The following is a 72,089-nucleotide window of genomic DNA, read 5'->3' on the forward strand; positions in this document are numbered from 1 at the left end:
TCTCTACATGAGAGGCGTCGGTTCCAGGCAGAAGTCAGGTCAGAAAGGTAAAACACAGCAGCACAGAACCATAGCAGAAAACCAATACTCAAGAGTGAAGCAAACAGCAGGAATAAAAAGGGAAGGTGTCTGATGTCAGAGCTCTGCCCCCGCCCATCAAAGAGCGGCCCCAAGATACCCAGCTACAAGCCCCAGCCAACAACGCACCCCAGAAGAGCTAGGACTGCCAGCCAGGCCCAACAAACCTCCCACCAGAGACGGACTACTGCCAGAAAGGCCATGTCCACACTTACCAGAAGTAGTGGAGCAAGCTGCCTCTGAGTGAGGTGGGACTCAGTAGGAACGCGGCGAGATTCAGCAGAGGCACAGTGGCAGTCGGTGCGTGTTGAAGCTGGTACGTGACACTATTAGTCTTATTTTCGAAAGAGGACGCCCATCTTTCGACACAAATTGCAAGATGGGCATCTTTCTCACAGGGTCGCCCAAATCAGTATAATGGAAAGCCGATTTTGGGCATCCCCAACTGCTTTCCATCGCGAGGATGATCAAAGTTCCCAGGGCCGTGTCAGAGGCGTAGCAAAGGCGGGACTTGGGCGTGCCTAACACATGGACATCCTTGACCCATAATGGAAAAAAAGGGCACCTGGTCCTTTTTTTCTTATGCCCAAGCCACAAAAAGGTGCCCGAACTGACCAGATAACCACTGGAGGGGATCGGGGATGACCTCCCCTTACTCCCCCAGTGGTCACTAACCCCCTCCCACCCTCAACAACATTTTTTTTTTTAAATATTTTTTGTCAGCCTCTATGCCAGCCTCAAATATCATACCCAGCTCCATGACAGCAGTATGCAGGTCCCTGGAGCAGTTTTAGTGGGTGCAGTGCACTTCAGGCAGGCGACCCCAGGCCCATCCCCCCCTACCTGTTACACTTGTGGTGGTAAATGTGAGCCCTTCAGAACCCACCAGCAACCCACTGTACCCATATCTAGGTGCCCCCCTTCACCCATAAGGGCTATGGTAGTGGTGTACAGTGGTGGGTAGTGAGTTTTGGGGGGGTGAGCACACAAGGTAAGGGAGCTGTGCACCTGGGAGCTTTTTCTGAAGTCCACTGCAGTGCCCCCTAGGCTGTCCAGTTGCTGTCCTGGCATGTCAGGGGGACCAGTGCACTACGAATGCTGGCTCCTCCCACGATCAAAGGGCTTGCATTAGGTCATTTCTGAGATGGGCGTCCTTAGTTTCCATTATCGCTGAAAATCAGAAACAACCAAGTCTAAGGATGACCAACTCTATCGATGACCTAAATGTCAAGATTTGGGCGTCCCCGACCGTATTATCAAAACAAAAGATGGACACCCATCTTGTTTTGATAATCCCTTCGCCGAGACGTCCTGCAAGGACGTCCTCAGGAAAATTTGGGCGCCCCTTTCGATTATGCCCCTCCACGCCACCAGAATTTGTGGGATTTTGGGAAGTTGGATGCTCAGTTTTTTTTTAATACGCCTGCAACTCTTAACAGGCTGTCTTACTGGTATGGGGTGGTGAGGGATACCATCAGGGCGGAGGGTCTTACCCGACTTCGAGAGCAGTGGCCGTCGGATCTGGGGCAATCCTATATGGAACAACAGTTTATGGATCTTTTTACAACTCTATACAACTTCACCAAGTCCAATGTTTTGCAAGAACTTCAATATAACTATTACACAGAACGTATATTACTAGGACGAGGGGAGCCTCCTATGGGCTATGGTTAGATGGGAACGGTGTTAAATGTAAACATGTGGCGGGCACAATGGTGCACTCCTTTTTGAAGTGTAGTTCCCTAACTATCTGGAGGCAGGCGCTTCTGGTGGTGGAGCCGGTACTTCAGCATTCTATAGAGTGGGACTATAGCACTCTCCTTTTAGGGGAGCAGCAATCCCTGTTGGCCTAGGGTTTAGCAGCCACTCAGCGTAGATTCCTCTAGCACGCTCTTTTGCTCATTAAAAATGTGATCCTTTCCTGTTGGGTCGTGGAAGAGCCCCCTTCACAGAGGTAATGGCTAATGGGTATGAACGGGTATGAGAGAGCTGGCCCTTTTTGAAACTCGGAAGTGCCATCAATCCTTCCACCCTGATAAGCAATATGTTGCCTTGTGGCGCCAGTTTTTGCATTTGCACCTAATTTCTGTTTAGTATAACCTGCACATCATGGTCCTCTTGCCATGTGGGGGCTGTTTAGGGGTGAATGGCATTTTGCCAATAAGTTGCAAGATCCGAGACAACATGGTTTTACCAAAGGGAAATCGTGCCAAACGAATCTCATTTAATTTTTTGACTGGGTGACTGGAGAATTAAATCAGGGATGTGCTAGACGTAATCTACCTAGATTTCAGCAAGGCTTTTGACACGGTTCCCCACAGGAGGCTCTTGAACAAACTGGATGGGCTGAAGATAGGACCTGAAGTGGTGAACTGGATTAGGAACTGGCTGACGGACAGACGCCAGAGGGTGGTGGTAAATGGAATTCGCTCGGAGGAGGGAAAGGTGAGTAGTGGAGTGCCTCAGGGATCGGTGCTGGGACTGATTCTGTTCAATATATTTGTGAGTGACATTGCTGAAAGGTTAGAAGGTAAAGTTTGCCTTTTTGCGGATAATACTAAGATTTGTAACAGAGTGGACACCCGGGAGGGAGTGGAAAACATGAAAAAGGATCTGCGGAAGCTAGAGGAATGGTCTAAGGTTTGGCAATTAAAATTCAATGCGAAGAAATGCAAAGTGATGCATTTACGGAGAAGAAATCCACGGGAGACGTATGTGTTAGGCGGTGAGAGTCTGATAGGTACCGACGGGGAGAGGGATCTTGGGGTGATAGTATCTGAGGATCTGAAAGCGACAAAACAGTGTGACAAGGCGGTGGCCGTAAGTAGAAGGCTGCTGGACTGCATAGAGAGGGGAGTGACCAGCAGAAGAAAAGAGGTTTTAATGCCCCTGTATAAGTCGTTGGTGAGGCCCCACCTGGAGTATTGTGTTCAGTTCTGGAGGCCGTATCTTGCTAAGGATGTAAAAAGAATTGAAGCGGTGCAAAGAAAAGCTACGAGAATGGTACAGAATTTACGTTACAAGACGTATGAGAGACTTGCTGACCTGAACATGTATACCCTGAAGGAAAGGAGAAACAGGGGTGATATGATACAGACATTCAAATATCTGAAAGGTATTAATCCGCAAACGAACCTTTTCCGTAGATGGGAAGGCAGTAGAACTAGAGGGCACGATATGAGATTGAAGGGGGGCAGACTCAAGAAAAATGTCAGGAAGTATTTTTTCACAGAGAGTGGTGGATGCTTGGAATGCTCTCCCATGGGAGGTGGTGGAGAGGAAAACGGTAACGGAATTCAACCATGCATGGGATAAACATAAAGGAATCCTGTTCCGAGGGAATAGATCCTCAGAAGCTTAGCTGAGATTAGGTGGCAGAGCCGGTGGTGGGAGGCGGGGATAGTGCTGGGCAGACTTATACTGTCTGTGCCCTAAAAATGACAGATACAAATCAAGGTAAGGTATACACAAAAGCACATATGAGTTTATCTTGTTGGGCAGACTGGATGGACCGTGCAGGTCTTTTTCTGCCGTCATCTACTATGTTACTATGGTTGTATGGCAAGTAAGGCTAAGGAGTGATTGCAATGAATGTTGTGGTTATGAAAGCTGATATGTCTGATGAGGTTTCTTGTCTGAAAAATATAAAAGCACAATGGTCTAGTGCAACATATTTTGCATGGGGGTATTATTCTCTATCTCTAATATGCTTTGTTAATTGTAATGCATTAACTGTTGTTGTTTTTTTCTGGTTATGATGTGTGTTGTTGCTGATTTACTCTCTGACTCACTAACTGTTGCAACAAAATATATATATATTTTTTAAAGGAGCTATAGGCTGGGGAGGGTCCATAGCTAGGGGAAGATGGTTCCCCTTTAAGAAAGAAAGTTCTGGACCCTTCTAGCTGCAGGAGGCAGAGCCCGGAAGGTGGTGGGGAAGCTATTAGCAGCCCCATAAAAAGGCATTTTTCTAGAGAGGAATTCTGAAAGGGAAGAAGGACGGAGTCCTGTGCTGCACTAGAGAAGTTGATTTAAAATGGGCTAAGAAGCCCATGGGATAGACCCCCCCAAAAAAGCTAGGAATGTTGGAGAAAGTACTTACCTAAAAAGACTCAAGGAAAGACATGATAGAGGTATATAAAATAATGAGTGGAGTGGAACAGGTGGATGTGAAGCGTCTGTTCACGCTTTCCAAAAATACTAGGACTAGGGGGCATGCGATGAAACTACAGTGTAGTAAATTTAAAACAAATCGGAGAAAATTTTTCTTCACCCAACGTGTAATTAAACTCTGGAAGTCGTTGCCGGAGAACGTGGTGAAGGCGGTTAGCTTAGCAGAGTTTAAAAAGGGGTTGGACGGTTTTCTAAAGGACAAGCCCATAAACCGCTACTAAACGGACTTGGGAAAAATCCACAATTCCAGGAATAACATGTATAGAATGTTTGTACGTTTGGGAAGCTCGCCAGGTGCCCTTGGCCAGGATTGCCTGCTGTCGTGGACAGGATGCTGGGCTCGATGGACCCTTGGTCTTTTCCCAGTATGGCATTACTTATGTACTTATGCAAGGTATTGTGAGCAGGACCACAGTGTGGAGGCAATACTGTGCCATGTGAATTAAGACTGTGAGACTAACAGCCAGGGGTGGAGAGGGCAGGGACTGCAAGATTAAGGTGTAAAAATCCTGTGCAAGTGGTGGAGGCTGTTTTAACTGAGACCCCAGTTCTCAAGTAAAAGAGGGCTCAATTAGAAGACTTACTGCTTGGGCTGTCTGTTTGAAGAAGAATTCCCCCAACCAAGTGGTTAGTGAAGGATAAGTGGACCTGTTCTGCATATCAGTTGCCTAACTTGCATAGGAGCTAGTCTGCTAACCCTGTATTTTATTCCACTGAAAGGCGCCAGGAGATACATCCATGGTACCAGAACTGTGCTTTTTTTTCCACGGAGAAACTTCAGGGAAGGATTTGGGACTGAATAACTAGGGGGTGTGAAAGAGTCACCTTGAGAGTAAAGTGCACCCCCTACCAGTGGTGTGCTGGAGCCGGCTCGCACCGGCTCGCGTTACATTTTGTACTGACTTGCGAGCCGGTTGTTTCCCACTGCGAGCCAGCTCTCCTCCCTCCCGCCCGCCCGATCTGGTCCCTCACCTGACTTCTAATTCTTTGGCGGGGCAGGCAGTCTTGCCTGCCCGCTACCAGCGCTGACTCTCCCCTGCCGGTTTGCGCTTTAAAAATGGCTGCCGAGACTTCTAGAGGCGGCCTCGCGAGACTTCTACTGAAGTCTCGGCAGCCATTTTGAAGCGCGAACTGGAAGGGGAGAGTCAGCGCTGGTAGCGGGCAGGCAAGACTGTGTGCCCCGCCGAAGAATTAGAAGAGTCAGGTCGGTGAGAGATGGATCCGGAGGGAGGGAAGATAAGTCGCCGATGAACAACGCGGGAGGGGTGGCAGGGGAGAGAAGGGAGTCCCTGGGTATGGGTGGATGGAGGGCAGGGGAGAGGAGGGTCACTGCTGGGCATGGGTGGATGGAGGACAGGGGAAAGAAGGGTCACTGCTGGGCATGGGTGGATAGAGGGCAGGGGAGAGGAGCATCGCTGGGTATAGGTGCATGCAGGGCAGGGGACAGGAGGGTCACTGGACATGGGTGGATGGAGGGCAGGGGAGAGGAGGGGAGAGAGAAATGCTGGACATGGATGGAGAGGAGAGAAGAGTGAGGAAGGAGATGAGATGAGGGAAAAGGAAGAGAGGAGAAAAACTGCACATGGATGAAGAAAATAGGCAGAAGCTGAGGACCCGAAATGAAGAAGAAAGGAGAAATGGAAAGAAATAAATGGTAAGGAAGCCCTGGAAACGGAGTTAAGAGGACAGATAGCAGCAGAATCGGATACTGGGCCAGCATGATTAGAAAAACAGTCACCAGACAACAAAGGTAGAAAAAAAATCATTTTATTTTCATTATAGTGTTTGGAGTATGTTCACTTTGAGAATCAGATGCTCAACATTAAAAGTTTATATTTATTTACTTATTTATGGCATTTTATCCCACATTAGATATGAATTAGATTGGAACCTGGGATTATTTAAATTTTTTTCCTGGATAATGCATTGCCACCCCCCCCCCCAGGCTCTCTCCCCGGCTATAGTCAGCTCTGCAATTTGGGGGGGGCACAGGGGGGGGGGTGTAGAGGGGGACGGGGGGGGGGGGGCGCAGAGGGGGACCGGGGAGAGAGCCTGTTGTTAAACATTTACCAGCACACCACTGCCCCCTACCCCTAATAATGAGGGTACTACTAATTGCTATAGCTGAGAGCTTTCTCTGAACCCTTTCTTAGAGGCAAACCTAGTGTAGGTTGTTGGTTATTCTAAACTAGTCTGCTTCAGACTCCAGGGGTGTAAAAAGCCAGGGGATGGTATTATTGGAGAGAGGGACTGTGCATTATTGAATCTCTAGTCTGTATAAGAAATGCACCAGAGATAGGGGCTTTACTAAATCTGCAGCTTGCAAAACAAATAGGATAGTGTTCAAATCTTCAGGCTATATGCCTATATCTGCCTCTCCCTCATGTCCAGTATTCAGGTGGTGGTGAGCAATATATTTGTTTTCATGTTGACTTCTTCATACTGAATAAAAAAACCCAATAGTTTCCTCTCACAACAAAAAGTCTCGGTGATCAACTTTGAGTTCTACCCTACTAGGCTCTAATGCCCTGTAAATGAAAGATCTTCTGGGAAAGTAACTGGAGATATTTCTGTGCATCCTTTCCTTTGGAAAAGAAAACTCACCGATCCTTCCACATGTTGCAAAACTGGGTAAGACAGAGCAGTTTTCTTAAGAGGAAAGAAAGATACCCTTTGTCCTTATCTTTAAAAGTCTTTAGATTTCCTTGCAAGTGAATAATCTTCTCTGTGCTTATAAGTCAATACTTAATTAGTATGATACAAATTCTGTTAGTTTGTTAATTTGCCAGGATTACCATTGACAAGATCAGCTCTCTCAATTACTAGGTCTGAGGGGACTGCTTCAGCAGTGAAGAATTCTCTTGGTAATTTTAATATAAATGACTCCATTAGAGGCTGATCAAATTTTGGTTATGGCACTGAAACCAGCCCCAAACCATTTTTTTCCCCAGTTTCAGCTGAAAATGACCATGTGTTTCGTGGCAGCTGAAAATTTGTGCATTATCCCATTTGCCTCTTTCCCTCAAATAGGAGTTACCCCTGCTTCCAGACCCCCCCTCCCCCATAGGCCCAGGCCACCCATAATTCCTCCTGGGCCTATTTTACAATCCCTGGTGGTATATGGGTGTAGATGGGACAGGGGTGGTCCCCAGTTAGTCCTACCCATTCCAACTGCTGTCAAAGTGGCTTCTGTGACTGGCGCATTACTCCTGCCTTGACTATGTCATTAGGACTCCAGGGATTGTAAAGTAGTCCTGGAGGGAGGGGGGCTACTCTTTGTATTTTTTTTTTTTGTGTGTGCTGTGATTGCAAGTAATGCTATTATCGAAGCAGAGAATTACCTCTGCTTCCTGAAAAAGCTAAAAACCTTCTTCTTCCCAAAGTCTGCAATATAATACTCACTGATCACCGATCCCCTAACGAACTCTGGAACATTTAAATTAACACTGACTATAACCATACCTTATATCACTTTATAACACTATAGCTAACCAATAAGAATGTATTCATCCAATGTACTACATATAAATCTGTAACTGATGTTACATTAATGTTGTAAACCATAATGAACCCTAAATAGGGGATATTGGTGGTATATAAGACCTAAATTTAATTATGATCTTGCACAACAGTTTATATGGTAAATAGAGTGCTCCAAATTAATGCTTTTGATACAAAATTTTAGCTGGAATTTAAGTCTGTAAATTTGAGATATAACTCCCTACACTAATTCCTAGGAAGCTTATTTGTCACTCAGAGTATAGCACAAAGTCAGCCACTATAAAGGTATCATGGCTTTTAATTTCAGTTTTTACTAGCTGCAGTCTGTGTGTGTGGAGGCTATTTTGCTTGGAAGTGTACAACTGGAAAAGTTAGTTAACATTTGTCTTAAAAATTTTAGAAATTGTCTTCCACTGACCTTAGAAGTATTTGTAATAGATGTTGTCTTTTTGGGAAAAATAAATCATACTCTGTGTTTAAAGAGAACAGGTTATAAATGTTAGTTTATTATTAAATGGCATTGAGAAATGATATTAACAGGCTTTTTTTTTCTATTGTACTATGCTCCTATACTTTAGACTTTTAGCATATTTGCTTGAAGTTTAGCATTCTAAAAAAAAAAGATGTTTTGCTGATGCAATGGAATTCTGAATAGATGAATCAGTTGCCTGATATGTGATTAATGGTATAAATGTGAGCATTTGGATTGTCAAACTTCAGGGGGACTTGGAAGAAGAGATTTCTCTTCCAGTCTAACCCTTGTTGCCAACAAGAAATATTATGTGGCTCTAATAAAAGTCCAGTTTTGCTGATCTCTTGTGGTACAATTAATTTATTTCTCAAAAATTATGAACATTCCACACAATTAAAATATGGTCTTTCATTATTATTTTCTAGCATGGATACTGTGGGTTTAACAGAGGTATGCAGATTGCAAACTCTGACAATCCCTAGCAGCCCCTCACTGGCTCACATTCACAGCCCAATTTGAGATTTTTGTTTTGGCCAAAAGCTCTCGGACAGTTTCTGTGGAAGTTTCAGTTTCGGCTGAAACAGGAAAAAATCCCAAAATTTGTGGTCAGACTCTAGCGTTCCTACTGTCTGATCTGAAGCCTTCAGGGAGTTTCACAGCTCTTGAATTATTCTACTATATAATAAAGCCTGGCAGACCATTCAAGGCAGAGGCTGTTAGATTTCTGCTTCAGCTTATTTAATTTTCAGGGTAGAGATATTTTCGGCCTCCTCAAATCTGGCAGACTTGCTTATAAATATTGTTGGACCATACCAATTGCAGGGGCCCTTTTACTAAAGGGTTGGCGAGTGACAACAGGCTTGCTGTGTGCCAAACGGGAACTACCGCCCCAGCGTGCACCATTTCCAGTGCTACAAAAATATTTTACGACCATTTTTCCAGAAAAAAAGGAAGCCTTTTTACCCACTGCAGTAAAAGGGGGCCTCATTGCGCTTCAAAAACACGCACCGAAGTTAGTGCAGGGCCCCCTTTTACTGCAGCTTAGTAAAAGGACTCCTCAGTTTGTATTTTTGCTAGCTGACTTCTCAGTTTTGCATTGCTGGTTTTTATTTTGGTAAATAGACTGCAGACCAAGATTCATAGGGTCAGCAAGTTGCAACAATGAGGATAGTAAAGAAAGGTTTAAAGCAAGGGCTTTCTCAGCAATATATTTAATAGAAGGCCATCCACTGATTGTTGCTGTCAGTTTTCCTAGGTAATGTGATCTCACAATCAATCTTTTCACTCTGTGAGCACCTTTATGACAGCAAATTTAGTACTTAAATTTCTCAAATGTACTTAATAGGAAACAAACTGGTAAATAGTTCTTAAATATCTGTGCTGTAACAGGCAAGAGCTCTGTAAAACATCTTACCTCATCTTACTACTACTACTACTGTAAAGCTACCTCCTCCCCATTTTATTTTAAATGTATTGACCAGAAAAGCCTGATTAAGATACCAGTACATTTCTTGTTGGGATTTAAGTGTCAAATCTGAACAGAGGTTTATCAGATTGTTGAGTATGACCGTGTGAATCCTCCCAACTTCTAAAGGGCTGGACATGGCAGTTGTATGACAAGGTGCTGGGGTGAGGCACATTCTAGATATATATTTTTTAAAGTTGGTGAATAATTCATCTGTGGGAGGACTGAATTAAGGCTTCTTAGAACAGGTTTTCCCATACTTTTAAAGGCTAAGGTATACCTACATCCTTAAAAAATGTTGCATGGCACATGTCTCAGTGGGGCAGGAAGTACAAACTTGGACAGCACAATGCTCAGTCAGTATCTTTTCCAATTTTTATAAAAAAAGGGAGGGAGTGGTGATACAGATGAACTCATCAAAATTGATCTGCTCTGTCCATGTGTAAGGACAGGAGAGGGGTGAATGCAATAGTCGGCATAGTACAGGCAGCCATTTCAATTAATTTCATTGGTGCTTATGGCCTTTACTGCTCCTCCAGTGCTGCTAAGCACAAAATGGATAACTATTACCACAAGCATCTGCAGGAAGGAACTATGTGGGCTGGAAAACTCATACATTATCCCTGTTCCTTTTATCTCCTGGTATATAGCCCCTGGCTGAGGACCATTGGTGCACTGACTGCTCAGTTAGGAGAGAATAAAAATAGGGAACATTCTCCAAGTCATTGGAAAAGAAGTGAACGTATGAAGGCTGATAGCACCAGATCCCCAGTCTTGGATCTTAATTTGAGCTGAAAGTTTACAGAAGGAAAAGGGAATTGTCACAGCAAAAAGATGCCTAAACAAAACATCCCTAATTTTCAAACACTTTCTGAAGTGTAATAATTCTTGAGTAACAAATCTCCAGCAAAAAGCAAGGAACCATCTTTTGAAAAGTTCCCAATACCCTTTGTCGAAGGGAAATACACCAGTTCAGAATAAGTGTAAAAAAAAAAAAAAAAAGAGCAGGTTTCCAGTGCTTTGAAATAACCAGAAACCAAGCCTCTGGGTAATGTATACGAATCAATAACAGTTAAAAAAAAAAATGTGGGCACACTGTGTTCTTCATTTCTTCTTCAGTGATGCGCAACTGCGCTCGGGCTACATTGTAAGACAGAAATATGGCTAACCCCTGCTGTCTAATAAAAGCTACAACTGAACGCACATGTTTTGCAGAGATTTGAAGAGAAACGAGCCTCCCCCGTCCATTTCCCAGGTCTCCTGGAGGCAGTTGTTAGAATAACACCATTTTACCGCCGCTTCCCTGACGAATCCCGCTGCAAAGCCGGAGGTTGTTACTTTGTTGTAGCAAGTGGGTGGCACGCAGCAGCGAGGCGGCCATATTAGCCAACGAGAAGCGCCGCTGAAACTTTGTGCAACAAAACAGTACAAATAACATGAAAATAAAAATTCTTATCGGTGGTATCAACAGTGAAGCCCCTGGGATTAAATTTCTGCATTACTCCTCTCCTAAGAAGCCTGTCAGGCGCCGGGCACAGCTGTATTCTTTCCAATCCACTATTCCTCATTTAAGAAACACAATAAATACGGTTGTGCAAAAGTATTTTCACCTACCTAAAGGTAGCTAAGAATTTATTTATTTTACCTCGTTGGTAATAAGTTCTACCTTTAACTCTCTATAAGCTCAATAGGGTCACTCTTTATGTATTATAATATACTCACTACCTAACCACTGCGCATATGTCAATAGCTTTTCTTTATCTTAACTGTAATTGCTACGGCTTTCGACTCCTAACCATGACTCTCTTACTCAACACCCTCACTTATCACCCCTACCACTGCCATTTCCCCAGCCCTAGCTGTCTGCTCAGTTTAGATTGTAAGCTCTGTTGAGCAGGGACTGTCTTTTCCATGTTCATTTGTACAGCGCTGCGTAAGTCTAGTAGCGCTATAGAAATGTTTAATAGTAGTAATTATATATAACTTAAATGCGTGTTATCTCACCCTATATTCCACCTCTTTTAGAGGTGTGTTTGATTAGAATGAATGTGGTAGGAATATAGGGTGAGATATCACGCATTTAAGTTATAATTACAGTTGGTAATAAGTTGAGAAGTAATTCTTTACTGCTATGCATTTAATGGTATATTCCACCCCTCCCCCCCCCCCCCGGCCGATCCTCGCGCCAACAAAAACTTACCTCCCCCCCCCCCAAAGACCTCACTACCTGCTGCTTCACGTCCATATTTTATAACAGTCGGGGGGGGAGGGGGAGTTTATTATTTTTTCATAAAGAATGACTTCGTTAACTAAGGCTAAAAAGAAAATACCAAGAGTTATGGAAGGCAACAAATAAAAGCCCGACTACCCTAAAGTGGCAAATAATAAAACAAGGGCTGTGTGGAATTTTACAAGATACCCAAAAAGAAAAGGAAGTGGCGTTCTAGTCTGAAATAGCCAAGGTTAGGCTCATTTTTTTTTTTTTTTTTTGGTGGTAATTAAAAAGAAAGTGTGGTTTTTTTTTTAAGCAACAAGACTGAAGTTCTGTAACACCTTTCCTACAGCAAATATTTAAAACTTTTTTGTTGTTGTTTTGTTTTTACACACTAAACAAAACCCCCGGGTTTTCCAACTGCCACCTCCTTCCTTCCACACCTGACACCTGAAAGACGATACAAATGTAACTTCTTCTATAGGGTAGGGCTTACCAGTACCACCACCTGCACTTCAAAACGAAAAAAAAAACCCAAATCGCTCGCGCAAACTGGGGCTAATCAACTCCTTCTTCATCATGGAAAGAGCGCCAAGCATAGAGGCGGCCAAAAACGGGGAAAAAATGCTGCGCACCCCGAAGTGCTCGCGCTGCAGGAACCACGGCTTCGTGGTGCCCGTCAAGGGCCACGCGGGCAAGTGCAGGTGGAAGCAGTGCCGCTGCGACAAGTGCAACCTGATTAGCGAACGCCAGAAGATCATGGCCGCCCAGAAGGCGCTGAAAAAGCAGCTGCAGGAGGAGCAGGAGCAGCGGCCGCCGTCTCGGTGCCAGGCCGGTGGCGTGGGGGTCAGCCCGCCGGGGGAAAGCGAGGAGCCCTGCTGCGCGCCTCCTCCTCCAGTCACCGTGGCCAGGCCGGTGCCGCTCAACGCGGCGGCGGTGGTGGTGTCTGAGAGCGCGCGGGCCTCCTCCTCCCTGCTCTGCGGCTCCGCCCCAGGCCTCGCGCCCTCCATGCCTTGCGCGCAGCAGGAGGGCAGCGCCGGGGTGGTGCGGGAGTGTTGCGCGGCGCGGTGCGGCCAAGGCGGTTTGATAAGCTATAGGAAGGTCTTGCAGGCGGCCTCCCATCCTTTCCCCGAGTTAGGTGAGTTCTCGCTGCTGCGAAATTGCTCTCTCCCTCCTTTAAGTGACTTTTTTTATCTATCTACTTATCATTTCTGTAGCGCCACAAGGCGTACGCAGCGCTGTACACCATACACAAGACAGTCCAAATATATGTTAGGGAAGGTTTACAGCTGTTGCTCTTGTGGTCGTTATAAGGCTTTTATCGTTGTAAGCGGTTATTTTTGTTACTACAGAAAGAAAAGGCGTTTTTTTTTTTTTGATGATGGGTCCAGGTAAAACTTGGGTCCACGGGATCCATCGACGACCTTCAGTAGATTTTAATATACTAAGGTCATCGGCCATTTCCCGAACGCCTCATCATGACTTATTTTCGTTTTGGGTGGGGGGACGGGACACAAGTGAAATGTGTTTGACGGAACCAAGAAACGAAGTGTTATATTGTACAGCGCTGCGTAACCCTAGTAGCGCTTTAGAAATGTCAAATAGTAGTAGTAGTAAGTGTTCTCCTCAGCGCTGTTGTTCTGCCCCCCCCCCCCCCTCTTTTCTGCTATCTTAACTGTGCTTTGTTTCTTTAATTTTGCTGTAAAAACTTTGTTACTTCAGTTTGCCTCACTTGATCCTTCAAAGCGAAATAATGTAGTTCCGCTTATTTTCTTAACTGAGAGAAGAGAATCATGAGGTGCATTCATTCATTCCTGTGAGCTTTGGGATTAGGATGGAGGCTGGAAGTTAAACATTTGCATTTTTTTTTTTTTTTGGTGTATGAATAACGTTTTGAAAGTACAGACCGGTAATAAACCAACTTGACTGCTGAAGATGAATTCTCCCACCTTTTTTAATTAAATCCTCCAAAATCACGATTCACTAAAAGCTTGGTTTCCTATGAAAAAAAAAAATGCATGTTGCTGCAGGAGTCAAAAAGTGAAATTACTTATCTGTAGTAGGGTTTCTTTGAGGAGATAAGTAAGCCACACGAGTGCGTTAGTCTGAATAAATAATAAATTGTACTTGTGGCATTGCCATTCTTTCACCAGAAAAAAAATGAAGTTTTAATAAATTTTGTTAGAACAAGCATTTTGTAATATAACAGTCCAAACCCCATCCTTTTTATATGAAAAATTAAAAAGTTACAGAAGTTCAAACTTGTAACGTTTTTTCAGACTGCTTATGTGGACCCATGGCATGAAAAATCAACTATTCTCAACGTTTTGGATCTGAGACTTTAGTCGCCGTTTCCCAGGGAGGGTCACATTTAGTAGGCCAAAATTAAATGTGTAGTGTTGTCAGTTTATTTTTCTGTGTACAGCAGTGCTGAATACTTGTATTAATTTAAGCCTTGGTGATTAAATTAAAATTTTGAATATTATTCTCTAATTGGGTAATTCTATGAGCTAGAACCTAGAGATATATGCTTCTTTTGCACATGAAAGGCGCCAATAATTGACAGGCACATTTGTGCACTAGGTGCTATTCTATAAGGTGACACCTAACTACAAGTGAGAGAGAGTACATGTAAGCAGAGTATGGGCATGTGATATTCAGACAGTGGGAGGGAGCCTAGCGATATCCCGTGGTCAGCCTGGATATTCAATGCCGGGCAGTTTCCCGTGACTGGAATTGAATATCCAGTTTATTTTTAAGCTGGTTTAGAGTTAACCAGCTAAGTTAATATTCGAAGATAACTGGTTAACTTTAAACAGACTAAAGATATTCCAGCAATTTAAGCAGTTTGATGTGCCTGCTTACAATAGCCAGATACCAATCGAATATTTGGTGATATAGCCAGTTATCTCCTAGTGCTAACCAGGAATATTCAGCAGGGAATAACCAGCTATTCCCTCCTGTTGAATATTGCCAGATAAGCTGGTTCAGTGCCATTTAATGGCCAGGTGCAATTCCTGGCCGGTTACATTGTTTTGAATATCAGGGGGATAGTTTATAGAATACTATAAATTATGCACCAGTTTACACTAGTGACATGGTGTAAGAGGGTGCACCTAAACATGGACAGTACAATGTTGACAACACTAGTATTCTATAACAGAATCTTGGTGCCAGCAATAGAATTGGTGCTAAGCACACAGCATGGGGCGTCTAGACTGAGGCGCTAGTTAATAGAATTGCCCAGTATGTGTGTGTTTTGGAAGTGGTTTTCATATCCAGCCAGCTAGAGTGTGTGCCACAAAAAGCACAATACTCCAGCCTGAGGCTCTACAGAAAGAGTATGTGCCCTGGTATGATGCCATGGTTGCTGGTTTTAAACTAAGAGATCAAGATTAACAGTTGTTGGGGAGGGGAAAAGAGGTACCAGCAGACGCCACTGCTCTTGCTTCCCTGATGCTGTTGCTGCTGCCCTCTCATCTCTTCTTGACTCATGCTTTTAAATATTGGCTGGGCAGTATAGATCTGGATTTTAGACCTTTTGTTCCAGTGCTTTTGACACTTAAGCGTGATAGATGTGGGGACTTCCTGAACGAGTTGCTGTTTATAGTTGGTTTGAAATTTAAAGCTGATTCAAGACATTAAATTGCATATTTTTAAATAGCATAATAGAATTTTCAGAAAATGTGCCTGTTTTTAGTTCATACAGATTTATGGCATTGGCCTAAATGTTGCTAAGTTAATGATTATTGTCTTCTGTTTTACTTTCTTTCATCTCATTTAGTAATAGATGATGGCTATAAAGACCAGCATGGTCCATCTAGTCTGCCTAGTAGTACCTGTCATTCTGTACAGAATGTGTAGGTTACCTCCTCTGCCTTTGTTTAGGGTTAAACCTACTGCTCTAATTTACTAAGCCGTGCTAAGGTTTTGCAACTAATGCATGTTAGCAGTCAGATTTTAGACATCTGTAGTGCAAAACCCCTGTGGTAAATGTAGGGGGTGTTGTAAGCATTGTCAGCAACTCAAATGATTTTTTTTTTTTTATTTAAAAATGCAATAGCATTTCCTGGTATCTTCCTAGGCTTCATTGTCTTTCTTTACAAGCGCAGCTTGTGTTTGTTATCTTTAAGGTTGCTTGCACTGTTTTTCATATTTTACATACAAACACAGGATTTATTAATCCAATTTCTGTCTCAATCATCTTTAATTTTATCTGGGGTACACAGGTTTTTATTAAGGTACTACAATATAAGCGCCAACTCGACTGTTTTCTTTTCATGCTATCTCCGTATGGAATGATACCTCAGTGTATCGGAAATAAGTTAATTATTTACTATTTTGAAGGAAACTGAAAACTTTCTTATTTGACAAGTTCTGAGACTTTTTTTTAATCTAATGGATAATTTTATTTTGATGTAACTTTTATAATGTATTTCTGTTAATGTATTACAGTTGATGTAAATTCCCCTTATGTAGTATGCAGGACTCTTATGCTGTAACCCACCTAGAACCTCCAGCTGGGATTTACATAGTAAACATAGTAAATGACGGCAGAAAAAGACCTGCACGGTCCATCCAGTCTGCCCAACAAGATAAACTCATATGATGAATATGTTTCGTATCAGTTTAGATTATGTTACAAATTTAGGGCTCCTTTTACCGAGCCATGGTAGTGATTCCTGGTGCAGCAAATGCGACGGAGCCCATTCAGTTCCTATGAGCTTCATCGCATTTGCCACGCAGCAGGAATGCTTTGTAAAAAAGAGCCCTTAAGTATTGGTTTTTAAGGTTTACAGATGTATTATCAAGTCTAAAGAACAAGCGTTTGTTAAGGAATATTTTAGCAAGACTTCATGCTCATTGATTGTAAAATTTAAATTACCTCATTTTGAAGAGTTTTGGTTTATTGCTTGTCTATTTTATTAGGTCATTCTGTTCTACCTCAAGAATGCATAATTAATCCAGACTACCTGGAGAGAGAGCCTCCAAAGGTGTACCCTGCATACTCCAGTATGTATCATTATCAGCCATTCCCGGTTAGTTTTGCCGTTAGTCAGCAGACCTACAGGGGACCAGCTACGTCTTCAGGCATTGTCTTCCACCGAAGTGGAAGACCCCTCCACAGCAACCAGGGAGCAGTGAGTCATACTTATTATTTTCTTTTAGAAATGAACATATTAATTGTTGTTCTGTCCCCTGCAGCCTCACAATATTCTTTATAGTGCTACTCTAAAATGTGTTTAATGTTGTTCTCGCTTCTTATTGAATGCTGCAGTTACTTCATGTCGTGGTATGTGAGCAGTGCATGGTGTGTAATATAGTCCCATACATACTGCAGCCACCCCTACTTAGTGTGTAAGTTTTACTCATAGTGTCTTCTCTTCAGAAAAGACCTCATCTTTCCCCTCAGCTGCTCTTGAGCTCTTTGTCTACCTGCTGCTACTTCTGGATCACTTTCACTGCCCTTGTTTTGATGGGTCAGCCAGGGTATGACCTTCCGTGTGACCTGGTCACAGGCTGTGTTTGTCCCTTCACCTTGCCTCCAGCCTTATAGGTGTTCTGGCTTTCTTCTGACTCTTCAAATTAATCGCAGCCAGGAGCATGTGCTCCTCTGCTCCCTTGAATTGAACTCAGTCTTTTTATCTACTATTGAACTACCCAGCATCTTACCCCTGAAACTACTTCCATCTGCCTGCCAACTCTTCCTGTCTTCTCTTCAAAATTCTACCTCTACCTACCTGCTTCAGCCTTCAGAACTACAAAGTCTCTTCCTCAGGGAGGTGGCCCTTCTGAATTCCTTAATACAAACTGTGAGTAAATTAGCTACATTTATTTAATAATGTTCAAAAAGAACAGAGGCATGTGCTCAAATATCCAGTCGGTATAAACCTCTTATCTACACACACAAGAAGTAAGGACCGGGGTGGGGGTACATGAGAAGGACTGGATAAAGGCTGGGGGGAAGGGGGTACATGAGAGACTGTTGGGGACCCTGGCTTTGGGGGGTATGTTGAACAAAGAGTCAATTGCCTTTTTGCTTCACCTATGGGAGGTGGTGCTGTCACACAGCTTACAGCATGATTTGGGAAAGGAAACTGCTGGCTTCTGCCTCTGATTTACAGAGTCATCTTAAGAAACGGATTTACTTGCTTTTCTGTTTTCCTATTCTGTGTCTGTGGGCAGCCTTAGTGAACCAGTTTTTAAAAGAACTACTGCTGATCTGGGAGGCTGACTTCTAGATTTAATAAAAATTTTGTTGAGGCGTGCCTTAAACTGGCCACATACCCAGGTCAATAGATACTGGTACACACCAAAAAGCTGTTGGTAAAAACTACCAGTATCAAACTGTTCTTTAAATTGTGTAAGTCTCATCAGTCGGCCTCAAAACTCAAAGGAGAAGGCAAGATTATTTAAAAGGGGCTTGCATTTTTCAAAGACACAGTACGCAGTTGTGGAATGCATTGCCAACAGCCCTGAAAGCGACTGACGAAATAACTAACTTCCGCAAATCTTTGAAGACACATCTTTTCAACAAAGCCTACAAAGAGAACCCTTAGCCTTACAAATTACCTCACAAAAATACCTCACCAATCCACCCAGATATTAAAGTCCACCTCTACCCTACCTAATACCTTCCTTCTCTCTTCCCTTACTTAATCTTTGAACATTACTAATTGTATCTGATATCATGGAATGATTGTCATAACCAAACTCTGTAAGCCACATTGAGCCTGCAAATACGTGGGAAAATGTGGGATACAAATGCAATAAATAAATAAATTTAAGGATTATATTATTTCTCTGGTCATAATAGTCTCAGTCTTAGAATGTGTTCTGCAGATTTAAAAGAAACCTGTTCACCCAAGCCATGTTCTCTGTCACATAGATATTCTCAGCCCCTTTTGTATAATTCTTTCCAATTTCCTTTGGGCTGGAAAGAATGTTTTTATTTATTTATTTTTGGGATTTATTAACAGCCTTTTATGAAGAGAGTCACTGAAGATAGTGTACATCAGGTACAGTTTCCCGTCGTTCTTCTGAAACAGAAGGAGCAGTATGGGCACAACAATTTCACAGCACAGACTTGAACGCTTCTCAGCTTCAGATGTCTGAGCTCCTGGGATGGGGAAAGTGACCTTCTGTTTCAGAAGGATGACAGGAAATAGCAGCAGGCCTGTTTGTTCAAAGGCATCTGACTCTTTCAGCCAGAGTGCAGGCTGCTGCTTTTATTGGCTTTGTCTTCTGCACCAGACATTGCTTTTAGTGTCTCAGTGTCCTAAGTTGTTCATAGTGACCCCTGAGGCAGGCAGCTGCATCCGTCGAAACACAGCCTGTGTCAGGTCCTCTTGTTTTGGTGCTTTAAAAGGTGACGCGAAGGGTGACTAAAATGATAGCGGGGATGGGACGATTTCCCTATGAAGAAAGACTAAGGAGGCTAGGGCTTTTCAGCTTGGAGAAGAGACGGCTGAGGGGAGACATGATAGAGGTATATAAAATATTGAGTGGAGTGGAACAGGTGGGTGTGAAGCGTCTGTTCACGCTTTCCAAAAATACTAGGACTAGGGGGCTTGCGATGAAACTACAGTGTAGTAAATTTTAAAGCAAATCGGAGAAAATATTTCTTCACCCAACGCGTAATTAAACTCTGGAACTTGTTGCCAGAGAACGTGGTGAAGGCGGTTAGCTTGGCAGAGTTTAAAAAGGGGTTAGACGGTTTCCTAAAGGACAAGTCCATAAACCGCTACTAAGTGGACTTGGGAAAAATCCACAATTCCGGGAATAACATGTATAGAATGTTTGTACGTTTTGGGAAGCTTGCCAGGTGCCCTTGGCCTGGATTGGCCGCTGTCGTGGACAGGATGCTGGGCTCGATGGACCCTTGGTCTTTTCCCAGTGTTGGATTTCCATAGAGGGTGTCTTCTGCTTCTTCTTTGGATATTTTTACAATACAGAAAGACATCTTACTACGTAGCCAGGGGCCAAGTGCAGATATATAGATGGGAACAAGGTAGGTAGTATAAAGTCAATTGGGATAAATAGATGGGTGGCCAAACTCAAGGCAAGTTCTATGTACAGTTACATAAGTACATAAGTATTGCCATACTGGGAAAGACCAAACGTCCATCAAGCCCAGCATCCTGTTTCCAACAGTGGCCAATCCAGGTAACAAATATCTGGCAAGATCCCCCCAAATTACAAAACATTCTATACGGTTTATCCCAGAAATTGTGGATTTTCCCCAAGTCCATTTAATAATGGTCTATGGACTTCTTTAGGAAGCTGGCTAAGCTAACTACCTTTACCACATTCTCTGGCAACGAATTCCAGAGTTTAATTACACGTTGAGTGAAGAAAAATTTTCTCAGATTTGTTTTAAATTTACTACCGTTTTTCTCATTTTATCATAGTTAAGATATGAGGAACTGGTCTAAGTTTTATAGAGAGAGGAGCAAGCCAGCCCAGGAGCGGAGTGAATATATGGTCCGACACCACATGTATTAAGGCTTGGGAGAAAAGCTGCTCTCAAGTTAGATGTAGCCCCTCTGGGAGTAAGTTCCAGAGTGTGTGGGAGTGGGGCGCAACTCCTGAAAAGGCTTGCTGGCGAGTATCACATTTTGCATTTTCTTTTGTTAAGGGTAAGGCGTGATTTAGTTTAGTATTCAGGGTAAAATTTTGCTCATAGCCACATGTTAAATGCAATAAGTGAGGAAAAGCTCATGGATTGCTTTCCAACCCCTCTGCATATAAATGCATGTTTGTGTGTGTTGATATACTTGCGTGTGCACTTTCTCTGTATCTGATAGCAGAGGAGATGAGGTGGAAGGCAGTTTTTTTGAAAATTGCAATTCCTTAATCACAACAGCTGTTGAAATTGCTTCTCCCATAGAAATGTATTTATTTGTGGCATTTCTTTCAGAGGGGGTTCATTTTTTTCCTGTCTCCCAGCAGATGCAGAAACCTCACTTAATAATACAGCACAGAAACTTCCTTCAGATCACCTCCTCCTTCTCTCCTGTGACTAAAGCTGCCTTCCAGTCCCCTGCCCCCCACAGCATTCCCATGGGCTGGATCCTACCTATAGTCAGGGTTGCCATATAAAAAAAAAAATTCCCACACAAAACCGCTCAAAACCCGCCCAAAAACCGCACATACCCCGCCCCTTCCGCCATCAGCCCCGCCCCCACAGTCATCGCCCCGCCCAATACGTCAACAAACCCCGCCTCTGTTGCCATTAGCCCCACCCCCCACCGGCCGAAAAACCGCCCAAAACCCGCACCGAAAAAAGAAAACCAGCCCAAAAAACCGCAACCCGCCGCGGGGCAAAAGTTTCCCGCGGAGGGTTGCGGAAAACTGCCCAATTGGGCGGGAAAACCGCCCATCTGGCAACCCTGCCTATAGTATGCTGCTAGAGATACAATGATGGCAGGCAGGGCTGGCTCACTGAGGGAGGGGGGGGAAGAAGAGTAAGACCTGCAGATAGAGGTTTTAAACTCCAGAACAATGTCCAGACATAATACTTATAATAACTCTGCCTTTTGGTCCATTTAATGTAAAATTCTTCTGACTTCTGAAAAAGTCAGATAGTTAATTTTAGCCTCCTGAGCACATCTCACAGTCCCTCCCCCCCCACACCAAACATGTAGACATTAAGTATGTTCAAGTTTGGCAATGACTTAGTCTGGCCCTGCTCATGGCAACAGATGTTACTCTGCAATACACATAGTGTGTGTTGTTGAAGTAGTTTTTCATTTCCTTTGTTGTTTCTTCTTTGAAATAAAGGAATTTTGTAAATATTAACATTCTGTGTGTATGCATATGTAGGTTGTTCGTGTGCTGTATCTCTTGGGGGCAGTTTCTCCAAATGGGTTAGTTTTGTGCATACCAGGGCATGTGGAATATGATCTCTCAAATTTATTGGTAACACTTGCTTTAAAACTTGCATCAGCCCAAGGAGAGCTTTCCTGTGGAGTTCATAAGATATAACACCTATAGGCAGCTTATCCAGGTGTGTTTGGCCTTGATCAAAAAGATCTTCCAAACAATGAGAAATATTTCTGTCTTGGGGGGGGGGGGGGGGTTGTACTGTGTATTATGTGTATGTAGGGGAGGTAGCTGCAGTTGGGAGAGCGCTTGTAGAGTGGTAGGTTTGAGGGGGGAAGGGGTAGTTTTGGATCATGCAGAGGTAGCTGTGGGGGTCTAGGTTTTCAAGGCATCCCCCCCTCCCCCCCCCCCCCCTCCCCCGGCCACACAGGTCTCCATCTTTGTCTCAGCAGAAATATAACAGTGCTAAGGTGTCTCTATAACCAGCTCTTCCAAATGACACACCGATTACAACTTATAACAAATTACTACTCTACCTATGAAAAGTTATTCCGTTATTATACTTTCTCTGTGTAGTTCTGTTATGCTGTACAAGCCAGCATGTTTGAAAATATAAGTGAGATTAAATTTAAATTGCTACCAACTATAACATTTTTCTTGTGAAAAATTACAAGAAGACTGGGTATCCAAATGGCAGATGAAATTTAATGTAAACAAATGCAAATTTATGCACATTGGGAAGAATAATCCCAGTCATAGTTACTTGATGCTAAGATCCACCTTAGGAGTCAGCACCCTAAGGTTATTTTTGAGAATATAAATAACTGTTAAGTGAGCATTTTTAAAAGTTACTATTATTTTCAATAAAATGAATTAGACAGCCTCACTGTACTCCTTTACTTTCCACTGTGGAATCGAATTAACCAGTCATGTAACACCTTAGGCCACTAAATACAGTGTAGAGCAAGTCCTCAGTCTGTGCCAGAGCTGGTGGTGGGAGGCGGGGCTGGTGGTTGGGGGGCAGGGATAGTGCTGGGCAGACTTATACGGTCTGTGCCCTGAAAAAGACAGGTACAAATCAAAGTAAGGTATACACAAAAAATGGCACATGTGAGTTTATCTTGTTGGGCAGACTGGGTGGACCGTGCAGGTCTTTTTCTGCCGTCATCTACTATGTATGTTACTATGTTAAAGAATGACAACATGGATGCAGCAGTGCATAGACTTGCTTGCTTTGCTTTGAAGGGGAAACGGAGACTGACCTATTGGCTTCAACTTTTTGACTTCATCCCATCTCCTGTTTTCATCCTTGGCAGCAAAAGCGAGTCTGGAAGGCCCTCTGCTCTGTGTCCCCAGTGGCCGCGAGAAAAAAAAAAGGCAAGCGCGGGGCTGTAGCAGCCTTCAGGCATTCACTGTCTGCTCTGCTGGTCCTCTGCCCCTGTGATGTCAACTTCCAGTTCTGGGGGCAGAGGAACATGCTTGAAGGCTGCTGCAGCCCTGCGCTTGCTTTTTTTGTTGTTGTTTTGCTTCCGCTGCTGCCTGCAGTAGCAGTTTGGGTGGTGGTGGGAAGGAGGTCGGGATTTGCTGCAGCGCAGAGTTTGAAAACCTCTATCTTTAGAGGCTTGCAGTACACTGTTTATTATTATTAGAAGTAGATACATTTTTCAATGTATTATTTTCATGTATAAATTACTGTATTCGGGTCTTTAAAAGTTGACTTCTTTTTATTTGATGATAAACAGCTTTGTCTTACTAGTTGTTTTCTACATGACATTGGGTGTCTTGGCTTATTTTATTTATTTTGTGCTTATACAGTTGCAAGATGCGAGCGGAGATTTTCGACAGAGTTACTGCCCTCCGCTGCCTCAGTTCATCCCTTCTAGCTTTCTGCGAGGGATTCCCTGTATCCCACCTCCTATTCCTTTGAATGTTGGCGTTCTCGCTGAAACAACAAAAGAAGTCCCTGGTAAGTAGAGGTGAGTGCCATGGAAAAACAGAACGGCCCCTTTTGATCCAGAGATTTTGGACAGTTGAGAACCAGTCACAGTGCTAGACTGTGCTAAGGTGATGCCTTGAAATTTTGGTGTTACTGCTCACAAGTTTCAAACTTTTGTTAACTGGAACCTTCTTTGTGTCTGTCTAGCCTGGCCCTCATTTTTTCAAGCCCTATTTTCACGTGCACAAACCAGCACTTAAATTTTTTTATATTGTATAAACAGACAAGTCCCCTTTTTTACAAAGCTCAGATAGGCATATCAAACCCAAGTGCGTGCGAATGGCAAAAGGGTATCTACGTCTGAGTGTATCCTGGGTTAGACAGAGGCCTGGCAAGTTAATAAGAGTTTATTCCCCATTTCAGAAGGGTACTAAAGATCTACGTCCTAAAAGATTGATGTCTGGAGTTCACCAAGCACATTTTAGGATTTGGGGAAAACAGCACTCCTCTGGAGAGATGGGGGGGGGGGGGGGGGGAAGGATGGTTGCCACCTTAATCCCCAGTGGGTTTTATTCACCCAAATGCTAAAGTGGCAAAAGAAACCCGGTCACTGACAGCATTGGGATAATAACCAGTTATGTTTCCAAGGTCACAAAGATAAACAGTTATGTGCCAACACCTGTTGGGTTTTTTTTTTTTAGCAGATGTTTATGCTGCTCGCACCTGTCACATGAGTGTGTGTTTCTCCTGTATTTTAGAATAGGCTGTGTCATCAAATTCTGTTCTAAAGTACTGGTGATACTTGATTGGGCCTGCACATCTCAATTCCTACTTCTGTGACTTGTCTAACATGGAGCTGCACATGTATGTGTGTATATATTTATGTGTGTGTGTATATATATATATATATATATACCGTGTTTCCCCGAAAATAAGACACTGTCTTATATTAATTTTTGCCCCCCAAAATGCGCTAGGTCTTATTTTCAGGGGCTGTCTTATTTTTCAGGGAAACATCGGGGTTGGCCAGCCCGCCCTCCGTCGCTCCCGGAACTAACCTTAAATGCCTCCTTTCACCTTCGCAGCAAGCAGCAGCAGGGCAGGCAACTCCTTCCTTCCATGTCCCGCCCTCGCCTGATGTAACGTCCGCGAGGGCGGGGCACAAAAGGAAGGAGAGGTCTGCCCTGCTGCTGCTTGCTGCGAAGGTGAAAGGAGGCGTTTAAAGTTAGTTCCGGGAGTGACGGAGGGCGGGTGAAGGGGGGCCCGGCGACCTTGGGTGGGGGTGGGGGTGGGGGCGGCCCGGGGGCGGCCTTGTCCGGCTCTCGGCGGCCCTGCTTTCAAACAAAAATTTGCTAGGTCTTACTTTCGGGGGAGGCCTTATATCTAGCAATTCAGGAAAACCTCTACTAGGTCTTATTTTCGGGGGATGTCTTACTTTCGGGGAAACAGGGTATATATATATATAATTTTTTTGTGGAATGTCAACTTTCAAGTTTCAAATTAGTTCTCTAATAAAACTAATTTGAAAGTTGAATGGTATAATCTAGGCAGTTTACATGAAAAAATAAATTCAAGTATAAAGTATTCCAACAAAGTACTACTACTATTTAGCATTTTTATAGCGCTACAAGGCGTACGCAGCGCTGCACAAACATAGAAGAAATACACATGTATAAAATTAAAACATTAGGAAAAAGGAAATTAGAATTGATAGTGGGGAAAGATGAGAGGCAAAGGAACAAAAAGTAAAAATAAAATGGATAAATCTGATCTTCCTTAGCGTCCCTCCGGACCGGACCAGGATTGGACTGATGGGTTGTGCTCGCCTACCAGCAGGTGGAGACTGAGAAAAACTCTGACTCTAGAGAGCCAATAGGAGCCCTGGCCATGTGACCTTAGCCTCAGTATTTTCTCAGTCTCCCAGCAGGTAGGAAGCGAGCCCATTAGTCTCTCTCTTTTTCTTTTAGAGGTTTAAACTAAGAACAACATTGCTACCTCTTCTTCTGTGCCTAGGAATTCTCTGTTAGACGCTGGTCAGGTAGGGACTTCTTTTCCTTTCTTTTACAGCCTCTGGGGGTGTCAAACTCGGATGTCTCCGGGTCCCTCCCCCCTTCCTCCCCATCTCCCATACATAGCTGGGAAGGACTACCCTTTGTTTAGAAAGGTGTATGTCTTTGGGAGAGGCAGCCACTATAGAAAATTAAATCTGATAAGCTACATCCCCCGGCTTCTAACGAGCAGACAGCTATGTGCTGTTCTATTACTCTTCAGCGGAGTTTTCCCCATTACTTTAACGAGCAGACAGCTCTGGTTGCTGTTTTAGGTGTCTATATTATCTAGCTGGTTAAAAAAAAAAAAAAAAAGAGGCAGCAGTAATTTGGAGGAGTTTAGGTGTAAAAAAAAAAAAATTAAAGACAACTTGTCCCCACTGACTGAATGAGCAGACAGCTCAGTTTGATTGCATGGGAATGCTGTGAGTCAGCTGTGTAAAAAAAAAAAAAAAAAAAAAGAGTAAGTGGCAGCATTTTGTTTTCAGCCCTCTTTGAGTTGAGCTGTATTTTATTTAGCACTGCCGTTTGTGTTCTTCCCTTAGCGGTTTGTTCGGCGGAGCAGGGCTTAAAAAAAAAAAAAAAAAAAAAGAGATTTTGGCGCGAATCGGGTACGCGCGTGCACGCGCACGCGCGTTACCGTCATGTCCGAGAAGCTGAGACGTTGCGCTGTATGCCAGCGTCGGGGATCTCTTCCGGCTCCTGTAAATATTGTGCGCCGCTGGGGGGTGCGTCGGGACTTTCTTTTTCGCCGTCTTCGGGCCGTTTGGGGCTGATCTTTCTCAGGAGTCGCCTATGTTCTTTAGGGGGGTCATTTCTTTGCTTTTTATGTTTTTAATGTTGAGTAGCTGGTTGCTGTAGCCTAATAGTCAGCACTACAGTCTCTGAAGCTGCTACTACTACTGTTTATTATTTCTAAAGCGCTATTAGAAAAACGCAGCGCTGTACACTTGAATATGAAGAGACAGTCCCTGCTCCTCAGATCTTACAATCTCATTAGGACAGACAGAACAAACAAGAGATAAGGAGATTTTAAAGTGAGCAGGTTTAAAATAAGGGTCCTGAACAGACTGAATAAGGGTTAGGAGTTTAAAGCAGCATCAAAAGGTGGGCTACAGAACTGGGTGCAGGTCCCAGTTTTAGTAATTTATTTCTCTTTCTGGGACTCCTGTATGTCTGTGTCCCACTATATATACATTACTTGGCCAGCCTATTTGATGTTTGTTTCTTTATAATCTCGGGTGGCGTTTGTCTGTGGGCTAGGAGCCAACTTTTCAAAATTATTGGGGGTGCTAAGTCCAATGAAAATGACCCCTCCCTGGACATATACATGAGTTTTTCTCAATATCGGGGGTGCTCAAGCACCCACAGAGTCGGCTCCAATGTGACTGTGGGAAGGTAGTTCACAGTTGTGTTTTTTCTGTTATAGCATTTTTTGAAAGGTTTATTTATTTATTTAATTGCATTTGTATCCCACTGCCGCGTGGCAGTGCGTTCCAGAGTTGCGTGCTCTTGTAGGAGAAGGTTGATGCATGTAGTACTTTATACTTTATGCCTTTGCACTTAGGTTGCTTTCCATACCAGGATATTTCCTATATGTTAGCTGTACGTTTGTTCTTCCACAGGCATGGGGGCAGTAAGGATGTTATCATAGGTACATGCCACTCTCACCTGTTTAACTTTGTGTCATGAAATCATAGTTGCAGGCTACTCTTACACGACAGTCATCTTCTTATTTCCTCTGTCCAGGAGTTCTTGCAGTTTTATTTTTAGATGGTTATGCTTTTCATTTCGCCTCCTTTCTCTATCGCTCTCACGGCAAGGCATGTGAAGTAGGGGTCTCCCTACATGGATCTTAGACCATTTTCTCTCTTGATTCTTCCGAATGCAATTTTAATTTCTAGTTCCTAAGAATGGATCTCCCTTCCTCCTATTTGGAATCTCACTGCCGTCATGCGCACTCTCAGTGTCTCAAATCTTTATCACAAGAACCTAGTTCCTAAGAAGGAATTTTCCTTCCTCCTATTTCAATTCTAAATGCTGTCAAGAGCGCTCTCAAAGTCTCAAGTCTTTTTCATGAAAGCCTTCGATCCATAGTGTGCAGCACATTTTTTGATACAAACTTTTCTGCATATTTCTCTTCGGAGAGTTTCTGAGAAGGATAGAGCCCGGTGTGAAGGACGCTAAGCAGGGTCCGCCCGGGCTGGGTCCTGGAAGGGTGACCAGCTCACAATGCGCAATAATGTCCCTTCACAACACTGTTTTCCAGGCTCTAAAAGTTCATCATAGTTATGCTACCCCTCAGAAAAGGGGAGATTCTTCTTTACTCATGGCGAGTCAGCTAGCTATTTAAAAAAAAAAAAAAAAAAAATGGCGAGTCAGCTAGCTATTTAAAAAAAAAAAAAAAAAAAACCTCTTGTCGACAAGTCAGCAAGTCGCAGACCGAGAAGTGCAATTTTTATGGTTCTCAGGATGCCTAGTACTGGTGGTCAAGAGTAGTCTAAATATTTCGCAGTCTCCACAATATTTTGGGGTTACATGCGACATAGTTGCAAGGTTTTTTCCCTGGGCAATTGCCTTTTGCAGTCTCATGAGCTGCACTCCCGTGCTCTTTATCTTTTTGAGTGTTCTGAAGCATTTGCAGCTTCCCTTTTGTTTTTTTCCCCGAGACTGCTGCTCTTCTTTTCGGCATTAGTTGAGTAGGACATTCCTCCTGGCATTTGGTTTTACTTCCAGGACTACCATGTGGTCTCTTTACTTTGCAACTTAATTTTTTCCTTCTTGGCTCTTGGCATTCGGTTTGCTTTCAGGATTACCATGTGGTCTCTTTACATTGCAACTAGGGGACTGTCAGTCGCTCTCGGAGCAAGGAGGTATCCCTGAGGGCTAGCGTTTTATTCTGAGCACTCTGTCTTTGGTCAGCATTGTTGCCATGTTATGTTAGTCCGGAATGCTCTTTCTGTACTCTCATAGGACTGTTATCATCTTAGGTTACTTCAAAGACTCAATCCTGCTCTCTGGCAGGACTGTTTCTAGCTTATGTTCTTTCAGAAAGGTCTTCGGTCTCCTGGTAGGTCTGTTGCCTTCTTAGGCTACATATTGAGGCCCCTGGTAGGTCTCTGGTCTTCTTGTGTATTGAAGGTACATCCTTTCCTCGGACAGTTCTACTATCTGGTCATTCTGTTTCTTTACAGGGCTTGCATGTGCCCCCCTTTACACGATTGACATGTATGTCATTTTATTTTTGCATGTTTTTCACTTTTCTCTGTAAGCTGCCTAAGGGGTAATCTAGCGAACAGTGCAGTGAGATGTCATCGGGGAGGCCCAGCTTCGGTTCTCACTCTGACTCTAATCGTCCTGCCTCCTAGGTGGGTTCACATCCGCACTGACGTTTTATTCAAGGGGAGTCATTTGTATGGATCTACCATCTGACCAGCCCTGTAGCATGCCATCCCCTTCTGGCATGGTGGCCTTCTCTTCAGGTCGGGCATTTCGCTTAGATATTTGGATCTCAGGGGCGTAACCCTTATGTTTTTTGTTTTTCCTTGCAGATATACCAGGCTGCCTTTTAGGTTGTCATCTTGACTTTTTATGGAGCCGAGGAGGTTTTCTGTTTTCTCTAGAGGACCTTCTCTCTTCCCCAGTCCGGCCTCTTTGTTTCTCTCTTGCTCAGGCTGGTGCAGGCTCTCAGTCTGGGACAGGCATTCAGCCTTGCTAAGCAGGATGGCATCTTTTGTAGTTGCAGTATTCTCTTCTCAGCTTTTAGCCTCTGTGCCTTAGTGACATTGTCAGAGGGACAGGGTGTTATTCTTCTTCGCACGATGATTCAAAATCATCTTGTTTCCTTTAAGGTTTCTTTCTCCTTTCAGACACTGTTGTTAGTAGCCATGACTTCAGCTAGCAGGGTCAGGACTGCAAGTTTCTCTCTTACAGGTTTTCTTTTTTTTTTTTCCAATCAGCTAGTACGTCTAGGTAAGAGGTACTTCTTCACCTGGGTATTTCTTTTTCACTCTACCTTAGTTTCCCATTTTTCATCTTTTCCAATCACTTTTTTCTTACTGGTCTGGACTCTTCTACTGGCGTTCAAGATCACAGGAAATTATATGCTTTATATATGCTTTACATATTAAAACAGATCTTATATATTTAGAGAACTGTTACAAGCTATTTGGTCCTTCCTTTTGGTACTTCTAGTCAAGGTAAGGTTGCCGTTGTTTCGGCCTCGCTATATCTCGACGTATTAAGGAATTCATACCTTCTATTTGTCTACTCACTGGGGGACCATTTCCTGAGAGTGTTATAACATATGCTCCATCTTGAGAAGCGGGGTTCGTTCCTTCGCACAGCGATTTTTGGTGCACTAGGTGCACATTTTGTACGGTGCCATTTTGAGCTTATCTTCATTCTCTTTTGATTGATATACACTCTACATGTTCATTGTCGCCAGGAGGTGATCTATGCAACTCGGAGATGCTTAGGGGTTTGAAAGGGTCCCTCCCTTAAGGTTACTGCTTTGGTACTTCCCATCAGTCCAATCCTGGTCCGGTCCGGAGGGACGCTAAGGAAGGAGAAATTAGATCTTACCTGCTAATTTGCTTTCCTTTAGTCCCTCCGGACCGGACCAGGCCCCTCCCATATTTTGTCACTTTTTCAACGGGGTATTAAAAAAAAAACAAAAAAAAAAAAACGCTTGTACATATATAGGACTTTAAGTGGACCATGCCACGTCTCTGGTCGGAGTTGCTGGTGGGTTCAGTTGCTGGAATATATGTGTATGTATGTATTTATATATCTATCTATATATGTATGTATATATTTATATATCTATATATGTATAGAACTTTGAGGTCCTTAGCACTTTTGTGCTGAGAGTTGCTGGTGAGTTCTAATTCAAGTGAGCCATACCACTTCTCTGGTAGGAGTTGCTGGTGAGCTTTCCTACAAAAGGGACATACCACTTCTCTGGTGAGAGTTGCTGGGGTACCCAATTGCTGGTATATATATATGTGAACCTATAAGTAAGCCATGCTAGTATATATATGTGAAACTTTAAGTAAGCCATACCACTTCTCTGGTGAGAGTTGCTGGTGAGCTATAAGACAAGTGAGCCATACCACTTCTCTGGTGAGAGTTGCTGGTGAGCTATAATACAAGGGAGCCATACCACTTCTCTGATGAGAGTTGCTGGTGAGCTGTAGTACAAATCGGGCCATACCACTTCTCTGGTAAGAGTTGTTGGTGAGCTCTGATACTTGGCATTGCCGAGTGCTTTGTGGCTGCTAGGATTCCATACGGCACAGATGGTCTTTCTTTCTTTCTTTCCTGCTTTGTTATTCAAATACTGAGGCTAAGGTCACATGGCCAGGGCTCCTATTGGCTCTCTAGAGTCAGAGTTTTTCTCAGTCTCCACCTGCTGGTAGGCGAGCACAACCCATCAGTCCAATCCTGGTCCGGTCCGGAGGGACTAAAGGAAAGCAAATTAGCAGGTAAGATCTAATTTCTCCTTACGTGTGTGAACTATGCAGAAACAACTAGGCACAATTTAAGAATCAAAGGCCTTGACAAAGAAAAAAAAAAGCCTTGAGGCCAATCTTAAATTTTTGAGTAGAGGCTCTAAGATGCAATGGAATATTGTCCCAGAGAATGGGAGCAGCAACATTAAATATTGAATGGTACATGGTTTCTAGATAAGTAACCCTAAAAGAAGGAATAGCCAGAAAGCTTTGCTTGGATGACCTTGGGGTATAGTAGGATGAGTAAGGAATCGGATGACAAAAACAACAAAAAAAAGCAGTTCACCAGAATGTAACACTTTATGAACTAACATCAATAGTTTAAAGGGCTACTAATAGAGCCAATAGTAGCCAATGCTCAGTTTTTAGTAAGGGAGTAACGTAGTCAAACTTTGGCACCAGTTTAACAGCAATATTTTGAATTAATTGTAAACATCTGACATCAATCTCATGAAGGCCTTGAAATAAAACATTGCAGCCCTCCGAGCTGCCAAATGTCAGTACCTTGATAATAGAATTTCACACTTGCTAAATCGTCCCCGTACTTTTTTTTTTCTAGGTTCTTCATTCCTTTGCCCCTCCTCTACCATCTCTCCTGACAATGATCCCCTTGTTCTTCTTTTTGGACTGTCTGGCCAATGCTTGGCAGGCTAAGACCACCTCCCTCAGACTTGCTGTCAATGGCTCCAGCTCCTCTCTCTCTCTCCCACTTTCCCCCTCCCCTTCATATTCTTCTAATAACCCACTCCTTTCCATAACCCCTCCCATTATACCCTCATCTCTCCTCCCTTCCTGGTCTTCCTTCAACCTTCCCACCCCCTTGACCATGACAATCACCATTGCCTTCCTCTTCTTCCTTGAACCCTCTCCTTGCCTTTCTTGTTAAGTATCTAGACCCACAAATTATTCCTGCTCTCTTCTTGCTTCTCAAGTCCAGTCTTGATGAGGGGGTCGTTCCTCCAGTCTGGAAGCATGCCCTAGTGCGTCCCCCGCAACCCAGTCTCAATTCCACCCTTCCCTCCAGTTTCTACTCCATCTCCAATCTTCCTTTCTTTTCTAAGATCCTTGAAAAATTAGTCCCAGTTCTCACAGCATATTGAACACAGTTAAGCTCTGGAACTCTTTACCAGAGGATGTGGTAACAGCAGTTAGCATATCTGGGTTTAAAAAAGGTTTGGACAAATTTCCTGGAGGAAAAGTCTATAGTCTGCTATTGAGACAGACATGGTGAAGCAACTGCTTGCCCCTGGATTGGTGGCATGGAATGTTGCTGCTAATTGGGTTTCTGCCAGGTACTTGTGACCTGGCTTGGCCACTGTTTGGAAAACAGGATACTGGGCTAGATGGACCCATTGGTCTGATCCAGTATGGCTACTCTTACATTCTTATATATCTCATGCAACAAGGGGGGGGGGGTAGTTCGCCGAGAACAGGTCGGAATAAAGGGGCATCAAAACAACCCCAAGGTATTTTGGTAACCCAGCAAAATGGAAATGCAAGTTGAAGTGATGCCAACACCTGCGAAGGAACTCGATCGCCAAAACTTCCATCTTGTGAATGTCAAGTTTAAACCCTGAAACTGAAGAATATTCCTTCAGGGGTTGTAAAAGGTTAGGAAAGGAAGTCAACAGCTTAGTCAAAGAGAGCAAGACATCGTTGGTAAACAGCGCCAATTTTATATTCCCAATCACCTATACAAAGTCCTGAGATATTCGAGTCTGCACAGAGCATCTCAGCTAAAGGTTCCATGACCAAGGCAAAGAGTATAGGGGACAAGTGGCAGCCCTAATGGGTATCCCTAGTCAAGGGCAATGTAGAGGAATTACTACCATTGATATGAACACAAGCCCTAGGGGAAGCATAAAGGGCTTGAATCCAACTCTGAAAGTGAGAACCAAACCTAAATTTCTCCAAAACCTTGTCATTAAAGGGCCAGTGGACTCTATCAAATGTTTTCTCGGCGTCAAGACCAAGAAGGCAAACTGAAAGATGATCCCAATGAGCAGAATAGAGCAGGTTCACCGTGTGACAGATATTATCCATTGCCTGCCTACAAGGGACAAACCCCCACCTGATCCAGGTGAACCAGATCCGAAAGAACACTGGGAAGCCAATTGGCCAAAACTTTAGCCAAAAGTTTTAAGTCGAATTGAGAACAGAAATGGGATAAAAAGCACACTTCTTATCCTTACCCAGTTTTGGAATAACAGCTATCCAAGCCTCCATCACAGAGGGAGGAAAAGCCTCCTCTGCGTGAACCTCAATGAGAAGATCTGCCAACAAGGGAGCCAGCTCACCGGTAAAAGATTTATAAAAGTCATTAGGTAAACCATCAAGCCCTGGAAATTTACCTGCCAGGAGCTGTTTAATGACCTTGTGGACCTCATCCACAGTGATTGGACTCTCAAGACTCGCACGCTGAACCGGAGTCAAGGTAGGGAGTGAGCGAGCCGATTGGTAAACATCAGTAGCCTCAGAGGAAATGGAGGAATCCGCTGTATGTAAAGACTGATAAAAAGGTTGAAAACGCTGACAAATCAATGAAGATTTAGTCAAAAAGTTACCTTTACCATCCCCCACTTTAAGGATAGTGCGATCTACCCATTGCTGTCTCAATTTAACCACCAAGGAGCGACTCCGATTTTTTACAGTGGACAATAAGTTTGTTGATTTGTCGACATAAATATTGAAGCTGGTCCGAATAAATATTATCCGTGCAAACGGGTAGTCTGTATATCATGTAGAATCGGAACGGATCCAGAAGACTTGTGACTCTCTTCCAAATGATTAAGATGAGAGAGACACTTGGCAACCTCCACACGTTGGGTACGAGCCTTATAACTAGCTTTCTGCAAAAAATAACTCCGGGTTACAGCCTTTAGGGCGTTCCATACCACCCCCAAAGATGGAACAGAATGCAGGTTAACCTCCAAATAATCTCGAAGTATATTCCTATAACCAGACAAAATCTCTTCATCCCGCAAGAAGGTAGTGTTCAAGGCCTATCTCCTATCCTTATCTTCCTCACAAAGGGAAGGAATTGTAACCCAAACAGGCGCGTGATCCAAGATAGTGATAGGACAACCCCCCTCCCACTAAATAGTATCCACTAGGATATAATCAATGCAAGAGTAAGACTTGTGAGGGTGTGAATAAAAAGCTGTTGGGTGATGCATGTGCCACAAATTACAAAGACCAAGATCCTGAGCAAGATCAACAAAAGCCTTGGAAATGTTAGTCATTAGCGCACGGGAGTCCTGGATTGATCAATGGCAGGATGAAGAGTAGCATTGGAGTCGTCGTTGTCTTCCCCCCCCCCCCCCCCCCCCCACTAAGATGACCCGAAATTCAGGAAGGAAAGCCCAAACAAAGAATGTCAAGAAATCCCTCTTGTGAATCGTTGGGAGCATAGATGCAAGCATAACTGCCAAATTATCAAGCAGCAAGTTCAAAAGCAAGAATCAGCCTGTGGAATCTCTTTATCTTCACAACTTGTACCTGAAGTGAGTTGTGAAGCAGAATAGCAACCCCACATTTCTTAGAGCCATCACCTGCAGAAGCACAGTACACATGGGGATATTGTGGGTGAGACAGAAATCTCTTGTGGTCCCTTTTAAAGTGTGTCTCTTGCAGAAATACCACATTAAGATCCAAAATGCAGAACCTCTTTAAACAACTTGAGGCGAGTTCAGAACCTTGTAAGTCAAAACTTTTAAATTAGTGCACATGTAAATAATATTACAAAAGAGCAATTAGTGAAGACCAGTAATGGGGACCCACTAGCATAAAAGCAAAGAACAATCTCCCTATCAAAAGTCCACCTATCTCTTGCCCCACCCCCATCCCCCTTCCACCACCAAACAGACATCTACAAGGACCTCTGAATGGGACACAGAGGACCTAGCGCACAGCACCAAGCACACCATCCAGACCTCACCCCACACTCACTACCCACCCACCCACCCACCAGAAAAGCACACCTGACATCCCATCATCCAAGCAAACAAATAATGAAAACACCAACAGAAAAGACCCCAAGTGAGCCCACACCAGTGTCCAGCATACCACTAAAGCCCCAGTTTCCCAGCACAAGCACATCATCAATATAAGGTCCAAACCAACACGGTACAGTCGTCAAGCAAGGCACAAGCAGAGACAAAAGTTAGGCAGGTTTGAAGTGCTTATCCTTGTTAGATACAGGCCGCCAATGCTGAAGCCTTGCTCTAGTAACGGGAGCCACCACATCTGGAGGAACAGGAGAAGTCGTGAGGCCGGCTTCCTGCAAAATCTTCCAGGCCTCCACAAGGTGACGAGCCTTGTGCAACTTTCCATTAGCAACAAAACAAAAAGCAAAAGGGAAAGCCCAACGGTAAGTAATCTTTTTCTTAGATAAAACGTCCAACACCGGTTTCGTGACACATCTCTGTGAAAGCGTAAACTGAGATAGGTTCTGGTAGACTGTGACCTTTGCCTCATTGTATTCCACACTGGAAACAGCTTGCTGAGCCCTATTCAACAGGTGCTCTTTATCAGCGTACTTGGCAAAGCGAACCACAATGTTTCTGGGCAGATTTTGTCGGCTGATTTCCCCAGAACTCGGTGTGCTGTCTCCAGCATGACTTCACCCACTCCAGAGTCCTCACCAAGCAATTTCTTACACAGGATGTGAACAATAGTGGGAACGTCCTCTGAAGCGCTGGACTCTGGGACACCACGGAAATGCAGATTCTTCCGGTGCCCCCGATTCTCTAAATCATCCATTTTATATAGCAAGTCATCAATTTGTGCAGTGAGCTGAAGAAAATGGGAGTCGGTGTGTGTCAACTCCTCTGAATAATCTTCGACCCGTACCTCCAGGTCTTCTACACAATCCCTCAACTCAAGGAGGTCCACACTAATTGTGTCCATTCACTGTAAGGTTTCTTCCTTAGAAGGTTTAATTTCAGAGTGAATGTTAGCCAGGCGTTGCTGCAACTCCTTTGAAAAGCCCTGTTTAGCAGGTGGAGCACGCATATCAGCCAAGGATAAAGCTGAATCTGAAAGGGGCACTGGCAACACATGGCGGTGAGGGCCCTTAACGGACTGGCGAGCCGACTGACATTCTCCCACCTTCCGAGCAGTTGATGGAGCCTTTCTCATGGCCACTGAAGTGTCCACACTTAACACGCAAAAATAAAAAGGTAAACACACAGATGTAGGATGAAGCTAATAAAAGTCAGGGAAGTGCAGGAGCTAATGATCTATGCAGCCATTCAGGTCCATGACATCTCTTCCTCTTTTTTAAGTTTCTTTCTAGTAAGCATATTAAAATATACAAGCAAGATAAACTCGTTCAGAAAATAGAAAAGAAAAAAAAAAGAATTTTTTTCCTATGAGAAACCAGTAACAAGTACAATTAAAGAACAATCTTCTTTTAGTCCCTAATGATGGGAACTAGTAGAAAACAGAGAGCGAGATAGAAAAAGGAACTTATTACCAAACTAAACATGTTGGCGATATTTCTGCCTGAAATATGTCACTTCTTAACAGGTAATGCAGTAACCATTTGCAAAGGAAACTTATTATGAAAAAATTGCTTTAAGACTGTGATCTACTGGGTGGTAATATAAACAGCCCACCAGTATTTCTCTGTCTCCTCAGCAGATAGTAGGCGAGTGTGCAGCCCTGATCTTTTATGATCTAAATTATGGACTCCATATTGGGATGGTTAAATGGGATACATATTACCTTTCATGTAGCGCTATAGAAATGCTAAATAGTAGTAGTAGTAGTAGTAGTAGTAGTAGGGTGGAACACACTGAGGCCATTAAAATGATTCTACCCCAGTTGTGTATCTCTCACTCGGTGCCGATTAGATTGGAGGATAGAGTATTATAGTAGTTACAGTAATTAACTAAAAATGCTTATCTAGAATACACGAAACATGCGGCTTTTTTTATTTTGTAGCTCCAAAATTATGGAACGAGCTCCCTCCACACTTATGGACCCATCTTTTAAACAATTAAAATTTTTTATTGAAGACGCATTATTTTAATTTGGTATGGGAGCTTCGGAGGACTGGGTTGGCTGTTTGCCTACACGATGTCTTTTCCTTCCCCTGTATGACTCCTGATTCTGTTTCTTTGGAATGAATGTTACTGTCCTGTCTAAAACTGGAGTTTTTAGCATATGAACTGCCTAGACCTGTTCTCCAGATGAAGCAGTATAGTAAATACAGAATAAACAATAATATCTTAATTCATTTGGTCTTCTCGTACCCCTAGGGTGGCGAGGGCTATTATGTGCAGCCCAGAACCCACCAGTATTTCTACCAAATTGACATAGTAACTATCACCCTAGGGTGATAGTAGGAAACTACCATTGTTGCACTTACCATGGCTGCTGGGCCGGGGGAACTAGGGGTGAAACTGTGTGTGTGGGGGGCCCTTTCGTCAGCGTGTGGGCGGAAACTAGGTCTGGGAGGAGGTACTCGTGATATACTCCATTGAGTTTCAATAAGGAATATGAACTGGGGAGAATGCAAGATGATTTTTTGGCATTGGGAGAGCTATGACTTGTTATGTGTGGGTCAGTTTCAGGATCATCTTAATGGGGGGGGGGGGGTACGTACTTTTGGGGAGTTACAAAACAAATATAGACTTTACTTGAGGGATCTGTTTCCTTTCTTGCAGAAACATTTGCAAAGTTCTATTTGTCTCGGGTGGACAGCATTTGGATGTCCTTCTGTGGAACCTAAACTCTGGAAAGCGATGCATTATTTTATTCTTTGTCAGAACAGTTGAATTTCTGCTGGTTGTTTTCTTCTTCCCCTGGTTTATTTGGGGATTTGTTACTATGTTAGTTTGGTAGAAATACTGGTGGGTTCTGGGCTGCACAGGTGTTTATATTATGACATCATTCAGTAGTTCTCGGTCTCACATTTGCTGGTAGGAGGGCACATAACCACTCATTCCCACTCATCGGGAATGGTCTAGAACAGGCTTGTCCAACCCTTTTCAGCTGGGGACACATTTTATATTTTGTAACATTTGGAGGGCCAAAATACGCACTGTCATGTTTTGCATGTTTGTGAAATGGTGGCAAAATACTACAGTGTGCTGTCACCTCCCCAGCCTTTACCCAGTCTTGCTGTCTCTCACATGTAACCCCCCCCCCCCCCCCCCCCGGCTTTCACCCAGTCTCTCTCGCGCTCTCTCCCTCTCCTCTCTGTCTCTTATGCATACCCCCAGCCTTCACCCAGTCTCTTTCCCCTCACCTGACTTCAGCTGCAGAAGAAATAGCAAGATTCATATTTCTCCACCGTGACACAGATCTCTGCAAACTTGAGTCACGAGACTTGAAACCACAATACCAATCTGTACTTCTGGCACTGCATGGCTTAAGCTTAGAGAGAGCCGAGTCATGATAGGGAAGCAGGAATCCTGCTGTAAGCGCCACAAAAATTTGCCTAGCTTCCGAGGGCCAGAAAAAAAAGCACTTTGTGGGCCGGACAAGCCTGGTCTAGAGAGATTCAGGAATGAAAACTAGCAGGTAAGATCTAATTTCTCCTTCTGTAGCAGCTTCTTGGTTATACTGTAAACAAAATTAAGCCATAAAGGGACAACAGTAAAAATTCCAAAATAGTTGGATTTTATTTAAAGGAAAGCTACATAGATTTTAATTTGTTCAAAGAACATATATTAATTTTAAGTGCTCATCAGAAAGTGGGGTATTAGCATTTTAAAATTATCACTTCGTATTTGAGATGGCCAAGAAAATGATTAAGAAAGATTACAGGGAAATTGTTATTACTCATGTATTTCAACACTGAAACAAATTTTCATTCTCCGTTTTGTATATTTTAGCTTCTGCCACAGAGAGCCAGGATTTGGGAGTAATGTGTGAGCGTAGCCAGCCACCTTCACAGGAGCAAACCAACTGAGAGCAGTGTGGAGACTGTAAAATACACAGGGCCAGTTATAATTTGCAGTCTGCAGTAAGGCAGCTCTGTTTGCTGTGCAGTTTTCAAAGAGTACATCTTATACTCCAAATATTTTAATTTTCTGTAAAATCAGGAAAGGAAAGCAAAAAAAAAAAAAAGGTTGAAAAACGCATTGTGGGGGTTTGATTGGAAATCTTACGTTTAAGAATCTGACAAGTTGCAGGGAATTAACTTTTTTAGGTAGAATGTATACACCGTTCCAGACTTGTGCAGATGCCCTATTTGTTCTGAAAATTACATTTGACACTGTCTGAACAGATTATATTTAGCAGCAGAATAACTGCTGCTGTTTAATATAGTGCTTGCTTGTATTCGTCTTTGATGCTCGAGTCCTGCCCCCCAAATGAACATGTAGCTTGTAGGCCTGCAGGGCTCAGAGACCAGAGCTATAGGATCCCATTTTGTTTATGCTACTATAGGGTTTTTTGAAAGTCTGACCTACTGTATACTTTCTCCCTTTCTTTAGTATGGCCCATCACCCTGTTTGTTGGTGAACATGCATCATACATGGACCTGGCTCTTCCAGCATACTGAGGAGAAGCTAGATTTCCATGGCAGAGGCTTTTGAAATTTGGGAGATGGGTGGGATCCTGGGAATCTTAGGATTGAGTGGATTTTCACAATCCCTAGAGTGACTGAAACGTTTTAAAATTTCTGATTTACACAAGCATCTCAGGCAAGAAACAGCAGTTGACATGTGCAAGTGTGGGGGCGGGGGGAAACTTTTGGATGGGGGTCAAACTGCCTCTTTGCATTTCTCTTAAGGAGATTCAGCTGCCGTACCATGCTTCCCATTATTTTACTAGAAATGGAATTCTAATGCTTTTAAAACACTTGCCCTGGGTACCTGATAAACTAATGGACAATTGTTTTAGTATTTATAGTAGTACTAGTAAAAAAAAAAAAAAAGGCCCATGTCTGAAGGCCAGGAAACGGGCCCTAGGCAGGCAATTCCTGCCCCCCCTCTCGCGCTAACGGCCCCCTCGCCCCCCCTTCGGCAAACCTGTGGCCCCCCCCCCCCCCCGGACTGCCGAAACCGCCCCTTGCCGCCTTTGTGTACTACCTGTGCTGATGGGGGACCCAAACCCCCGACAGCTGAAGTGTTGTTGTGCCCTTCGCGTTCCTTCCTCATCTTCTCTGGAAGTTCCTCTGCGTGCGTCTGACGTCAGACGCACGCAGAGGAACTTCCAGAGAAGATGAGGAAGGAACGCGAAGGGCACAACAACACTTCGGCTGTCGGGGGTTTGGGTCCCCCATCAGCACAGGTAGTACACAACGGGGGGGGGGGGGGTCGAGGGGGCCATAGCGCGGGGGGGGGGGGGGGGTGACAGCTGATTCCAAGGCAGGGGGAGGAGTAGGGAAACGCGCGTTTCCCTACTCCTCCCCTTGCCTTGGAATCAGCTGTCGTGACGTCAGTGTGTGTCTGCCTAGCAGACCACCTCCAGCCTAGGGAGCCACGGTCCCAGGCACAGAACGTTGGAGGTGAGAATTATTATATAGGATGATATGAGGGTGGCTGGTGACGAGAGAAAACGGAGAAATTTACCTCTCTCCATCTTTGCTTTCACACCTTTGAGGGGAAGAAGAATGAAATATATTTGGACTTTTGCAGTCAACTTAATACTGTCCATTTGTGCAAGTTTGCTCCAAGCCATTGTGTATCTACAGATAAGCCCAAGAAGCAGAGCTGGGTCAAAGGGCTGCCATGATACCTTTTAGTGTTAACCTGGTTTTGAACAGATTCATTAGTTTTTGAGGATTATAGTTTGGTAACTTCTGTTAATTTGGATCAGTTGCTGAAAAGTTCATGATTGCCAGACCTGAACTCACTGTAACAGTGACAAATGCAGAGTAATTGACTGTATTTTTCATATTTCATTGCAAATATTTTCTGTATTAAAAGAAATAAAATGATTTTGTGGTTCATGTCACGACTTTGGCATTCTGTTGCTTATGATTCCCCCCCCCCCCCCCCCCCCCCCCCCGTGTGTTTACATTTAATTTATGGATGAATTCGGCAGCTGCTGTTTGTTACCTTCCAGTGCCTTTGTGGTTAATCTCTTTCAAGGTTAAGTGTGAAGAAAGAGACCTTGCAGTTGCATCAAGGTCACTTCCATATACTAATAGAAAGTTGTTTGTGTTGAACTTCTCCCCATAAAGGTAATAAGCTTACCAGCTTGCACACTAAGGCAACACCTCATCTTTTGACATTTTGAATCAACAAAGTTAACATTTCCTTCATTATTAATAGTTACTTAAAATTATACTTCTGTGAACAATGACAACTGAAGTTCGCAGAGATAGGTAACTCCAGACCTGAGTTTAACAAGCTGATTGGGTTTCACAATACTTGCAATGAATAAGCATAAGTTGTATTTGCATGGAGATACTATATGCAAATACTTCTCTTGTATATTCAGTGTGGCTATCAAGAAAACTTGACTAGCTTGTGATATTGGATTAGAAACTTGTTCATAATTTACTGTATACTAGTTCAGTGTGCACAGTGCGTTACAACTGGAGAGATCTGTGGAAAAAGAGTGCACCAAGCGATTATAAATCAACCAGGAATGACAGTAAAAACGTAGTACCGCCCAAACTTGATTTACCTCTGCCACCATGGCTGCCTTCCTGTACCAGAAGTGAAATGGGACAAACGTTGGCCCACCACTCGGCTCAAATTTCAAAATACTCTGAATCATGAACATTTGAACACCTGATATTGTCACGAGTCCCCTTTAAACAGTATCGTGCCATTCACATGTTAACACTGGTCCTTATGGCTGAGACCAATCAACCTGCGTAAATAGCAGGTCTATCCTTGGCCACTAGAACCTAGCCAGTCAGCCAATGAAGATCGGCATAACCGGCTATGTTTTGCAGTGCCAAAAAGCCCCCCAAAACATCAGTGCTGGTGGTCGTAGCCGTCCCTGGCATTGAATTTCCGGGTTCGTTGGCGACAGCTGGAGTTAGCCAGTCTAACTTTCCCAGTATCGGGGCCAGTATGTTTAGGTGTGCTCTTTAAACCATGCACCTAACTAGGTGACTGCTGTAGACTTCCTATTCGCTGCCCACATGTACACCCACCTTTCAGTTATTTATTTATAAAATTTATAACCCGCACCATCTGCTATTCCGGTCACATACATAATTAGTTAGACAGTACCTTGTAGAATAGTGCTTAGTGCACATTGGTGCCTTTGATATACATAAATGGTGTGTACCTCTAGTTGCTAGTTTATAGGTTTGCCGCAGTAGGAGATAACCTTTCCCTTGCAATTATACTTTGACAGTGATTCTTAAACCTGGCCTGGGGGACTGCTGGCCAGTCTGGTTTTATACTAAGTGCATGAGAGAGAGAGATGCAAATCTCTAATGCATATTAGGGATATCCTGAAAAACCAACTGGGTTTGAGAACCACTCCTGTTCGCACATCTACTCCTAAATGTCTTAGCTGAGTAATTCTAGGGGCCAAACATCAAGCAGTACAGAACTTGTCAAAGGCAATAAAATAAAGGGGTGGGAGCTGAGGAAGCATGTGCATTTCTTATTTACTGTGGCAATGGAGAGTAATCCTTGAATAAAAATGATGCAGAAACAGGAACTGATGTCAGAGGAGGCAGAACGGATTAGAGGGAAAGCTTTGGAGCAGGCAGCTTGTGTGTAACCCTAACCAAGGGCAAACTGAAAAAGGGGGGGGGGGATGGGGTTTGGGGGAGAGACGCCCAACCCTGGAGAGGAAGGGGAGTGAGCTGCAGACATACGAGCAGAACTAGAGGGGACAGTGGTGGAAGCTGTGGCTGAGGTGGTGAGTTCCAGCAACCATGAGAAGAGCTTAGCGTTCGCCATCAAATTTATGTCACTGCTCAATGGAATGAAAGGGAGAGATGTTGGTGGGAGGATGGGATTTGATTCACTGCCTTTCTTTTGTTACAAAGTGGTTTACATAGATACAGGTACATATTTTGAAGGTGGGGTAATGGAGGGGGACAGAGACTGGGTGATAGCGGGGGGGGGGGGGGTATACATAAGAGAACAAAGGCTGGGGGGAAGTAACATGAGAGAGTGAGACGGTAAAGGCTGGGGAGGGGACAGTGCACCGTTGTATTTTGCAGTTATTTGACAAAACATGCTGTAAAATATGACTCTGTGTTTTGGTCCTCCAAATGTTATAAAATATAAAATCTGGCCCCTAACTGAAAAAGGTAGGACAAGCCTGTACTAGACCAACATCAACTCCTAAACCTCCAAATAGAATTTCATTGCTGAATCAGCCTTAAATGAGCAAAGCATGTGAACAGGGAGACGAGAGACCTTATAGCAAGATTGCCAACATTTTTGAATCAACAACATTAATGGTTATTAGACTATAACCATGTCAGTGGCATTTGACTCCCAATGCAGGCCAGGTAGCCAAAATACAGTCCCGTGTTGAGTCGATTAAAGTTTCACAGTACCATCACTGACTGTGTTTTTCGTTGTTATCTTCGCTGTGCCTGTTTGCCATTTGTGCTGATTTGCGAGGATTGATTCTTCAGTATTACGTTCTTAATACATATACCACCTCTCATGAAGACAGCATGACGTTTGCACAAACTAAAACTATATCCAGATTAGAGAGAAAAGAACTCCACTTTTTAAACAGTGGAGGAGTGGCCTAGTGGTTAGTGCAGTAGACTTTGATCCTGGGGAACTGAGTTCAATTCCTACTGTAGGCACAGGCAGCTCCTTGTGACTCTGGGCAAAGTCACTTAACCCTCCATTGCCCCAGGTACAAATAAGTACCTGTATTCAATATGTAAGCCGCATTGAGCCTGCCATGAGTGGGAAAGCACGGGGTACAAATGTTACAAAAATAAAAAAGAGAACAACAGGTAAGACCAAACATACAGAAGTAAAGTAGATAAGGTTAAAACAAGAACTACATCCATTCATACAGAGCAGTGGTTGGTGCTCTCCAGCAGTTTCATCCTCTTTCTCTTGCCCTGAACTTCTCCTTCATACTTACCTCATTCTGTACACTCTCTATTGTCTCTCCCCCATCACTCCACTTTCCTTTCTCACTGTTACCATGGGAGTAATCCGCTTTCTTTTCTGCTAAAGCTTTGGAGTGCCTGTCCACCCTGCATTTGTGTCTCCTTACAATTGTGTTCACAATAAGGGCAACCCATGCTGCAGATGGAGCCCACTGTTGCAGTGCACAACAACCACATTTGTGGCCCAGCACTTTTCATTGCTGACTAATGCCAGCGCTCATGCTTCCCAACCACTGATTGTGGCTCTGATGCAGCTGAACTGCTGGCATATGCATAGCTTGCCTTACATAGTAACATAGTAGATGACGGCAGAAAAAGACCTGCATGGTCCATCCAGTCTGCCCAACAAGATAAACTCACATGTGCTACGTTTTGTGTATACCTTACCTTGATTTGTACCTGTCCTTTTCAGGGCACAGACCGTATAAGTCTGCCCAGCACTATCCCCGCCTCCCAACCACCAGCCCCGCCTCCCACCACCGGTTCTGGCACAGACCGTATAAGTATGCCCAGCACTATCCCCACCTCCAAACCACCAGTCCCGCCTCCCACCACTGGCTCTGGCACAGACCATATAAGTCTGCCCAGCATCATCTCCATCTCCCGCCACCGGCTTTGCCACCCAATCTCGTCTGAGCTCTTTAGGATCCATTCCTTCTGAGCAGGATTCCTTTATGTTTATCTCATGCAGTTCAGAAAGTTTTTACAAATTGAAATTGGCAAGATGGGTTGAATCCTATGCTACTTCTGCTAATTTTCAGAGGATTCTGCAATCTATTGTCCATCCTATAATGGACTATTGTAATGGTCTTCTCATAGGAATAAAAAAGAATATCTTAGGTGGACTCCAGGTTGCGCAAAACTCAATTGGTACCTCTCGATGTAGTCATCTCTCTTCCATTTTAAGATCTCTTCACTGGCTATCTATCCAATACAGAGTTAAATGTAAGATTTTATTGCTTGTTTTTAAGGTACTTAATCAGTAGGCTTCTCCCACACTAAGATTTCATCCACTGGTGCATCCACTGAGATCCTCTCAGAAGTTGCTGCTTGAGGTGCTATCTTATCGCTTGGTTCACCTGGAAGACTACAGGTCCTCCATTTTTTTCATCATTGGTCTCAAACTTTGGAACACCTTGCCATTTGAGCTTCGTACAATACAAAATACAGTGCAGCTCAAGAAAGGATTAAAGACCTATTTCTTTCATCAAGTGTTTGGTATGGAGGAATAAATTGCAATGCATCTTATTTTATCTAAATTTTGGGTTTTGTTTTTGTGATGATATAAATTTATTTGTAATGAATTGATAGCATTATGTTTATTCTATTGTGTGTGTAAATTGTTCTCAACTTAGAATTTCTAGATAATACGGATTATAAATAAATTGTATTATTAATCCTATATTCCATAGCAATTAGCTCCTTCCGCTGAATGAACAGAAACAATTTGTCTAGTATTGCCAGTAGACGTATTCAGGACAAAATCTATTATGATAATAATGCTGTTGTGTCCTGGACACATGAGAGGCTGCAATATTGGTTATGGCCAAAAGTTGTCACTCCTCTATTATAATAATGCCAATCAAGGATACTGCCACCTTGAGGCCATTGTTGGAGTGAACCTTCGCAAACTGTTACTACAGGTTTCACAGGGTTGGCTGTACGGATATTTCTGATGTGTGATGGCTGAGTAGCTCCTGAATGGAAACCACTCATTGATAATTTTCTATAACACAGTTGGTGTAGGAGCAGTTGAACAACATGTAGATTTGCTTGCAATTGTTTCAAATGCATTCATTATTATTCTTGATTTTTCTCCATGCAAATTAAAGGGGTAAAGTGGCATTCTTAGAAAGTCAAAGAAACCCCCCCCCCCCCCAATCAAACCATTTGCATTCCATTAACAGATGTAGAGATGAATTGTACAGCTATAAGTTCAATAAACTTGTAGCTATACAAACAATAGGAACAGTGCTTATTGTCACTTAGCATTACTTAAACCACTGGAATTTTTTTTTCTTGGAAACAAATGAGACCTGTGGAAGAAACACAGCTCTGAAAGTCTGCCCTCTGAGAATAAAGCCCCCCCCCCCCCCTGAACCTGTGTTGGGGAGGGGGTTGGGGGAACCGGAGGTCCGCCAGACTTCCAGTCTCCTGTTACTGGGGTGGGGAAGGTCATCATTTCCTTGGGAGGGGGGGGGGGGGGGTTGGTCATTGGTTCCTGCAGGAGGTTTCTGCAATGGGGGGAATGGGGGCCTGCTAGCATGCAAATGCATGCTGGACAGGGCTCACCATTCCTCCCCAATGGTTTGCAAACCCTAATGCGTTGGTCGCTGATCATTGGGGAAGAATAGGTTTAGCATGCATTTGCAAGCTATTTACGCAAAGAGCCATGTTTTGCATGCATTTGCATGCTAGTTGTGTTCAGAGCCCACAAGCGCGTTTTCATGTGCTCGGGGGCTCTGATCATGGGGCGGTAGCAAATGCAGGTGTTAGTATGGTGCCAACAGCCTCTAGCACCTGCGTTTGCTTCTGATCGTTGGCCAGTTAATGACTTAGGTGGATCCTAATAACTCATGCTGTGAACCTGGTGGGGGGGAATTGTGGGGTAAAGGGATAGAGGATAGGGTGGAGGAGCAGGGGTGGGCACACCTGCTCCTAGAAAAATTATTTGGGCTCTCATGATCAAAAGCAAACTCCGGCGCTAGAGGCTGTTAACGCCATACTAGCGCCGGAGTTTGCAAACCACCCATGATCAGAGCCCTTGAGCGCCTGCAACAACGCACTCGAGGGCTCTTAGCGCAAGTAGCATGCAAATGCATGCTAAACAGGGCTTCCAGCATTCATCCTCAATGATCAGCGGCCAGCGCGCCAAAGATTGGGTTGCTGGCCGCGGCAAAATCAACGCCAGCTGTGAGCTGGCGTTAGACTTTGCGGATCATTAGCGAGGAATGGTGAGCCCTGTCCAGCATGCAGTTGCATGCTGGCAGGCCCCCATTCCCCCCCAAAGCAAACGGGACTGGAGGTCCGGTGGACCTCCGGTCCCCCCGACGATCTGAGCCCCTCCATGCCCAGGGAGGGCTGGAGATCTGGTGGGTCTCCAGCCCCCCCCCCCCCCCGAACTCCCATAACTCGTGGTGGCCGCCTCCGGCCAAACGCTATCCCACCCTTTTTCCCACTCAGCGACGGGGGGGGGGGGGGGGCTGGAGGTTCGGTGGGTCTCCAGCCCACCCCAAATCCTCCCCCCCCCCCCCAAGCGTTCTGAATCCATGGTCCCCCCAGCGTTCTGATTCCCTGGTGGTCCGTGGTCACCCACCCTCCCTGCTGGCCCCCCTACCTTTTGTTGGAGGAGGGACGCAGCCTGCCTGCCTCCCTCCTCTTTCTGTCGATGCCGCTGCAAAATGGCGGCGCCCTGCCCATTGCATCCTGCGATGCGGTGGGCGGGGCTATAGACCATCCCAGGATGCAATAGGCGGGGCTGGGCGCCTCCATTTTGCAGCAGCGTCGACAGAAAGAGGAGGGAGGCAGGCAGGCTGCGTCCCTCCTCCAACAAAAGGTAGGGGGGGCCAGCCGGGGGAGGGGGGGCCGGCAGGGAGTGTGGGTGACCACGGACCACCAGGGAATCAGAACGCTGGGGGGACCATGGATTCAGAACGCTTGGGGGGGGGGAGGAGTTGGGGTGGGCTGGAGACCCACCGAACCTCCAGCCCCCCCCCCCCCCCCGTCGCTGAGTGGGAAGGAAGGTGGGATAGTGTTTGGCCGGAGGCGGCCACCACGAGTTATGGGGGTTCGGGCCTCGGCAGGCTGTTTGACGGGTTTGGGCTTTTGACAGCCCAGACCTGTCAAACAAGTGTGGGAGGATTGCGCTCAGCACAATTCTCCCGCACTTTAAACATGATGATCAAAGATAATAGCGCTGCTTAGATTTGCATGCATTATCTTTGATCATCGATGCAGAAAAGCCCTGCGCTGTCCCGGCGCTATTTTTAGGGCGCTGTTTGGAACAGCGCAGGGCTTTTGATCATCTGGGCCTTAGTGCTGGTTTGTGCATGCCCTGCAGTAAGGCCTTTTAAGGTGTGGTAAGCATGCACTAGTGACCTGGCTTGGCCACTGTTTGGAAAACAGGATACTGGGCTAGATGGACCATTGGTCTGACCCAGTATGGCTACTCTTACGTTCTCTTATGAATACTGCAGCTTTTAGAAAAAGGAGTCGTAAAGTTGTTTGCATTTAAATGTAGCAAAGGGAAACATTTTACTTAATGGACCTCGTCTTCTTTATGAAGCCAAATAGATCGTCCTTTAAAGTGGGGTGAGGGTTACTTTGGACCCCCTTTGGGAAGACTGTCTGCTAAGAATACAGGAAAATGTGTACAGATGTCGAATGACATGGAGTGGCTGCATTTTCAAAAGCACTTGACTTATCAGAGCGATGTGGAGTCAGAAGAAAGAAGAGAAGAAGGTTTGGAAAAATAAAACCTTAAAAGATTGGTTTCACACTGAATTGGAAGTCAACTGATGCAAAAGATTTTATTTCTCAGAAAAATTCTTCTGTGCAAGAAAAGCAACATGTGGACCAAAGCATGATATACTGCTCTCCTATTACAAAGGAGAATTCAAGACATTTAAATAGAGTATTTGATGGCTGCACTTCAAAAGGGGAAATAAACAGGTCTCACTGTGTCTGTTGAAAGCCTAAAGCTTGTATCCATCTTGTTGCTCATGTGTGTAGGGCTGTTCTGGTCTTGTGTCTTCACTGCAGTTGAAGCTTCAACTGTGCTCTAGCATCATTGAAACAACATAAAAGCAGGAAAGGGCTGGGGGGGGGGGTCCCTTCAGTCTGCCCAGTTCACTTTCTGGTGTGGTGCCTCAGTCTCCACTTCATCTCCAGCTTTTCTTTCACTTTCTTCTATTGAGGGTCCTCAGTGAATCATGTTACCATTTCTGTCTGCACCTACCCTTTCCTGCCTCTGTAAAGAAACATTTCACCCCCCCCCCCAATTATTGATCAGTTCACACTCCTCGAGTCTCACACCAGGACTCTCTGTTCCGCAATCTCCACTGAAACATACAGTACCTGCCTCTTCATGCACCATTTACCATGTATCATGCGGAGAAAAGGGGACCTCAGCAAAACCACAGCTTAGTAACAGGACCCCTAAGAGACTAAAACAGTTTTACACACTTCAATAATGCTGGTTTTGGCAAGGGCTTTAAATACGGGATTAAAGTAGTAACCTTCTGTAAACCCTTCTTTTTAATTTTTGCCTCAGAATTTGAATAAAATCTCTTTTTGTGGCTTCCCCAGTTGATTACTGGCGCTTATTTGTGTAGGATTCTGAAATACTGCCACTGTACATTTAAATGCCAGCATTTATTTGTGGAAACTGCAGAGTGATGGGGATTCTTTAGTTTTCATACATAGTTTTTTTTTTTTATTTTATTTATATACTTTTATCAAACATAATAAATCCTTATGAGTGATAATACACATAACAGCAATTTATAAACAAAAGAAAATATTCTAACAGTCACACTAATGTATTCTACTATCGATCCCAAATTAAGGTAATGATCCAAGATTTGTAGAAAATTTCAAATACTTAAATATAAAGCATAATCACCAAATAAGTAAATCAAAAGAGCAAGTTACGCCTCGAGTGACTGACTCCAAGCTGCCTTACAGCGGTGCATGTGTGATTAGACTTTTACATTTACCTCTTCTCTGCTTAGCAGAAATTCCTCCAACTGTTTTGGATCAAAGAATTGGTATTGCCTAGATTAAAATTTTATTCTACATATACATGGGTATCTCAAAACAAAATCTGCACCTATTGCTATTATTCTAGGACGTAGAGTCAAAAATTTTCTACGCCTTTGTTGAGTATCCCTAGCCAAATCAGGGAATACCCTAACCTTTGATCCCAAAAACAGAGAATCTAAATGTCTGAGGGAAAGTTTAAGGACTGCATCTCTATCTATTTCCAACGCAAATGTCACCAAAAGTGTAGTTCTTTGAGTTATGACCTCCAAAGAGGACTCAAGAAATGCCGTAAGATCCATTGCACCTTGTTGCTGTTGATTTTCAGATGATTTCACATCCGTTTGTATATAATAAGCTCTAGTTATAGGTGGCAAGGAATTTTCCGGCATTCCCAGAATCTCCATTAAATACTTTCTGATCATTTGGGTTGGCACCACCATAGGGGACCTAGGAAAATTTATAAAACGCAAAGTCAGTCTCCTTGAGTAATTCTCCAAATATTCCAAGTGTCTCAAGGTGAAGTTTTTATCTTTGATTAAAGTTTGTCCCACATTCATACTGTACATAGTTTTTAAAAAGCAGCACTCCCGCAGTGCATATCGCACAAAAGGTTCCATAGTTGGCAGAGCCTTTTGCAAAATACCCAACCATAAAAGGCAGTACATTGACGGTACATTTTCAAGCGATCAAAATATGGACTCCTTTTCCTCTTTTAATGAAACAGCAACCTTCTTTTCTTATATTTAGGAAACACTTGAAGATTTATTTACTTTATAAAGAGTTTGGCTGAATGTGAGTTTTGTTATTTAATTAAAGAATTTGACTGAATGTGAGGTTTTTTAAAATTAAAGAATTTAGCTGAATGTGAGGTTTTTTTTTAATTAATTAGTTTAGGACTAGATTCAATAAATGGAGCCCAAATTTGGGTGCCAAAAAAAATGCACACTGAGCGGTATTCTATAAATGGCACTCTGGGATGGGCACTGTTTTTATAGAATAGCACGGAGGGCCGGGATCCACGCCCAACTTTGGCCATGAGGATTTACACCTACTGAAACTTGGTATAAATCCTCATGCGTAAATTAGGCGCAGGTCACCCGAAATCGATCATACTGTGCACATCTTTAGTGAATGCCCCCCCCCCCCCCATGGCTACACCTCCTTTTTAGTTACTCATTAAGGGCCTCTTTTTTTTCCCAAGCTGCAGTAAAAGGGGCCCTGTGGTGGCACTGGCACGAGGTCCTTTTTACCGCAGTACGTAAAAGGCAAAGGAAATAGCTGTGCATAAGTACATAAGCATCGCCATGCCAGGACAGACCAAGGGTCCATTGAGCCCAGCACCCTGTCTCCGACAGCGTCCAAAAGAACAAACAATTTGTCCTGCCCAACCCAGAAATAGTGGATTATTCCCACATCCATTCAATAACATTCTATGGCCTTTTCCTCCAGGAAGCCGTCCAAACCTTTTTTAAAGTCCGCTAAGTCAACCGCCTTAACCACTTTTTCCTGCAACGAATTCCAGAGTCTGTGTATGCGTTGAGTGAAGAGAAATTTCCTCTGATTCGTTTTAAATTTACCACACTGCAGCTTCATCGCATGCCCCCTTGTCCTAGTATTTTTGGAAAACGTAAACAGACGCTCCACATCGACCCTTCCATTCCACTCATTATCTTATAGACCTCTATCAAATCTCCCCTCAGCCGCCTTTTCTCCAAGCAGTAAGTTAAACACTTGCTGTGCAGCCATTTCCTGGGGGATACCTTACTTCCACCTATTTAGGAAGCAGTAAGGGCTCCCATGCTAACCTGGCAGTAAAAATAGAAAAAATATATTTAAGCGCCAGAAATGGCACGTGGAGGAGGCAGGAACTACTGCCAGGCTTCCGCGGTAGACTAGTGATAGTGCTGAAATGGTGAGTGGCAGGACTGCCACCCCTTTGTAAAGTTTGTGCGCGCACTTTTATAGAATAATGCTTAGCAAAATGCAGGCGCAAATCCAAATTGTCAATTAACGCTGATTAATTTATTGTTAGCGCTCTATTATTGACGCTAATTGGCTCGTTACTCAAACTGCATGCGCAAATTGGGCACATGCAACTTTGGGAGCCACTTATAGAATCCAAGGGTTAGTGTATTCACTGCTGGATTTATTAATTATGCTATTTCTATATTACGTGCTTTGTATCTTCCCAACAAATTGAGTTACATTTAGTGAGAGCCAGGGCCAGCCCAACCCGGTAAGTGGGGTAAACACTACAGGGGGCACATGCAACTTTGGGAGCCACTTATAGAATCCAAGGGTTAGTGTATTCACTGCTGGATTTATTAATTATGTTATTTCTATATTACGTGTTTTGTATCTTCCCAACAAATTGAGTTACATTTAGTGAGAGCCAGGGCCAGCCCAACCCGGTAAGTGGGGTAAACACTACAGGGGGCACATGCAACTTTGGGAGCCACTTATAGAATCCAAGGGTTAGTGTATTCACTGCTGGATTTATTAATTATGTTATTTCTATATTACGTGTTTTGTATCTTCCCAACAAATTGAGTTACATTTAGTGAGAGCCAGGGCCAGCCCAACCCGGTAAGTGGGGTAAACACTACAGGGGGGTGCCTGCCTTCAAAGGCGCCGCATCATGCAATTTTCCCCGCCAGAACCGGAAGCTGGAAGCTCCCAGCCAGGAGCCAGCCCACTGCCCGACCTCTTCTCCCATCTCCCTCAACAGAGTCCGCCTGCCCCTCACCTTCCTGCATGCCACCCAGAATTTAAAAGTCATCTTACTGGGGTCCCGGCGGCAGCAGTGAAAGGCGAGCAGGCTCGGCTAGTCGGCGCTTCAGCGGGCTGCCTTCCCTTCTCTTCGCTTTTCAGTTCTGCCTCTGGTCCTGCCCTCATTTCTTGTTTCCGCAAGAGCGGGACCAGAGGCAGAGCTGAGAGCGAAGAGAAGGGAAGGCAGCCCGCTGAAGCGCTGACTCGCTGAGCCTGCTCGCTTTTCACTGCTGCCGCCGGAACCTCGGTAAGATGACTTTTAAATTCTGGGCGGCATTCAGGAAGGCGAGGGGCAGGCGAAGCACTGTTGTGGGAGTGGGATAAGAGGTCGGGCTGGAACTGGAGTCGGAGGGAGGGTGGGCCACCGGGCCTGGAACGCGGAGGGAGCGAGGGGGGTCTGGAACGGAGGATGGAGGGAGATGGAGGGGGGCTGGAACTCGGAGGAGAGGGAGGGGGCCTGGAACTTGGAGGAGAGGGAAGGGGGCCTGGAACTCAGAGGAGAGGGAGAGGGGTCTGGAACTCAGAGGAGAGGGGAGAGGGAGGGAGGGGCGAGAGGGAGAAAGAAGACACTAGACGGGGGGGGGGGGGGGGGGGGGGGGCGCCAACTGATAGTCTGCAGGGGGGCACCACAGACCCTAGGACCGGCCCTGGTTAGAGTCTCCATGAACTGTAAGGGACCAAGCAGGATATAAGTAAAAAAAAAAGAATAGAATGGAACAGAATTGTGAATATCCAGACCTGGACATTCCAATCCCCCCGATGTACTACGCAAAATGGGGCTTCACCTCTCATTTTCTGTGGCTCTGCACCGTTGTCATAAGGAAACTTCAGAGTGCATCTAACCTGCCTTGCTATTAACACTCCAAAAGATTAATTTCTGCCTCGTTCATTTTAATTACTGGAGCCAGCACTGTATATACATGTCTTCTTTTGAGCTATTGCTCTGCTCACTTGCCACACGATTTTCCTATATTAATATAAATTTTGTTCATATGTTTCTGACTTCTGTAAAATATCAAAGTCCTTGAAAGATCCACGTTATGGATGGATGCTAGTTTCACGCAACATTCCCCATCATATTCACAAACTGAGCTCAGGTTTATTTGTTTTGGTAGCAGCCATGATTTTGCAGAATTGTGCTTGAATGGAATGCTAACAGTGATTGAATTTCTATTGTGTGTGAGCTGTCAGCTTCTTCTGTATATTAAATGGAACCAGACTCGGGACTTCGTTACATAGAAATATTTCTTTTTATTCGTACTTTTTAAGATGCTGGCTTTATTCGTTACTTGGGAAAAGGTAAACTTGAGGTTGAATAGGTAATTTCATTGGCGCCCTTTTACAAAGGCGCGCTGAAAAATGGCCCGCGGTAGTGTAGATGCGTGTTTTGGACGCGCGCAGAACCATTTTTCAGCGCACCTGTAAAAAAATGCCTTTTTTAAAATTTTTGCCGAAAATGGACGTGCAGCAAAATGAAAATTGCCGCATGTCCGTTTTGAGTCTGAAACCTTATCACCAGCCATTGACCTAACAGTAAAGTCTCACACGGTAACTGGGTGGTAATGACCTAAGTGTGTCAAATGCCACTTGGTGCGAGTCCAAAAATAAAAATTATTTTTCGGATGCACGTAAAAAGTGAAATTACTCTACTTATTTAGCAAAGTCAGTTTAGACAATAGTGTAGTTTTTTATTCTCTGTTAGGGTTTTACATAAATTGTGTTTTGGAGTCTAGTTTAGTATTTTAGGTTGCATTTTAGAGCCTGGCATAACATCAGTTTAGAGCGCAGATACCAGTTAAGGGATGCCTCTGTTTAGTGTTTAATTTCCTCTCTCCCACTCCAGGGATGATCTTTGATTTATAGACTCTCCAGCCAATTAGGAGGCAGACATTGTAGATTGAAGTAATTTTTTTTTTTTTTTTGGCAACAAGTGCTGTGCCTGATTTATTTTAGGAAATGGTTTATTTAAATTACAATTTTATATTGCTAGAAAAACTTGCTTTTTTTTTCTTATCTTAGCAGAGATAATTTTCTCTTTAAAGAGCTGACCTGGAGGGGCATAATCGAACGCGGACGCCCATCTCCATGGGCGACTATCTCCAAGGACGGGTCTGCGAAGGGGCGGGACAGACTGTATTTTCAAAAAAGATGGGCGTCCATCTTGTGTTTCGATAATACGGTTGGTGCCGGGCAAATGCATCGGATTTGGGCGGATTTGAGCTGGGCGGTATCAGTTTTCAGCGATAATGGAAACCGAAGCCGCCCAGCTCAAAAACAAAAAACTCCAAGGCATTTGGTCGTGGGAGGGGCCAAGATTCGTAGTGCACTGGTCCCCCTCACATGCCAGGGCACCCTAGGGGGGACTTGTAAAAAGTTAAAAAAAAAAATTAAAATACCTCCCAAGTCCATAGCTCCCTTACCTTGGGTGCTGAGCCCCCCAAATCCCCCCCAAAACCCACTCCCCATAACTCTACACCATTACCATAGCACTTATGGGTAAAGGGGGGCACCTAGATGTGGGTACAGTGGGTTTTGGGGGCGGTTTGGAGGGCTCCCATTTACCATCACAAGTGTAACAGGTAGGGGGGGGAAGGGCCTGGGTCCACCTGCCTGAAGTCCACTGCACCCACTAACAAATGCTCCAGGGACCTGCATACTGCTGTGATGGAGCTGGGTATGACATTTGAGGCTGGCATACAGGCTGGAAAAATATTTTTTAAAGTTCTTTTTTTTTGGTGGGAGGGGGTTAGTGACCACTGGGGGAGTCAGGGGAGGTCATCCCCGATTCCCTCCGGTGGTCATCTGGGCAGTTGGGGCACTTTTTGGGGACTTGTTCGTGAAAAAAAATGGTCCGAAAAAAGCGGCCCAAATTCTCACTACTGCCGCCCTTATTTTTTCCATTATCGGGCGAAGCCGCCCATCTTTCCTCGGCCGATAAACACGCCCCAGTCCCGCCTTCACCACGCCTCCAACACGCCCCTGTCAACTCTGTTTGTTCCTGCGACAGACTGCAGTTGGATGTGCCCAAAATCGGCTTTCGATTATACTGATTTGGGCGCCCATGAGAGAAAGGCGCACATCTCCCGATTTGGGTTGAAATATGGGCGTCTTTCTCTTTCGAAAATAAGCTGGATAGTAACATAGTAAATGATGGCAGATAAAGACCTGTATGGTCCATCCAGTCTGCCCAACAAGATAAACTCATTATACCTGGTATGCAATACTTTATATGTATACCCGAGTTTGATTTGTCCTTGCCATTTTCAGGGCACAGACTGTAGAAGTCTGCCCAGCACTGTTCTACTAAAATTTCTGGTTAATGTCGAAGCCCCTTAAAATTTACATTCCAGCCAGTGTAGCAAGGGGGGCTGCCACCCGGGGCGGGGCGGTTTGCCGTTGCACCCCCCCCCCGGGTGCAGCACGATGACACTCCCCCAACCCAGTGCCTACCCTCCTCCGTCCAACCAGCTCCCGCACCCTATCTTTAAAAAAAATATCGGAATCTGAGGCGCAGCGCCTCGCGCCTGCACGTAAAAGAAATGTAGACCGTCTCATCGGACCTTCTCTCGCTTTGTCTGTCCCGCACTTGCAGAAATAGGAAGTTGCGTCAGCGGAGGGCGGGACAGATAGAGCGAGGGAAGGCCCGATGAGACGGTCCACGTTTCTTTTACGTGCAGGCGCGAGGCGCTGCGCCTCGCCTCGGATTTCGATATTTTTTTTAAAGGTAGGGTGTGGGAGCTGGTTGGACGGAGGAGGGTAGGCACTGGGTTGGGGGGGTGTCGATGCGCCGAGGGGGGGAGGATGTCATCGTGCTGCACCCGGGGGAGGAGCTGGCAGGGAGCAACCCCCCTGAGCTGACACCCGGGGCGGACCGCCCCTCCCGCCCCCCCCCCCCCCCCTTGCTACGCCACTGATTCCAGCCCATCCATATCTATTCAGTCACGATCAGGGCACAGACCATAGAAATCTGCCCAGCACTGGTTTTGCTTCCCAATTACCAGTGTTGCCACCCAATCTGCGCTAAGATTCCGTGGGTCCGAGCTTCTTTGCTTACTTGCTCCAGGATTTCTTTTTTTTAACCTGCATTTCAAGAGGAGAGGTGACCTAAATAATCTCTTTTGAAGTCCCCGCACTTCTGGAATAAGATGATACCATTTTATTGGACTAACTTAATACATTTTTTGATTAGCTTTCAAAGGTAACCCTTCTTCTTCAGATCAGAAATGAGCAAATGTTGATAAATATCAGAATAAGTGAAACATAGCATTCCAATGAGAATCTCGCAGGAAGAGGGTGGGGTGGGTTAGGTGAGAAACAGGGAGAGATGGGTGATAAGAAGGTGAGGAAAGTCCACCCCACTTCACCCTCTTCCTGTGAGATTATATCATTTTATTTCCTTTTCTCTATTTTGTTTTATTTCTATGTATTGTCCAATCATGCAATTGGTTGGCCCAGCCACCTAAATAAAAAGACTGATAGAAGGACTGCAGCAGAAACTTGTGCCTGAAATTCGAGACATTTCTGAGTACTTTATTTTTCAACAGGATGGAGCTCCAGTTGAGCTCTTAATTAATGAAACCCAGAATTCATTGAGCCAACAGTTCAAGGGTGCTGAAGACTTTGTGAATGTGTCCAGGTTGAAGGAGGACACTTTGAAAACAAATTGATGAATTAACTAAGAACCGCCCCCCCCCCCCCAATTGTACTAATGTGTTTTCAAAGGTCATACTAAATGTTTAAACAACTGCAAGGTATTTAAAAATATGTAAAGGGTCCCATTTTTTTCTATACACAGTGTATATATAGAAATGACTTGTAGATAAAAGATAATAGCCAGCTGATCACAGGTACAGAGAAGCATTGCTATACAGCGGCGTACCAAGGGCAGGGCGGTGGGGGTGGTCTGACCCGGGTGCATGCTACGGGAGGGGGGGTGCCGCACGCCTGTCGGCTCTGCTGGTTCCCTGCTCCCTCTGCCCCGGAACAGGTTACTTCCTGTTCTGGGGCAGAGGGAACAGGGAGCCAGCGGATCCGAGAGCCGTGAGGCTGCTCCCCGCAGCTAAAGATGCACCCGGGGGTGAGGGTGTCATTTCACCAGGGGGGGGGGGGGTGCGCATCGGTGATCTGCCCCGGGTGGCAGCCGACCTAGGATCGTCACTGTTGCTATAACTAACATACAGGTGTGGAAATCCTTCACCCTGCCAATAAGAGATGTCCAATAGTCTTGTAAGGTTGGCATTTCAGGTAATTTTCTATTGACTGCAGCTGTCAGAATCACATTATGATGTGATCAGACTTCATGAAAGAAGTTGATTGTGACATCACTCAATCCAATTAGTTAGAGAAGATCTGTGTCATTACCACGTTCCAGTAGCAGATCAGGGAAGCAAGATATAGAATGAAATCCTGCTTCCTGGGAATTTATCTTATGGACCCACTGAGATGTTTTTAGTGTAATGGTTACCGAGCCCTCATAAGCAGTTTGAATATTCTGTACTTGCAGTATAGGTATGCTAGGCTTTGCCATCTGTTTAGGAAGATCAAACTGTATATGCTTTACAACGCTGACATACTGGACAGATAGGATTTCAGTACAAGCAAGACATTGACCACCGGTTCTGCATTCTAACTGATTTCTACCAACTGAAAAGACTTTCTAGATTTGTGAGTGGAGGAGTGGCCTAGTAACGTAGTAACATAGTAGATGACGGCAGAAAAAGACCTGCACGGTCCATCCAGTCTGCCCAACAAGATAAACTCATTTGTGCTACTTTTTGTGTATACCTTACCTTGATTTGTGCCTGTCCTTTTCAGGGCACAGACCATATAAGTCTGCCCAGCACTATCCCCTCCTCCCAACCACCAGCCCCGCCTCCCACCACCGGCTCTGGCACAGACCGTATAAGTCTGCCCAGCACTATCCCCGCCTCCCAACCACCAGTCCTGCCTCCCACCACCGGCTCTGGCACAGACCGTATAAGTCTGCCCAGCACCATCCCCGCCTCCAGCTCTGCTACCCAATCTCAGCTAAGCTCCTTAGGATCCATTCCTTCTGAACAGGATTCCTTTATGTTTATCCCACGCATGTTTGAATTCCATTACCGTTTTCATTTCCACCACCTCCCGTGGTGGTGGAAATGCACCACTACTCTCTCCATGAAAAAATACTTCCTGACATTTTTCTTGAGTCTGCCCCCTTTCAATCTCATTTCATGTCCTCTCGTTCTACCGCCTTCGCATCTCCGGAAAAGGTTCGTTTGCGAATTAATACCTTTCAAATATTTGAATGTTTGTATCATATCACCCCTGTTTCTCTTTCCTCCAGAGTATACATGTTCAGGTCAGCAAGTCTCTCCTCATAAGTCTTGTAACGCAAATCCCATACCATTCGCGTAGCTTTTCTTTGCACCGCTTCAATTCTTTTTACATTCTTAGCAAGATACGGCCTCCAAAACTGAACACAGTACTCTAGGTGGGGTCTCACCAATGATTTATACAGGGGCATCAACACCCCCTTTCTTCTGCTGGTCACACCTCTCTCTATACAGCCTAACAACCTTCTAGCTATGGCCACCGCCTTGTCACACTGTTTCGGAGGAGTGGCCTAGTGGTTATAGCACCCATCTTGACATCCAAAGGTGGCCTGTTCAAATCCCACTGCTGCTCCTTGTGGTCTTGGGCAAGTCACTTTACCCTCTGTTGCCTCTGGTGCAAGCTTAGATTGTGAGCCCTCCAGATACAGTGAAATACTCAGTGTACCTGAATATAACTCACCTTGAGCTACTACTGAAAAGGTCTGAGAAAAATCTAAATAATAGTACAGTCATAGCAACATTCTCATGTAGTCCTTCAACCACCAGGCAAACATAAAAACAACTGTCTTTACATTAGTCCCCTTATTTTCTAACTCCTCTTACTCTCTTACCTATCCATATGTTCCGTCTTTGCTTATACCCTATGTTGTCTATTGCAATGTTTTATTATGTATTGTGTTGACATTGTAAGTAGTATACTATCAGGCTCATTTTCGAAAGAGAAGGACGCCCATCTTTCTACACAAATCGGAAGATGGGCGTCCTCACAGGGTCGTCCAAATCGGTATAATCGAAAGCCGATTTTGGATGTCCCCAACTGCTTTCCGTCGCAGGGATGGCCAAAGTTCAAGGGGGCATATCAGAGGCGTAGCGAAGGCGGGACTTGGGCGTGTCTAACATATGGACGTCCTTGACCCATAATGGAAAAAAAAGGGCATCCCTGACAAGCACTTCGACGACTTTACCTGGTCCTGTTTTTCTTATGACCAAGGCACAAAAAGGTGGCTAAAATGACCAGATGACCACCGGAGAGAATTGGGGATGACCTCCCCTTACTCCCCCAGTGGTCACTAACCCCCTCCCACCCTCAAAAAACATCTTTAAAAATATTGATTGCCAGCCTCTATGCCAACCTCAGATGTCATACTCAGGTCCATCACAGCAGTATGCAGGTCCCTGGAGCAGTTTTAGTGGGTGCAGTGCACTTCAGGCAGGTGGACCCAGGCCCATCCCCCTCCCTACCTGTTACGTTTATGGAGGAAACAGCGAGCCCTCCAAAACCCACCACAAACCCACTGTACCCACATCTAGGTGCCCCCTTCACCCATAAGGGCTATGGTAGTGGTGTACAGTTCTGGGTAGTGGGTTTTGGGGGGCTCAGCACACAAGGTAAGGGAGCTATGTTCCTGGGAGCATTTTATGAAGTCTACTGCAGTGCCCCCTAGGTTGCCCGGTTGGAGTCCTGGCGTGCCAGGAGGACCAGTGCACTAGAAATGCTGGCTCCTCCCATGACCAAAGGGTTTGCATTTGGTCGTTTCTGAGATGGGTGTCCTTGGTTTCCATTATCGCTGAAAATCAGAAAAGACCAAGTCTAGGGACGACCATCTCTAAGGACGACCTAAATTTCAAGATTTTGGGCGTCCCCAACCATATTATCGAAACAAAAGATGGATGTCCATCTTGTTTCGATACTATGGGTTTCCCCGCCCCTCCATCGGGATGTTTTGCAAGGACGTCCTCAACAAACATGGGCGTCCCTTTCTATTATGCCCCTCTATGTCATACTTTGTATTGTTATTTGAATATTTTTAGTACTGTAATTGTCTATTGCTTATGTTTGATTTATTCTTACTGTACACTGCCTTGAGTGAATTCTTTAAAAAAAGTAGTAAATAAATCCTAATAATAATAATAATTTATATTATCACACAGTCCTGAGCAGGTAACATTTTAACATTTGTTATTTATACAGCAGGGGGCGCTCTAGTTACACAGAATACTAGACAGTATTACTGGTTATTGTACCTGGCTGTTTCTTATTTCTCTGGTTATGCAGTTCCCACTTGAAATGGGTGATGATGTATCTAAAGGTTCATAAAGATCTACTGACTCCATTAAAATTCTGAACACACTTTTTCTTGGTGATAAGGATGAGATCCTCTACTGTTGATGTGCAGGAGCAGCACTCAGAGGACAGGGCTTTTATCTGCAGGTATGATGTGGGATAGCTTTGTGCCTGGTCTGGGACTCTTATGCAAAGAGACTGTCATTGTATTTGGACGCAAATAATATTAAGAGCAAAAGGCTGTTCTGACTCGGTGGGCAAAAAGCATAAGCCACACACAAGGAGTGACTCGGGCTGCACATAGTGCAGCGGGACATGTTTATCCACTCCTTCTCTAGCTGAGATAATATTTAACCATCTCTCTGACCTCATGTGCAACTTTCTTCAAATCAGTCACCTTACTTTCTAACTCTTCCTACTTTTTTACCTATCTATATGTTCCATCTTTGCTTTACCCTTCACTATCAATTATAATGTTCTATTACGTATTGTGTTGACATTGTAAGTGTTGTATTGTTATTTGAATATTTTTACTGCCTATTGCTCATGTTTGATCTATTCTTATTGTACACAGCTTTGAGTGAATTCCTTCAAAAAGGCGGTAAATAAATCCTAATAAATAATAAATAAAATAATAAATAATATGCCATCACATATTTGCTGGTCATGCCAGTCATGCCAAACACTAGGATATATAGTCATAGCATCACTAAAGGTCTGTGTCTCACCCATTTTGTCCATTATTGTACAGAGGTTTCTTCATAAGATATAAGGATTTGCATACTGGGTCAGCCCAAAGGTCCATGTAACTCAGTATCCTGATGGTGGCCAATCCAGGTCCCAAGTACCATACAGGATACCAAAAAGTGGCAAGATTCCTTACTGCCTACCTCCAAGGATAAGCAGTGGCGTCCCCCAGATCTACCTTAATAACAGTTAATGAACCTTTCCTCCAGGAATTTGTTCAAACCAAACCTTTATTAGACCCAGGTACACTAACTGATTTTACCACATCCTCTGGCAACGAATTCCAAACCTTAATTATGTGATGAATGAAAAAATATTCCAGAAGGCAATGTTGGTAATGCACTGGTGGTCTGAACCCCCCCCCCCCCCCCCAAACTTAAATTCAAACATACCTTAAGAAAAGCGCCAGTATCGATAATCTGTTGCATAACTGAAAAACAGCAATGGTTGAAGCGGGCCGAGGCTATATCTAACCTGTAATGGAAAGGGGAGTATGTAGCTTAATAAAAAAAAATGGATTCATCTGTACATGGCTAGTGATTAAAAAAATGAAAAAATATGAATCAGAAAATATATGCATCAAAAAAAAAAAAGGTATAACTGATGTTTAAGTGTTGTGAGAGAAAAAATATCAAGGATCCGCTCATGGCCAAACTTGCTGATGTAAACAAATAGAATACTGAAGTTATACCTAACAAATTGAAAAAAAACTGATGTCTTGATACTACTAAACAAACTCTGTACGAGTGCTGAGCATGCTATTTTTTTAAGTCCCATGGTATGGGCGCATCGAAAAAAAGAAGAACAGGAAATACACTCGTAAACAATAACGTTGAACATGTAGCGTTTACCGAGTAGATGGGTGCAAGTCAGATGAGAGTGCGAGTGAGATGAGTTAACGGACTGTATTGTCATTGCCTCACGGCGTCCTTCTAGCACAACTTAGTAAACAGGGAGGTAAAAGCAAAATACGAAAGTGCCACACCCCTTAGAGAGAAACTGCACTGACTCCCAATCAAGGAACGCATTATGTTCAAGATCTGTACCTTGATTCACAAAATCATTCATGGAGATGCTCCGGTCTATATGTCAGACCTCATAGATCTACCACTCAGGAACTCCAAAAAATCATCTCGCACACTCCTAAATCTCCACTTCCCAAGCTGCAAATGACTAAAATATAAACTGACACATGCATCCAGTTTTTCTTGTATAGGCACGCAGCTATGGGGGGCGGGGGTACAAGGAGGGAAGGGAGGGTAGATGGGGGGAATTGAAGTACACAAACTTGATGTTCCAGTTGAGTGAGCTCTATATACTTGTATTAATGAGAAGAAATATTTTGGTGAAATGGATAGAGCTGTTATATTCTGTTGAGTGAGTTGAACACCAATAAAAATGATTGAAACATAAAACATGATTTTGTTATTTAACTATTTACTTATGGTTAGGATCTGTCATCAGGCATATTTTGGGATTGAATTGGAGGTGATTATTGCTGGTTGTGCTCTTGTTTTCCTTTGTTGTTCTTTCTTCTGTGTGGACTTTTCCATGCCTCTATTTTTTTTTTTCATCCTCTTATAAACGTATACTGATGTCAGGGATCATTGTACCCCTAACTGATCAGCACACAAAACTCTCTGTCTGGTAAGGCACTTAGTCACCTCCTGGATCACACCTACAAAACCTCAGGCATCATGTATCTCTAGCATACTACTCTCCACGCCTACCCTCACCTTAGTTTTATGAGCACCCAAGGTGGAGGTAGTTGGATACGCTTACAATTATTTTGTGATTCAGATTCCAGGGTTAGAAGAAATAAAATATGTGTTCAGAATGTGATGATGCAACTCTTCCACAGTGACAGAATAATTGCTTTCTGTGACCCGAGTTGCATTGTCACGTCATCACATCTGGGCGGGACGGCAGTGGAATCTAGGGAGCAAGAGACCAAAGAAGAAAAGGACCTCCACAGATAACTGCAAGGGAAACACAAAACGGATATGGCCAAAAATGGAGTCATGACCACAAGTCCAAATAAAAAGATCTTCATTGACTGACCCAACAAGGCTGTGTTTCAGCACAATGTCTGTATCAGGGATCTCGGTCTATCTGACAATAGATTCCAATAAAGCAATCACAGTACAAAAAGTGCCTTAATGCTTTTGGATGCAGAGAAGTTCCGATCAACACTGCTGTCGTGAACTGTGATCGCTGTATTGTAATCCATTATAAGACAGACCAAGACCCCCGATGCAGGCATTGCGCTGATACACAGCCGTGTTGGGTCAGTCCATAAAGATTTTTTTATTTGGACCTGTGGACACGCCTCTGTTTTTGGCCATCTCCGCTTTGTGTTTCCAGTGGAATCTAGTGTGGTAAGTGAATGCAGTTACCTTAACTTCCCAAATTAAGTTGCAGTAAGTGGAAAGTCCATGTGGTAAATGCGGGGTTCAAGCCAAGCTTCTGTCTTGCATATACCACATGGGCACCACATTATGGACTAGATTCCGTAAATGGCACGCAACGAAAAAAATCCACACAGAGTGCTAGTCTATAAACGGTGCTCTGACTTGGGTGCCATTTACAGAATAGTGCTCAGAGCCGTGCCGTGAGAGCAGTGCGTTCTTTCTTTTTTTTTTCCAGAACAGTTTCGTGTGATAGTACAAATGATAATTCTCTCTCAGATTGATTATTGCAGTTTTCCGTACGCTGGTATATACGTCAAAAGTTGTTGAGTTGACTACAGTTGTTGCAAAACACTGCAGCTAGATTGATATTTGGATGTAAGAAATATGATCAGGTGTCACCTATTTTAAGAGAACTTCACTAGCTAACAGTAAAAGCTCGCGGACGTTGAAGCAACTTGTTTCGTCTATAAAATCTTTACAGGTAGTTGCCCAGTTTCAGCTATTAACTTATCCTTTGGGTAGGATCAGGGCTTTTTTGAGGGGGTACTTGGGGGTACTGAGTACCGGCACCTTTTCTATTATCTGCAAAAATTGACCCAAGGACCCCAAGTTTTAATGAAAGAGCTCAGGCTCTACACACCAATTCTGCCTTGTCATAGGTTCTGTGACTGGTTGCAGGGGGCCTGGCTATTGTGGGGTGGGTCCCTCAGTGATCACCCCACCCCTGAAGGGTGGCCTAGCATTTGAGTACTGGCACCTTTTTTTGCTAGAATAAATGCACTGGTTAGGATGATGGTTCGTTCTTCCTCTTTAAGACTTGGTTTCACCTCTGTTAACAATGTGCGATATAAACAAATCCATGAAAGTTCATTTGCATATCAATCTTATAAAATTTGGAATATTATCCCTGTTTCCATTCATATAATCCCGCTTTGAAATCTTATCTGTTTGATAAATATTAGGGTTCTATTAGTTTTTTTTAATGTAACCCGTTTTGATTCCTTGGTTGATTTAAGCGGGATATAAGCAATGGATTTCCGCAACTTTGGGAGCGAGGATTTACACCAATTGAAACCTAGTATAAATCTCGGTGCATAATTTAGGTGTGGATCCCCAGTATTCAGTCACTGCGTGCATCTTTAGTGAATGCTACTGGCCCACTTTGCCCCTCCTTTAGCCTCGCCCCCTTTTGAGTCGCATGCTATATTTGCACACAGATCTCTATAGAATTTTGCTTTGCAAGATGTAAGTGCAAATCCAATTAACGCCAATAAGTGATTGTTAGCACCCAATTATTGACGCTGTGCTTGTTAGCCAATTTAGTTGTGTGTGTATCACAGGATAATGCACAATTTTATACATGGAAATTTGTGTACCATTTATAGAATCCGGGGGTATATATACTGGCAGATAGCTCGGGAGCAAAGTATGTAATGCTGCCAGGCCAAATTTAAAAAAAATTTAAAAAAGAAATGGTGCAATGGCACTTCCCTTCAACCATCTCCCCCTATATGATTCCTCCTAATAGCTAATCCTCCTGATCCCCCTCAAAGAACATACCCCAGTCTGATTTCCCTCCCCCCCCCCCCCAATTTTTGTTTTACCTAAATAGTATTTCGTGACATGACATTTATCCAGTCAATATTGGGGTAATTGAATCACTCATTATTATAGTGTTGCCAAATTTGTTAGTGTCCCTAATTTCTGTTAACCTTTCTTCTTCTGTCTGTTCATTCTGGCCAGGTATGGAGACAGAGTCCATGGGGACGAGGAGGGGGTGGGTACAGAGTCAGCGGTGACGGGGCGAGGACAGGGACAGGGATAGAATCCACGGGGACAGGACAGGGTGGAGACAGAGCTCAAGGGGACAGGGCGGGGACATGGACAGAGTTTGCGGGGACGGGATCAAACTTTGTCCCCATGTCATTCTCTATCTAAGAGTCTGACTTGTCTGGTTTTTCCAATGGGACACACAATGCTGCTGTGTATATTCACTGCTGCCTTTTTAAAGGTACTGTTATTGGTATTTGTATTCAGAATTGGTGTTTTTTTTAATTTTATTTATTTGCAGCATTTGTATCCCACATTTTCCCACCTATTTGCAGGTTCAATGTGGCTTACATTATGCTGCAACAGAATATTATTACATTCGAAGTACAAAAATAAAAATAAGTTATAAGAAGTAGAGGTACGAAGCTTCTTTGCAGGATTTAGTGTTACCTCACGAAGTACCTGGCAGTGAAGGGATTTTGTGTTGCTATTATTGAGGTGCTACCAGAATTTGAATACATTTTTCCTATGGAAAGCTGTAAGAAGAAACAGTCTAGCTATGTTCTGTATGCTAAGAATCCAGAGTAGGTGGAAAAGAATCTTGATGTTGACAGAATGATTTTTTCCTATTTCATCAGTGAGATGTTTGCCATCATAGCAGACTTATGTCCGGTCAAGTTTAAGATATGGGATATTTAAAAATATGGATTTTTCCATGAAGTATCTATGCGGTTTATATTGATGCAGGGCAGCTGTTGGGCACAATACTTAGAAATCCATCATCAAGTGCATTCTAAGGCATTAGTTTGTAGTATCCCAAGAAACACTGTTCACACTTATATACATAGTGCCAACTCATAGTAACATAGTAGATGACGGCAGAAAAAGACCTGCACGGTCCATCCAGTCTGCCCAAGAAGATAAATTCATATGTGCTACTTTTTTTATTTGTACTGTCCTCTTCAGGGCACAGACCGTATAAGTCTGCCCAGCACTATCCCCGCCTCCCAACCACCAACCCCGCCTCCCAACCACCAGCTCTGGCACAGACCGTATAAGTCTGCCCAGCACTATCCCTGCCACCCACCACTGGCTCTGGCTAGTATGAGTAGTGCCCACTCATACTAGCTCTGGGCCCACCCAAAATGTCAGGTCTGGCTACGCCACTGCATACTTTAATCCTGCCCTAGGGGTTGTGTTCCATATGGACATTTATAAGTGCCTGCAACCAAAGTGGTACAAATCACTGAAGGGCAGACTTGGCCTTTATTTCCTATTGGCTTGATATTCAAAAGCTCTTATCCCATAGTGGCAACTGCTAGCCTAATAAGTACGCTGTCTGGCCCACATCTGTCAATTTTCAGCAGCACCATTGGGAGAGAGCCAGGGCAGAGTGAGAGCATTCCACCTAATTATATTCATTGTCAGCCATATTCAACTGCTCCAGATAGCTACGCGGATAAAGTTGGGTTATCCAGATAGCAGCTGAATATTGACACTCCCCCCCCCCCCCCCACAATTGAGCACAGATCCCAGAATGGTGCTGAAAATAATTAGTTACATAGTAACATAGTAGATGACGGCAGAAAAAGACCTGCAGGGTGCATCCAGTCTGCCCAACAATATAACTCATACGTGCTACTTTTTGTGTATACCTTACCTTGATTTGTATCTGTCTTTTTCAGGGCACAGATCGTAGAAGTCTGCCCAGCACTAGCCCCGCCTCCCACCACCGGCTCTGCCATCCAATCTCGGTTAAGCTCCTGAGGATCCATTCCTTTTGAACAGGATTCCTTTATGTTTATCCCACGCATGTTTGAATTCCGTTACCGTTTTCATCTCCACCACCTCCCGCGGGAGGGCATTCCAAGCATCCACCACTCTCTCCGTGAAAAAATACTTCCTGACACTTTTCTTGAGTCTGCCCCCTTCAATCTCATTTCATGTCCTCTAGTTCTACCGCCTTCCCATCTCCGGAAAAGGTTCATTTGCGGATTAATACCTTTCAAATATTTGAACGTCTGTATCATATCACCCCTGTTTCTCCTTTCCTCCAGGGTATACATGTTCAGATCAGCAAGTCTCTCCCCATACGTCTTGTAACACAAATCCCATACCATTCTTGTAGCTTTTCTTTGCACCGCTTCAATTCTTTTTACATTCTTAGCAAGATACGGCCTCCAAAACTGAACACAATACTCCAGGTGAGGCCTCACCAACGACTTATACAGGGGCATCAACACCCCCTTTCTTCTGCTGGTCACACTTCTCTCTATGTAGCCTAGCAACCTTCTAGCTATGGCCACCGCCTTGTCGCACTGTTTCGTCGCCTTGAGATCCTCAGATACTATCACCCCAAGATCCCTCTCCCCGTCCGTACCTATCAGACTCTCACCGCCTAACACATACGTCTCCCATGGATTTCTACTCCCTAAGTGCATCATTTTGCTTTTCGTCGCATTGAATTTTAATTGCCAAACCTTAGATCATTCTTCTAGCTTCCTCAGATCCTTTTTCATGTTTTCCACTCCCTCCGGGGTGTCCACTCTGTTACAGATCTTAGTATCATCCACAAATAGGCAAACTTACCTTCTAACCCTTCGGCAATGTCACTCACAAATATATTGAACAGAATCGGCCCCAGCACCGATCCTTGAGGCACTCCACTACTCTCACCTTTCCCTCATCTGAGCGAATTCCATTAACCACCACCTTCTGGCGTCTGCCCGTCAACCAGTTCCTAATCCAGTTCACCACTTCGGGTCCTATCTTCAGCCCGTCCAGTTTATTTAAGAGCCTCCTGTGGGGAACCATGTCAAAATCTTTGCTGAAATCTAAGTAGATTACGTCTATAGCTCGTCCCTGATTTAATTCTCCGGTCACCCAATCAAAGAACTCAATGAGATTCGTTTGGCACGATTTCCCTTTGGTAAAACCATTTTGTCTCGGATCTTGCAAACTATTGGTTTCCAGGAAATTCACTATCCTTTCCTTCAGCATCGCTTCCATTACTTTTCCAATAACCGAAGTGAGGCTTACCGGCCTGTAGTTTCCAACTTCTTCCCTATCAGCACTTTTGTGAAAAGGGACCACCTCCGCCGTTCTCCAATCCCTCGGAACTTTTCCCGTCTGCAAGGATTTATTAAACAAATCTTTAAGAGGACCCACCAGAAACTCTCTGAGCTCCCTCAATATCCTGGGGTGGATCCCGTCCGGTCCCATGGCTTTGTCCACCTTTAGATTTTCAAGTTGTTCATACACACTCTCTTCCGTGAACGGTGCTATATCCACTCCATTCTCATTTCTACTTTTGCCAGTCAATCGCAGTCCTTCTCCAGGATTTTCTTCTGTGAAAACAGAACAAAAGTATCTATTTAGCAAATTTGCTTTTTCTTCATCATTATCTACATAGCGGTTCGCAGTATCTTTCAGTCTCACAATTCCATTTTTAGTCATTTTCCTTTCACTAATATACCTGAAGAAATTTTTGTCACCCCTCCTTACATTTCTAGCCATTTGTTCTTCCGCTTGCGCTTTCGACAGACGTATCTCTCTCTTGGCTTCTTTCAGTTTCATCCGGTATTCCTCCCCGTGCTCCTTCAATGATTTCAATGGACTTCAATGATTTAATTATTGGTGTTACCAAGCACTGAATTGGCACTAATTATGATTTAGGCTCTAATATGCCTGTGCACTATCCTGTAACAGTGGATGCCTAAATTGGGTTGTGTGCAACTCAGAAGGGGGTGTGGCCATGGGAGGGGCAATGGGCAGGTGATGGGCATTCACCAAAGACGCATGCAGTGTTTACAGAATATCAGGGATCCGTGCCCTACGTTGTGCCAGGATTTATATCAGGTTTCAGCTGGCGTAAGTCCTCGCGCCCAAATTTGAGCGTGGAAATGGGCGCTCAATGCTATGCTATAAAAAGCGCTCATCCCAGAGCGCCCTTTATAGAATAATATTGACAGCCAATTTTTATTGGCACTAAATTTTCGATCCCATTTATAGAATTTGATGTTGGTTATATAGTGTATGTTTTTGTCTTGATTTTTATGATTAAGTATGTTTTGTTGTGAACCTCTTAGGTTTAAGCGGGGTATAAGTTTTATAAATAAATGTCTCCCTATTGTATGTTAAGCACCAACATTTCTGCAGATAGGGCCACTGAACATATGTTGGATGATTCAAATGCTGTTCTTTATGCTTTGCACTTCCGTATCGATCCGCATATTACTATGGGCCCCTTTCACGAAGCTGCGGCAATGGAGGGCCCGCGCTGGCATTGGCTTGTTTTTGACACGCGCCGAGGCCCCCTTTTACTGCAGCGGGTAAAAGGTAGGTCTTTCTTTTTTCAGGAAATGGCCGCGCAGCAAGTGAAGTACTTGCCGTACGGCCATTTCAGGGGAGAGCCCTTACCAACAGCCATTGAGGTGGTGGTAAGGGCTCCTGCACTAACCCGGTGCTAACCAACCAGGAAGTGATTACCACCGGGTACACACCAGCCGGTGGTGGGAGGCGGGGCTAGTGGTTAGGAGGCGGGGCTAATGCTGGGTAGACTTCCACGGTCTGTGCCCTGAAAATGGCAGATACAAATCAAGGTCAGGTATACACATAAAGTAGCACATATGAGTTTATCTTGTTGGGCAGACTGGATGGACCGTGCAGGTCTTTCTCTGCCGTCATCTACTATGTTACTATGTTATGTTACTATGTAGCGCCGGATATGACGCACACTGGGGGTGGGTACTTCCTTTTTAGTGAGCGGTAAGCCCGCGTTGGGCATACCACCTCTTAGTAACACCACTTCGTTACTATAACAGCTATTGTGGCACTCTGACCACAAGAAATAACCTTCCAAGGCCATCAAAATGTGGTAAGAAATTAATTGAGAATAAAGGTCATTCTATCCCCATTTGAAAGAAATAGATCAGAGTTGCAAGTAAAGCAGCCCTAAAAACAGCTCCCTGTGCCACCCTCAGCACCCCGGCCTTTCCCTTAATCTAAACAGATGTTCTTGAGGATATTGCAATGCAGGGTTTTCCTTTCTCATTCCATCATGGGAATAATTAGCGGAAAAAAAGTAACAGAAATGCAAATAATCCAGAAATGTCTTAAGGACTTTTAAAAACTGTGATTCAATGACAGCATAAACAGTTTTGTTCTCCTAGGCAGCACTACATGGACAAATTTGTAACAAGTCATAAATACTTTTTTTATTCATCACTGGAAGTGAGTGCAGACACAATGAGATGTGCTTTCCTGCAGCTTAGACGGTTGGTTTACGGCAGCTATGCTCATAGCTTGTGTTAAGGACCACAGACCTGCACTGTTTAAGGTTCCCTTCTTGGAGAATCTCCTCTGGATTTGGTTTTCAGCAGGCCGCCGAGCTTCCACCTCACCAAGACCACGCAGACTAAAACGCCCGCCACAATCAGTATTAGGAATAGCATGCAGCACTTCAGGAAGGAGCCAAACCCGATACCATTACTGCTGCGGTGCTCTACACGGGGCTGCTCCTTCTTTTCGAGGATGGTCTTCTCAATCTCTTTGAACATTGTCTCTAGGGTCTGGCTGTCGTTGGCACTCTGCTTCGTTGAGATGTCATTGGCGTCCTCTCCATCCTCCGTCCAGCTCATTCCGTCAGCAAACTGCTGCAGCTCTTCAGAGGTCTCAGGCATGCCATCCTGGATGGTGGCCCCCAAGAAAAGGAGCAGGAATGCCATGGCTACTTTAAAAGTATGCATGGTTTTTCAAAGGCCACCTGCCTCGCGTACACGTCAGCCAGCTTAGATAGTGCTTTCTGGGGATGCTTATAGTGTCAAGTGATGACACATTTTTAAGAGACATAGGAGATCTGAAGTACATATTGAGAAAGTTGTGATGTGGTTATGACACAATCATAATTTCATCACAGAACAATGGTACAGTGTGACAGAGCAGTCACAGTAACCCTGTTCCTGTATTAGGTCTAGCAGAGCAGCCCTGTTTCTGTTGGAAAGAGGAAAG

The 72,089-nt window shown here is 44.2% G+C and overlaps 1 protein-coding gene across 2 annotated transcripts; it reads left to right on the plus strand.

The window, feature by feature from the left end:
* Window positions 1–12,426: 12,426 nt before the first annotated feature.
* Window positions 12,427–39,899, plus strand: DMRTB1 (DMRT like family B with proline rich C-terminal 1). Of its 2 annotated transcripts, none has more exons than XM_030208326.1 (4): window positions 12,427–13,039; window positions 16,831–17,042; window positions 23,542–23,692; window positions 39,068–39,899. In XM_030208326.1, the coding sequence occupies exons 1-4, from the start codon at window positions 12,481–12,483 to the stop codon at window positions 39,142–39,144; spliced, it is 999 nt and encodes a 332-aa protein (XP_030064186.1). In that variant the 5' UTR covers window positions 12,427–12,480; the 3' UTR covers window positions 39,145–39,899. The 2 variants fall into 2 exon arrangements, with proteins under 2 accessions (XP_030064186.1, XP_030064187.1); XM_030208327.1 differs by having other exon boundaries at window positions 23,542–23,702; window positions 39,068–39,154.
* Window positions 39,900–72,089: the final 32,190 nt, after the last annotated feature.

This window comes from Microcaecilia unicolor, chromosome 6, assembly GCF_901765095.1.
Source record: "Microcaecilia unicolor chromosome 6, aMicUni1.1, whole genome shotgun sequence".
NCBI classification, from domain to species: domain Eukaryota; kingdom Metazoa; phylum Chordata; class Amphibia; order Gymnophiona; family Siphonopidae; genus Microcaecilia; species Microcaecilia unicolor.

Excerpts from the sequence above, each read along its gene's own strand:
- DMRTB1 (XM_030208326.1), top strand. The coding sequence starts at position 12,481 with ATGGAAAGAGCGCCAAGCATAGAGGCGGCCAAAAACGGGGAAAAAATG. Across the intron at positions 13,040-16,830 it reads CCATCCTTTCCCCGAGTTAG|GTCATTCTGTTCTACCTCAA; the intron begins GTGAGTTCTCGC and ends CTATTTTATTAG. Across the intron at positions 23,693-39,067 it reads AACAACAAAAGAAGTCCCTG|CTTCTGCCACAGAGAGCCAG; the intron begins GTAAGTAGAGGT and ends TGTATATTTTAG.